The following is a 72089-nucleotide window of genomic DNA, read 5'->3' on the forward strand; positions in this document are numbered from 1 at the left end:
TAATAGTTCTGACGGTTTTTTGTTTAGTCATCATAAATAATACCTTACTAGCGACAAAAATTTTTATACCGTCGTAAAAAGTAAGGCGGGAACATTTCCCTCCAAAAAAAATCACATTTTCGACAAAAATAATTGGCATCTACGACATACTCATGTTGCCATCACAAATGTGTTGATATTTGACGAGTCATTGTCGATGGAAGAGACTTGTCGTCGAAAAAGCTAATTTTTACGATGGCTTTTTGTAATCGTCGAAAAATTTTCGTCGCAAATAGCTATCTTTTTTGTAGTGCTTGAGCAAATGAGAAGTGAGAACAGGGGAGAGAAAGAGGATCAGAGAGAATGAGAGACAGAGAGAGGCGAAGAGCAAAGACTAGAGAGAAAGGTAAAATTTTTAGGGTTTTAAGTTATTTTATTTGTTGTGATTTGTGATTGTTTTGTGGGTAATATCTTAGATCAGATTTTTAGTTTATCCGGTTAATTTCTGGTTTGTCTAAAGGATAATAATGTTTGATTTACCAAAATTTTTGTTTTTTGGTTAAAAGGATGTGCCAAATTTTTGTACTTCACCTAAAACTAAATTTTTTCCCCCCTACTGTGCCAGATTTTTGTGCTTCACCTGAAACTAAATTTTTTTCCCCCTACCGTGCCAGATTTTTGTGCTTCACCTAAAACTAATTTTTTTTCCCCTACTCCCTCTTATTTTCTAAAATTTTGAGACATCCCTTCCACTTGGGGGCCTTAGGCAATTGCCTAACTCGCCTAAGGGAAGGGCCGGCCCTGAGTGCATTAGAAAGAGAGAGAGTTTGATCAGGTGGTTCTGTTATCCAAAAGAAAAACCAAATCTAACACAGATATCTGATATTAAAAACCACTCTATCCCAAATTCCTTACTCAAAACTGAATCCAATCCAATCAAAATACCCAGACCTAAATCATATTTAAACCTAAATATAAAGAACCAAAAAACAGAGACTAACCGATGGAGGATACAGATCTGATGGTCTGTCTATCTATTTCTCTATATCTGCCTCTCCATATCTCAATACCTCTTGGACTTCATCGTATTTAATTTTGACTAGTGGTAGTTCTCTCTATCTTCATATTTCCCTTTCACCAAACCATTTCAACAAACCATCTACCTTTATGGTCTGGGTTTTGGACAATGAAGAAGGGGTTTGGCCGTGGACTTTGTTTTGGAATGGAGAAGTGGAACAGGGAACGGACGTTGAGGGCTTACAAACTCTCTCCTCTCTATATTTGCCTTTTTTTTTTGGAACTCTCTCTTTCTCTCTCCGTATCAGCAAATTTTTTTTTAATGAGAGGTTTTTAAACGATGTGTGTCATTGCAAACCAATATAATTTATTATTTTTTAACTTAAACATGGCAGAATTTTAGATGTGCATTTTTTCTACATGACAGCACTTCTTTGATTACAGGAAAAGAATTTTGCTTTTATATATAGTATTAGATATATATAAACAGTAATAATAATTAATAAATAAATAACATATGGTTGACGTTATGTTCATGTTGGGCTTGACACAGCCGTGTAGGAAAGGGGGGGGGGGGGGAATCAAAAGATAAGGATGTATGAAGAAACCAAAGGATGGGGGAGAGATAAAAAAGAGGTGGTAAAAAATTAAAAATGGCTAAAAGGGTATTTAAGAAAAAGTATGCAATATTTGTTATTTTTTTTTATGTTACCTGACACGCATTATTAATGTATTGTTGTTTTTTATTATTTCCAAAGCTAATTTAGTAAAATCATGCCAACTTTAAAACCCATATAAATATGGGTAGTAATTGTGCTTTTCACTTTTTTTTTTTTTTTGGGGTAATTGGGAGATAATATCCAACGTGGGATGGCCTTTTTATCTCAACAAGCACGTTTCCCGTTGCTTTTTTTTTTTTTTTACATCACCTTGGCTCTACCTTTTAGAGTATTTTGAAGTTGTTTTATATGGAAGCAATTCTAGCCAAAACTCCAATGATTACTCATTTTACTTTTTTTATTTTTATTTTACCCATGCATTTAGATTGAAGATAAAGCTTGTGCATGCATGCAATGACCAATCCTTCTAGCCAAAACCCGAATGATTATTAATATTTAATACACATACAGATGCACACTTGAAGAAAAAAAAAAAAACAATAAATACTTAATCTGACAAATTAATTACTTGCTGAGAAAAAAAGCAATCAAGAAAGAGTGGTGGAAGTGGAAGGGCCTAGTTAGCTTGTTAGCTATATGCCTATATATGGATCTCTCTCCTCCCCCAAACAGCCAAAGCTAAAATAGGGTTGTGGATGTGGTGTTGCAAATCCAAAGCTAGCATCTGGAAGCAACTAATTAAGGACAAAAAATAAGAGAGGAAGAAAAGAATGGGTAGTTGTTTGTTGCACTTGCCATTAGGGGAGTGCATCACAACATTCAATCTAGAGGATGCCGTGTGCAACCATGGCTTTTTCATGATGGCTCCAAACTCATGGATTCCATCTACTAAAACTCTGCAACGACCATTACGACTTGCAAACTCCACCACCTCTGTCATAGTTTCTATCTCACACCCTCCAAACGGTACCTCCATTCTTGTTCAAGTTCATGATATCCAAAATGTTTCTCCTGAAGACGAGAAAGCTATACTTGTATATACTACTCTCTCTCTCTCTCTCTCTCATATATATATATATATATATATATATATATTTTTTTTTTTTGGTGTATAATTTTACTATATAATTTTTACAAATTGAATAACAAAATTAATTTAATATTATTTTTTATATTATTGAAATTATACCGATCACATTCATTACAATACCGCCTCAATTTATGAGTTTTTTTTTTTAAACAAATTTGTAATAGCGAGTTTTAACATTTTTCATGTATTGTTTGGTTGTGCATATATATGAATATGTTAATAATGGATTTTAGCATAAATTTGGCAGAAACAAGTGGGTCGGATGCTAAGGATATCAGAAGGAGATGAAAGGAACGTGAGGGAGTTTCAAAACATGCATCCAGAAGCAAAGAAGAAAGGTTTCGGTCGACTTTTTCGTTCTCCCACACTCTTTGAAGATGCTGTTAAGTCCATCCTTCTTTGCAACTGCAAGTAAGTTACGTACTTGTCAGGGGCGGAGCTATAGCAATGCTTGGGGGCCAAATGCTCATAAAAACCAATAGAATTTGTCAATCAATCTAGTAATATATATATATATATATATATATATATATATATATATATATATATATATATATATGTTCTTCTTCTTTTTTGTTGAATAGGTCTAGTTTTTTATGGTTTTTATGGATTTTGAACTATTAATGTCCGTTTTAACGTTTTAAGTAAAACATAGACTTAAAGAAAAGAGAGAAGAAATTAAGACAACGTTCTTAATTAAAATGAAATTGACCAGAAAATTATTAGGTACTCTCAGAGAACCATAAATGCATACTCCCTCCTCTCACATGAATGTTGGGTTCCATCATGAATTTAATTAGTGGGACCCACCATTCATGTGAGAGGATGGAGTACACATTTATAGTACTCCGAGAGTATATAATAATTTCTCAAATTGACCACACAAAAGCAATTTATGGATAAATTGCTTATTTTAATGCAAAAATATAATTTCATTTAATTGCGCTTATTTGTTGGAAGTTTTTAAATTGTTTTATAAACCTTTTGCTTTGTCATAATATTCACATTTTTAGTGGTATTTAAGATCAAGCTTGGGGATTATGTAAAGTATCTGTAAAACTGATTTTTATTTTTTTATGTTTTAGAATCATCCCTAAGACCGATTATAACGGCCATATATGTTTTTCTGATTATAATGGTCATAATTCATATTATGATTTAGAATGTTTGTGCAAATAGAATAAAATGAGGCCTCTGTATTAATTACAAAACCACGTTAATTCAATTTTTTTTTTTTTGGAGAAAAAAATTTTAGTTCAAGATATTTAAAGAAGACTAGTCCATTGAATAATTATTAATCATATTTTAATATAGATCATTTGTTATTTAATTAGTCTTTTTTGAACTAGACAAAGTACCGAGCATTTGTCGTTAAAGTTTGGAGAGGATTTTCTTAATAATTGAGGGAAATTATATTTTACCCCTTTAAACTATAAATTCTTATACGTTTATTCTCTAAACTATGGGAATGGAAATTTACCATCCTAAACTAAATCCTCTTTTACACTTACTTTTTAAACTATAATAATTCACAATTTACACACTTGAATTATACTCCATTTTATACTTACCCATTTAAACTATAAAAATACACTCTTACTTTCCTAAACAATTACTCATGGGTTGGGGTGCAAAATGTTACAAAGTTAATAGTTGACGAGGATAAGCGTAGAAGATGGTATATTTTAGTGGGTAAGTGTAAATGGAGGGTTAAAGTGTAATTTCTCCTAGTAATTGGATTAAAAATATCTTTTGTTGTAATGAGTTTGCCAGCTGCTACATACAAAACATTTCATAAAAATTTATAAGAAATCCTAAGTGGTATGCTATTGTTAGTTCTAATATAAACTCATCACAAAAATTATTTTTTTGTCCACTAATAGAAGTTTGCCACCTAAAATTTATTGTAAAATTATTACAAATATATTGTGGACGTAGCATTTTTCTTTGCCATAAGCCAATATAATGATAAATTCATATGTGCGAAAAGTAAAAATAAAAATAAAAGAACGAAAAAGAAGAGGTGGTGCAACTATTAAGGACATGCTTGTATGAAAAAAAAAGTATGTCAAACTGCAATTACTTTTTCGTTTATTTTATTTTTTTAAATATTACTTTAGACCCTTTTTTTTTTTACAATTACTTAAATAGAATTTTTTTTAAAGAGGAACATTATTTTTATGTGGTTTACACAACTTATATTATGCACTAATTAAAACAAACCATGTTAACAATTATGAAGAAAGTTATGAAAATTGTTGTGGCTAAGATTTTAATACATGTGTATGTTTGTGTATTCATTATACAATATGATATTCAAATAGGTGGACGAGGACATTGGACATGGCTAGAGCTCTATGTGAACTTCAAGCAGAGTTAGCTGATGGCTGGAACAGTGAAAATATAGTCAAACATCCCAAAAAGAAAGGGTTAAAGAGAAAGAGATTTGCTCGAAAACAAAGTAAGGTCAACAAATGTGTGGAGAATTGCTCAAATTCACAACTTCTAGAAGGCAATAATATTAAAGTTAAGGCATTAGGGAATTTTCCAACCTCAAAAGAACTAGCTACCCTTACCAAGGGTTACTTGAAAAAACGTTGCAAACTTGGGTATAGAGCATGTCGCATTTTTGAACTTGCTGAATGTGTAGAGGAAGGAAAGCTTAAGCTTAATAAGCTCAAGAAAACATCCAGCTATGAGGAAATATATGACAAATTGAGTAAAATCAAAGGCTTTGGTCCTTATACATGTGCCACACTAATGATGTGCATTGGATTTTATCAAATGGTCCCTATGGATACTGAAACAAAGCGACATTTACAACAGGTAAGGTTTTGAGAGTTTCAATATTGGTAGCTTCATGTAAATATGCCATAAAATCATAATGCTTTGCTTAATTAATTGTATGGTCTTTTTAATAACTATTATATATTCTTTGAGTCAGGTTCACAAGACAAAGAAAGAGAATGCCCAAGAAGATGTCAAACGTATTTATGATAAGTACGCTCCATTTCAAGCGTTGTCATTTTGGTATATATTTATGTTCTCATCTCATGTGTTTATTTTCAATATCAATCAATAAAGTTAGAGTCACAACAATAATTTCACACCAACACTTCATTGTCTACCACCTTACACCTGAATCCACCATAATTTTTTTCATTTAATGACCCTTGTGTGAGGTGGAAAGTAAATTGGGAGGTGTGAAAGTATTTGTTAATTTTTGTTGTGATCCAAACTTTTTTATTATAGTTTTTGCTCCTTTTATATGATTGTATATATTATTATTGATCTTCTGATTTCATTATTTTTAGTCTTGAGTTTTGAATTTCAGCTAAATCATTCTTCGTGCATTTGTTTTCAGGCTTGAATTATTGGAGTTCTATGAAATAAAGTTTGGAAAGCTAAGCATGTTGCCAAACTCTAGTTATCATATTGTTACTGGCAGCCAGACTTAGGTAGGGCTACTGGTTTGTTTTGGAAATTTGACCAAGTTTAACTAAGCCAACAATTACTTTTCTTGAGTAGTTGTGGGTTTAACTAAGATAAATCGGTTTGTTTTGGAATTGACCAAGTTTAGATTAAGATGATCCACAAAGAGCATAAACATTGGGGTGCTTACTATATCTTTGTTTAGTTGATCTTATTTTCATTTTTTGAGCAAGAAAAGATGTATTGTTGAACCTATGAGCTCTCATATCAACTATAGAAGATGAAGAAAATGCAAAATGAAGATGCAATTTTTTTTTTTAGTTGAGTGATTCTATAGATTATTAGTTTCTCTTTGGGGTTGTTTAGAGAGATCAACAAATATCATGATGTCAACGTGAGATTGTTTGAGAGTTTTTTTCTCCCTTAAAATCCTTGTTTTATGTGTTTTATTAATGGATCGATGCTATGACATAATCTAGTCCTTTTATTATAAAAGAAAGGTCATCAGATTGAAATAATAATAATAATAATAATAATAATAATAATAATAAAACTCGAAATGAAAGAAAATGCTGAGAACAGTACTAAAAGATGTTAATTCTAATAGGACAAGCATTATAACCATGATAACAAATTAATTTAATTATAAAATAATTTTAGTCTTGATTTCCTATCTAGGTCCTAATAAGCACAAATGAATACTCCAAAAACTTTTTTTTTTCTTGAGGGGAAGTACTCCAAAAACTTAAAAGGGAAAAAAAACCTAAATAAATTTTATTTTTTGGAAATGATGTAACAGAACTTCGCTCAAATTAGTTACACGTTATAAAGCATACCTAAATAAATTTTTTTGTATAAACACTATAATTTAGCCGCATAAAACACTGTAAAGTTTGTCAAGTACTAGTGAGTCATATAGCCACAACCAAATGGATACAAAAAAGAAAAGCTTTAGAGATTTAAAAAAAAAAAAAAATTATTTTAGTTTACATCATTTGTACACCTCAAACACCGGACATGCCATGCCACACCAGCAACTGCTCTCAGCCGTCCAGCACTGAAACTGGGATCTCTATCTATCTCTCTCTCTCTCTGTTTTAAGCTTTCAGCTTTCAAACGTTTAGACCATCCTCAAAATCATATATTTGAGGTTCAATTCCTTCTCGTCTCAAACTCTCAATTTCTTAGGAACTGCCATATATGTGGACAGCAGTTACACATTTCAAGCTGATAAGTTATTTGGTAGTTTGATTGGCATAATAATTAAGTTTCTTTCTCTGTTTTAGGAATAATGGTTTGATTGGCATATCATAAATGGATTCTTTTTTCTAGAGTTGATTTGAGCTTTTTTTTTTGTGTGGTTCTTGTGCCAGGTGAAGCCAGCAATACCATCATGATCAAGTAATCATAAAACTAAGTAATTTTAATGAAATAATACCCAGGGCCAGGGCCAGGAAGGACATTCCAAGACTCTCTCCACTCTTAAAGCCATGCAATGCAAATGCAAGAGCAAACTCCAACTTCTACTCCTACTCCTACTCCTACATTAATTGGAGCGGGACATTTCTCGCCTTAAGAAAGAAACAGAGTTTTGTATTCACAGACCCAGGAGAAGCTTTGTTATGAACCTCATACATCTGTCTTTTCTTTGTTATGAAGCTCATATATATATATATATATATATATATATATATATATATATAGAATTGAGCTATGTCCCAGTTTGGTGTTTTCAGTATATCTCGGAATTGTGACTAACCCCTCAAAGCTCAAGCTTAAGAGGTTATAGTATGCCTACTTTGATAGTTGGCGCTGAAAATTTTAAAGTGACGGATTAGAAACTGAAAATTTTAAGAATTGAATTGAATTCCTCAGGACCTCTCATTGCTGAAGCATAAATCAGACATAACATACCACTAAGATCAAATGTCTAGTAGTTCAACTTCGATCATCTAAGTACCTAACCATCTTAGCCATTGGATGTTTGTTGGTTTTACTCCCAACATACTTCTATTATTCATTTACAAATTAAAACCAAATGTCGAAATTCAAAATCCATTGAATAGCTAAGGAGCATTTGCATGTATTGTAAATCCAACTCCAATAGAAAGATAAGGAATAATCAATAATTAGTGAGTGATGCATTCAATCACCAGTGTCTGATATTTGGATGGATTTGGATCTAAGATATTTCTGATAATAAAGCCTCACTTCTCCTGCAGAAGACAGAGTCCAGCATAAAAAGTAACTAACCATATTTGATTTGATAACAGTGAAGTTGCATTAGTCACTAGAATTTTAGTCTATGATGTCCTCATTCTTTGAAGTATAAACTTATTACTTATAAGATGCCCTTTCCAAATATCTTTACATCAGGATGTGCAGCAAATTAATTGATTTTGCGTTATCTGAGAGATCAGATCAACCTCAGTCCATAAGCTACACAAGTAAAGAAATCATATGGAGACGAACCACTGCCTTCTGTGCCCTCTCCTCAAAATTAGGATCACTGTCAGTCTTTTATATCTCTAGCAAGTGTGAAGAGCTTGGAAGATCTTGCAAAGAGGACACCACCTCATAGAAAGAAAATGAAATCATGCAAGAAAGCTTAGATGGTCATAGAGTGCGAACTTCTCCTAAGGCTACCATTTCAAAGAAAGCTTCAACAGGGTCTTTTTGGTCTTCAATAGGTAAGAGAGGTAGTTTATTGTGTAATTTAAGGAATTCATTCCCTGTAGAGAAGAAATCCTAATGTGCAAACCTATTAGAATTTGCAGAGTCTGGAATACCAAGTTAGTTTCTCCGGAAAAGTAATGTCATAACCAAGTCATTGTATTTTACATGTTGAGATTTGACAATGAGCTTATGTTCTGCATATTTGTTAGTGTAAATATCTAGGGTGCACCGTCAAGGACTTTGTATCAATGTTCATAGTTTTTATTGACTTTGCCTTCTTAAAAGCACCCTTTTCTTGTCAAAATTCTTCAAAACTACTAATAGATATCCAAAAGAAAAATATAAGGCATAAAAAAATTCATAGCTTTATATATTAGATTGCTCAACACTGGTATTTTCTATTATGTAAGAAGGTCCTTATTGTCCAACGATTTGTGATGAATAAATTGAAATAGATCTTCAGTTTATAATTCACTCAGTATATGAGGACAGAATTTAAACTTTAGGTGACATGAGTAATGATATATTTATTAATCTCTATTTGTATTGCCAAAATGATCTGCCAATTAATTGATGCAAACTTTAGAATTTCAATTCATTAAGCCAATTAGCCTATTGACATCTTTTATTTATATCTGCTATGACAGCCACTTTAGAATACATGATCTTTGGGACTCTTTAGCAATAATTCATCCATTCGCTATTTGAAAGAAATTATTATGTTTGTCCTTATTCCACATCAACTACCACTTGATGTGTTCAACTTTCTATTATAAAAAGAAGAAAATATACTCTTATTGTTAGCTTGGTCTATCCTGTTGAGTACCATGTTTTTTCTTACTAATCGAGTTGTCAAACTCACCCATTCCTATTTCAATATTTGAGATTTAAAGCCCCGAGGGAAGAATTGATGTAATCATATATTTGTTCAGTTGCAAAGACTGGGCTATTAGCTATTTATGTAATGCTTAGAAATTTTCATTGCATTTGGAGACCTTTTGTCATTAGAGATTTCTATTATGTTATTTTCTATATGGAATTGCTAAGAGTACTTGTATTTTATAGATTTTATTATGAAGATAATTTGATCTTTATTCTTAACAAGGTTTAGAGCTTTGCTTCATATACTTATGTGTTGGAGAAATTTTGTACAGGTATTTATATGTTAGTTTAGGTCAAATACTTAAGTCCATAGAGATATTGATTTGGTTTGTGACACTGTAGGTAGCTTCAAAGTCTTGTCTTTACAAGAGGCTTTCTATTTGAATCACTAGATTATCTGTGTCCTACATTTGTGAGGAGAGCTACCATTCTAGAGGCTGAAACAAGTTTTTATTATGTCATATTTGAGGGAAATTCTACGTTTATGTTATTAACGTTCTGAATGATCAAGAGGAATGCTAAGCCTCAGTAGATTCTGTAATTGAGGATGTGAAAATTGCTGACAGAGGAGTAGGACAATAGGAATTCTTGCATGTGAGAAGGCAGGGTAATGAAGTTGCTCATTGGATGGCTTGAAATGCGATAATGTTTTTAAAAAAATTTCTTTTAGAGAATGTATGGATTGAGAAACATCTTAATGTAATGTTGTTATAATTGCTAATGAAACTCTTTAATGTTTTCTTTCAAGTTAAATGAAATGAAGTTATTGCTTCTATTTTCTCTTTAAAAAAAATAAGGGTATATGAGTGTGAATTAATGACCCCTATCTAATTTCCCTAAAAGTAGACCCCCACTAAATAAATAAATAAATATATATATATATATATATATATATATATATTTTTATATATATATATACATGTGCTCATCTAATTTATCAAAAAGTTAGTCATTAAAAAAATAATATTAATAATATCATAGAGGCAAATAAACACAAAAAGGGTGATAATGTTGGAATTGGGAAAAAAACATTAATAAAAATTTGATTATATCCCACCCTCAGGATTGAGGAAGATAAAAAAAAGAGTAATAATTTTGGGACTCACCGCACATTTGCACAATACACACTTAAACAATTCAATCCACCCAATTTGAGGTATTATAATCTCCCCCACTTAAATTATTAATGTTAACAATAGAGTTCATGTTGTGTTACAGTGTGTCAGTGCCCCTAAGCTACACGTGGTTACCAAGTTTGCTTTGATACCCATTTGTAATGACTTGTGGAGAGTGCTAGCCACGATTCAAGATATTGCAATCCAAGTGTGATCCACAAATTGGATATGTGAGAGCAAACAATTCCAATGGTTCAAAAATCAAATGAGGTTAAGAATCTAAAGTCCAAAGTACTAATGAGGCCTTCAAGATGAATGAATTATTGAAGGCTTGAGGATTTAAGCATCGTTTGACCGAATATGACGAAAGAACTTTAATGTACATAAGGTCACTTTTCAATTGTCGTGCATGAACATGGTGATCAAAATGCCATTGAGAAATTGGTCCACAAGAAGATACCTGTTAATGAAGAAGCAAGATGGATAGCCATCCGCATTCGGCAACACCAAGTAGGATTATGGTAGCAAATAGGATATGATTTTATGAACCTTTCAAGTTAAGATATATCTTTGGATTTCGGGACAAGCCTCTTATATATGAGAACTTCTTTTCTTTTCATTCTAATGTCTTAGGCTATGCCATAACTTTTGTGCTATCTTTTCAATTTTACATCTTTTATTTGTCCTTTAGAGTTAGGGGAACACAAGACATATGGTTGAACAAACAAGAGATATAAATGGTACTCTCTTTTGATAGGATCTAGGATCTCTCTATGTGTGGGTAAGCTCCTTAAAGCTAAATGGATAGATCAATAGGTCACTCACAACTAGGTGGGCTATGATTCCACCTTTAATCCTAAATGGACTTTAATAGATTGGTGGCAAGCCGTTAATGTACTCAAAGTTCATCATAGGCAGTGGCACGGATTGTGAGTTTGTGGGATGAACTTTGGAAAGTCTTGACTTGAATGGAGCCTCCACTTTCCCACTTGTCACCAACAATGGCAAAAGGACAAAAGAGCCAATTGAAAGTGTGTGCAAACAATATTAAACAAGCCTTTATCAAGATCAAGAAAATGAATACATTAGAGTCAAACTCTCTATCCCTAGTGGAATCGCCACTGTAGGCGCAAGCACCCGCAACATAGTCTTTTTTGGGATTTTTCCCCAAAAATCTATGAGAAGTACACCTTGGCCTAGGGTGGACCACGATAGAGGGTGTAAATGGAGTCGCCACCTAGTTTAGGTTTGGGAGCCATAAATATAGTGCCCTTGTGGAAGGATTGATCTTTACTAGAGCTCGTGTTCGAAGGTTAGGTATGAGGTTGGGAAGGTGTTAGGCACCTAACTTCACTTGACTTGTGGGTTGACTTTCACTCATTGTGTTCCTAGTATTAACCTTGTTAAAGGCATACTTAACATGTTAATATTAAACAAGCCTTTATCGAGATCAAGAAAAGGAATACATTAGAGTCAAACTCTCTATCCCTAGTAGAATCGCCATTGTAGGCTCAAGCACCCGCAACAGAGTCTTTTTTGGGATTTTTCCCCAAGAATCTATGAGAAGTACACCTTGGCCTAGGGTGGACCACGGTGGAGGGTGTAAATGGAGTTGCCACCTAGTTTAGATCTAAAAACCATAAATATAGTGCCCTTGTGGAAGGATTGATCTTTACCAGAGCTCGTGTTTGAAGGTTAGGTATGAGGTTGGGAAGGTGTTAGGCACCTAACTTCACCTGACTTGTGGGTTGGCTTCCACTCATTGTGTTCCCAGTATTAACCTCATTAAAGGCATACTTAACATGTTATTCTAACACACACACACACACACACACAGGCACACACTCACTCACTCACTAACATGCATCTAAAAGCAAACAACATGGCATATCATCCCCAAGCCTAGCAATCATCTATCATGGCACTAAGCATACATCACCAAAGGTAGAAATATCTCAAGGCAGATCTGAACAAATCATCTAAACATCCAAGCATCAAAACTCATGGCATTCAACCAAGCATATTAGGCAACTTTATATTCAAAGCTAGAATGCATGTTCATGTGATCTATGCATGACTTACTTCACTGCAACACAACGCCTATGCATCAATTCATGTTCATATTCATATTTATGTTAATGGCATTCAAAAAATCTAAAACCCTAATCAACATTAAGAAGATAAAACAAAAAAAAACAAGAATAAACAAGAAAAAACAAAAGAACAGGTATCCAAAGATATGAAAGATAGGCTTAAATAGAAGCTAAACATGTAAAAGAAAACAAAGAAAAACCAAATAGAAGTGAATTAGGGTTTTTGGACACGAGTGTGCGTGTGCATACATAGGGTATGTGTGTGCATCCTAACTGTATGTGTATGCACACTTCGAGTTTGCATACACATGCATGAAACATGTGCACGCATACACGCATAAAACCCTAACCCAGAAATTCAGAATAGAAAAACAAAGAAAGCAGGAAATCTAACAACCTAGCATGTTTCTAACATAACCACGAAGTAAAACCTAAACTAAATAAAGATATTAAAACAAAGAAAATATATATGTAAACACAAAAGTAAAGAAAATTGAAGAGACAAAGTTAGAACTTTTACCTCAACACTAGAACTCTTTAGAGCTTGATTTTGACTATTCCTCTCAATCAATCTATTCACAATCAAATCAAAATAGGTTAGCAAACTTTGGAACTTGAAGATCAAGACTAAAAAAATGTCCTAGTCAAGTAAAATTTGACTTGAGGATATTTTGTGAAAAACTATCTCTTTGATTCACTATTTTCTAGCAAATCTTATGTGTTTTGCCTAAATTTTTGTCCTCCTTTAAAAAAGTATCTTTTTTGGCTTTATATAGTGGTAAACTAGGGGTGTGGGGCGGCTCCTAGATGATGTGAAATTTTTTTCAAACCAGAATTAAATGCAAAAATCTTTCCTTACGTAGTTTCTGAACCTTAGCTGCGTGCACATGTATGTACGCATGGCTTGAGTCTGCGTACGCATATGCGTGTACGCGTGTGTACACTTAGGGTTTCCTACCACCTATCTTTTCTAAAAATAGTTTTTATTCCTTCTGAAAATAAGTTATATTTTCCATAAATATTTCCTCAAGTCAATTCTCATCTAATTGGGCCCTAAACCAACCTTGGGCCTTAGAGCACTACTATCATTGGGGAACAGGGGCCCGAGTTGTAAGGGATAAAAAATGAGGTGTCTATAGCAACACCATAAAGATTCTTGTCAAAACTTCAAGGTTCATTTGATAAAAAAATTCCACATCAAGTTTATTATCAAATGTAAGGAGAAAAATATGGTTTCCAAGGTTTTTGACCTTGAAACCATTCTTGGATTGCCACAACGTTTTTAACGTAGCAACGATGACATCAATGTTCAAAGCTCTCTTTATTAGGAACTTGGCTGCAATGATATATTCAGCCATTGTTAAATCCTTTTGCAGATGAAACTTGGGTCCTTCTCTCCTAGAGAGGAAGAGTCCGTTCCATTGTTTTGTAAGATCATTCATAAGAATGTAGGTTTGTGTTTCTCGGTACCCCCAAAAAAGGAACCCATTAGCCTTAAGGTAAACTTGTTACCCAAAGGAACAAAATCTCATTCAAAAAGAGACAACAATTCTACCGCCTAGGAGAAGTTGGAGATTCCAACTTTTGCTAGCGAAAAAGAAACTTTATGTCCCAATGCAACTGTGAGGAATTGGAGCATTGAAAATTTATTTGATGGGATTGAATTTAGTTTTATGGTTGAAATTTAATCAGTGGAATCATAAACCATTTAATTAAGAATTTTGTTTTAGAATCAATTAAGATTTATTTAATAATATTGTACGGTCATCGACCCATCATTAGGTGGCCTATAGGCCGTAGGTCAGATGAAGGCCATTCATCAGGCCCAGTCCATACTGCTTGACCAATGTCACCGTGGACTTTCTCAACCTTGGGGTCTAATGTTGCTTGGGGCTCACTCTAGGATGTCTCCGTAATGCCTTGGGAGAGGTCGCCACCAAGCAGCATCTAGCGTCTATCGCAAGTCCCAAAACCGACATGCTTGTTTCCAAAGTGGGGCCCTCTTTTATCAGGAATAATCCCAAATGGCCCCATCTACACGAAAAACTATTCAATATAATCATAACTAACCTACTAAGGAAGCATATAAATAGGGGGAGAAAAGAAGAAAGGGGGGTTGGACACTTTGGGATGAGGAACCAGAGTGTATGTTTTTAGACCTCTTAAAACAAAACCAGATTAACCTAGTTATTTAGCCAAGTGATTAACTTAGGTAAATTTTGCAGATCTAGGTTAACACATATAAATCATATCATTGTAAAGTGCAGAAAATAAAGAACACAACAATATGATAACCTAGGAAAACCAAACCGGTAAAAACTTGGGGAGAATTTAACTTAGCTATCCTCAAGGTAAAATTGAATCCATTATGAAAGAATTGAAGTTTACACAATAGCGACTTAGACTACTAACACCCTATTGCTACCTTGAGTAGGAAACTTATTACCATGACCACGTGACAGCTCCGAGTCCACAGACTACTTCTTTTTTGAATTCCCAGCAAGCACAAGCATTCTCGCTTATATATCTTTAAGCTCTTGAATCTGCAGCTGAATTGATCACCAAGCTCTTGACATCAATCTAGATCTTGATAACCCTAAGTATATGTGAAGGCAAACACCTCTAGATCTCACAAGAGATTCACAAACACAGCATAAAGAGCATCACTAAAATGTGGTTAGGGTTTTCCCTTTTATACATAAGGCAAAACATAAAACCTTACACTTAAAACGGGTTTGGGCTGAGTTGGAAAATTCTGCAGAAAAACAATCTGCACGAGTTTCGATCGATTGAGTCTAATTTTCGATCGATCAAGCCAGACAGATTTACACAGTAAATCCTGCATAACACTCGATTCCAACTTTACAACTTAAACATACTTTGAGCAAGTCTAAAATAAGACTAAACATTTTGATCATGGTTTGCCAACATTACATTTTGATCATGGTTTGCCAACATTATAAATTGAAGTTCTAATACATTTAAACCTAAAGTCTTAGAACCTAACACAGAGAATTTAAGCGAGAGAGCTAAGGAAAGGAGAGAAAGAGAGTGAGCCTGTTCGGGAAGGGAGTAGGAAATTGTTTGAAGGGTGCAAAACCTTCGCCCTTAGGAACTTCCCATAGTAGGATATCCATACACCTATAACAACAAATAGATTGTAAGTCTAGCTTAGTAGTTAGCCCATTCAGTGAGCTAAGCGCGTCACAAATATATAACACATTAGTTTTTAAGTTAGGCATAAATGCACTTTTGGTCTCTACATTTTGGGGTCATTTCTATTTTAGTCCCCATATTTCTATTTTACCACTTTTAGCCCCTAAAATGAAAAACACATTCCATGTTGGTCCTTACCGTTAGCCCACTAATAGAAATTACTTATGTGGCAAACTGAGCGCATTGTTGGCACATTAAATGCTGAAATGGCCATTAAAAAAATAATAAAAATTTTAATTGGCTTTTAAAAAATGTCATGTCAGCTTCTAAATATAAAAAAATTATTAATTAATTTTAACAAAAGAAAAAACAGAATTAAAAACAATAAAATACATAATTTTAGATCTAATTCATTTTGAACAAGAACACAATCACAGATTTAAACATCAACCAAGAACATAAGAGCACAAACCGAGAACCAAACACAAAAAACACAAATTCAAATTTAAACATTAATACAAGATCACAAACTCAAAGAATAGAATAACAAACATAAACTATTTACTCTCAAAATAAATGCCACGTTAGATCTAGGAAATCAAACAAACCCAGAAAATCATACAAACACATCAAGAACACACAAGAGCACAAACCCAAAAAATAATTCAAACACAAACCCAATAGCAGATCTTCTCAAATTTTCTCAAACCACAAAACCAAGATATACAAAATCACAACTCAAACCCAGATTTTCTCATCTTTCAATCAACAACGAAACCTCTACCAAATTAAATTCATAAAGCATAAAAACATGCCCATAATCGTTGATACATATTAGACCAATTTTCAAACAAAATTCAAATAAACAAAAATTCCCACAAATCCACAAATGACCATACCCAAACCCCACCTTTCAAACCCAAATAAAAAATAAAAAAAATCACCAAATCTTTGTCACCCAAAAAAAAAAAAAAAAAAACTCAATCCTTAAACCAATCAAGACCTAGACCAACAAAAGAGGAGGAGAATGATCACTGGGTAGTGGTGGCGTTTCCGGTGTGATTTGTTACTTGAGGTGGTTGCAGAGGTCGTGGGTCTCAAACCCAAATCCAAACAGAAGCACAAATACAAACTCTCTCTTCCATGACTAACAAATACCAAAGCTAGTGTCAATAGCACCCGATCGAAGCCTTCAGTGAGGAACAACAGCAGCGGTGGTGTCGGTAGCACGCGATTTCCATGACCGTAGACCCAAGACCCACAACCTCAGTGGCAACTTCAGGAATTTTGTTCAGGGTGTTCCTATTCCACTTTGAAAAACTTTGGGTCATTTCGATCTATTTCGGGTGTTTCAGGACATTTCGGTAAATACCGGCCGAAATTCAAAATTTGGCAAGTATGAAGTTTGTACTTAAAAAAAAAAAATAATAATAATTTCTTAAAACCAAAACAAATTTGCATTCTGTACACCGAAAAAGCTCAAAAGGAAAAAAAAAATAAAAAAAATAAAAAGAAAAGAAATTAATGAACAAAGGTACCGGTACAATAAACTATAAGTTCATTTGAGATATTAATAAAATTATTAATTATTGTTGTTTAGTTATTTCATAAATTTGTTTGTCTTTTATAAACTATAATTTGTTGTATTATTGTTTCATTAATTATTAAATTATTAATTGTTGTTTAGTCTAACATAATTTAATTTGTTTGTCTTTTATAATGTATTAGTTAATTAAATTATTAATTATTGGTGTTTAGTTGCTTCATTCATTTTGTTTACTAACTATTAGGAGTCTAGTACACACCCCATTGTGCATTAGCACACACCTCATGTGTGCACACACCCCTGCCTCTGCATGCCTTTTAGTTCAAAATTTGTTTGACATAAAAATTTTGAGGGTGTTCCTAATATTGCTTGAGAGTGTTCCTATTTTTTTTATGGGTAAACAAATAAAAAAAATTAAATTATTATATATATATAAAAAATTTAAGTCAGGGTGTTCCTAGATATTGCTTAAGGGTGTTCCTATTTTTTTTTTAAAGGTAAACAAATTAAAAAAATTTAATTATTATATATATAAAAAAAAATTCAAGCCAGGGTGTTCGTAGGAACACCCTGGCTTCTGAGTGGCGTTGCCACTGCACAACCTCCACCACATCCCAAGACCCAGGACCCACAACCTCCACCATGAACAGCACCTCCCCACCGATCTGAGACGGAGACAAGCAAAATGGAGAGATGAAAGAGAGAGAAGAAACAAAGCTCAACATCAAAGGGGAGAGAGATGAATGAGATAGTGAAATGTGAGAGAGTAGAGAGAGAAGATGAGGACAAATGAGAGAGGAGAGAGACAATTTTTAACTCATATTTTTTTTCTTTTGTTAAAATTGAGAAATTAATTTTTTTAATTATAATCTGACGTGGATGCTTAAATAAAAGTTTTTAATATTAAATTAATGGCAACGTTAGCATTTATTGTGTCTACAATATATTTTGTTAGCCATATAGGATATTTCCGTTAACAGGCTAACAGTAAAGATCAAAATGAAATTTATTTTTCATTTGAAAGACTAAAAATAGTAAAATAGAAATATATGTATCAAAATAGAAATAATTCAAAATATCGAGACCAAAAAGTTATACTAACGTTTTTTTAGAAAAGAAAAGAAAAGAGGAAGAGGAAGAGGAAGAGGAACGATTATAACTCTCCCACTTCCTCACAAGTCATGTTCACACATCGCCATGAAAGACTTCCCAGTTCTCTCCATGGACGAGCTCAATGTCTGAGCAGACAGACCCATGATATTAAAGCCTTGATAGAGAATGCGACGGGTTTAGAATTTATCTTTTTGTGGATGAATAGGCAGGGGAATTCGGCTGCTCACTCGCTCGCTAATTGGGGTGACTCTCAATCTTTCTTCGGCTTCTTTTAAGTCCAATGAATCTTCCTCAAAGTTTTTCTAGCCTAGTGCTCTAAGAGAGGCCTTAAGTTATATTTGTTTGGTGTTTTTGTCTTTCTGCTTAGGGCAGCTAGTCTGTGTAGCTGTTTCTTGTTTGTTAGGATACGTTTCAGCAAAAAAGAAAAAAAGACCCATGATGCCGAGATAGAAGTTATGGGCGGTGGAAAATCTCAATCTGTCGAGGTTTGAGTTGTGATTTTGTTTTTGTGTTTGGTTTTTGAAGAAAGCTATAAAATCATATGCATGTGTGTTATTGTGAATCTTCTGATGAGACTTTGTGTGGCTTTTTGTTGTTGTTGTTGTTGTTTTTTTTTTTTTTTTGGTGAGAGTTGGTAGGTTTGAAAGAAATGAGATTGCCAAAATGTTATTTAGAAATGTTCATTTATTTTATAATCCCAACATTCTTTCTGATTAGTAAAAAAATTAAACGTATATTGATAAGAATATATTTTATAACCCCAACATTCCCGATAAGAAGAAAAGAAACATTCATAAACTTTACTTAGAACTCTCAAACTTTTCATAAACTTTATTTATTTATTTTTATTGTTTTTGTGAGATTTGGTAGTAGGAGTTGATTTTTTTTGGGTAAACTGGTTGGGTTTAAAAGACATAAGAGAACGGAAATTCTATCTGATTTGTCTATTGCTAAATATTTAGTTTATAATCCCAACATTCCATAACTCTTCTGATAGGGAAAAAAAAAAAATTCCATAAAAATGTTACTTAGAACTTCTCACACTTTTCATAAACCTTTTGATTTCCTCACAGGAATTGTAAAGAATTTGCTTGAAGAAATCAGGAGGAGGAGGAGGAGGAGAGGCAATGGTGGTGCGAACGAGCAATAGGCTGCGGAGGCGGCCGAAGATGTACAGAAGGACGTATATGTACTATACAAGTAACATCAGGAAGCAAAAGAGCATGAGCATGAGCAAGACCAAGAGCAAGAGCAAGACCAGCAGGACTACCGTATCTGAGATTGCCAAAATGCTGTGTGTCCACACTACTCCCAATAATGAGGAGGATTACACTGAGAGTTCTTCTGGAACAGAGAATGAAGAAGAAGAAGAAGAAGAAGGAGACTTCATGAGACCCTCCATGACTATGAGTCACAATGATGATGAGTTATCATCTCCCAATCATAGTAGGAAGATTAATATGGAGGAGACTAAACCAACAATACCTAAAGCAATGGCAAGAGAAGAAGAATGGTTGCGTGTAGAGTCTGATGGTGATGATGAGCAGCAAGGTACTTCTACTACTTCAGTAAAGAAGAAGACTGGTCAAGATGATGACATGGTTAATAATAATAATAATAATAATAATGGGAATGATGTTGACGATAATGACATTGATGCAGATGATGATAAAGGTGAAGTTGAAGGTGAAGATGAGGGAGAGGATGCAGTCCAAGGTGATGATGAACAAGAGGGAAGGAGGAGATATGATCTCCGAAATTGTGCAGATTTTCAAAAACTGTCTATGGAATTAGAAGGTACTTTAGTAGAGAAGGCTGATCAATATCATGACATGAATAATATTGGGAATGATGTTGATGATAATATTGACGCAGATGTAGATGATGGTCAAAATGAAGACAATGATAAAGTTGGAGGTGAAGATGATGGAGAGGAAGCAGTCCAAGGTGATGTTGAACAAGAGGGAAGGAGGAGATACAATCTCCGAAATGCAGGTATACGAACACTGTCTATGGAGTTAGAAGGTACTTCAGTAGAGAAGGCTGGTCAAGATCATGACAAGGTTAATATTGGGAATGACGTTGTCGATAATATTGATGCCGTCTCAGATGATGATGAGCAAGAGGGAAGGAGGAGATATGATCTCCAAAATCGTGCACATGTTCAAAAACTGTCTACGGAATTAGAAGGTGAGGGTGAAGATGATGAGGATGATGGTGAAGGAGAGGACAATGGTGATGATGAAGAAGAGGGAAAAGAAGAACAAGAGGGAAGGAGGAGATATGATTTGCGAAATCGCGCAGATATACGAAGACTGTCTATGCAGGAAGATGGTAAGACATGTCCAAGACCAATAAGATCTCCTCGAAGAGTATTACACCAAGGAATGGGAATTAATTATAAGGTTGGTGGGGGTGTAAGGAAGGGTAGTGGATCAAGAGTTCATAAGTGTCCAGCTGAAGATTCTTCTGATGATTCTCTTCTTGTGGATGAGCTGGACCAAGGCCCTGCAGTAATTCCCAGCTGTGGGGGAGGTGGTGGGAGCAGATCTGGACTTCCTTGGCTTCTTGGGGGACTAGAAGAGATGCATGGGACAAGTACAGCATGGGGATTGAATGATGTTGCTGCATATGGATCAGGTTGGAATCATCAGAATCAAGGTGATGCTTTTACTGCTGGCCTGAGCTCTAAGGTAGGGGCAGACATTCAACCTTTTCAGGTTGATGATCAGAGTGTTAGTTTTAATGATATTGGTGGGCTTTCTAAATATATTGATGCTTTGAAGGAAATGGTTTTCTTTCCCTTATTATATCCAGATTTCTTTGCAAGTTATCACATCACCCCACCAAGAGGAGTATTGTTATGTGGTCCTCTTGGCACGGGGAAAACATTAATTGCCAGAGCATTAGCCTGTGCTGCCTCAAAGGCTGGCCAGAAAGTGAGTTTTTACATGCGTAAGGGAGCTGATGTTCTAAGCAAATGGGTTGGTGAGGGCGAAAGACAATTGAAACTACTTTTTGAGGAAGCACAAAGGAATCAGCCCTCCATCATTTTTTTTGATGAAATAGATGGACTTGCTCCTGTGAGGTCTAGCAAACAAGAGCAAATTCATAATTCTATTGTGTCTACGTTGCTTGCTTTAATGGATGGTCTTGATTCTCGTGGACAAGTTGTTTTAATTGGAGCAATCAACAGGATTGATGCCATTGATGGAGCCTTGCGACGCCCTGGTCGATTTGATCGTGAATTTAACTTTCCTTTGCCTGGTTGTGAGGCACGTGCTGAAATATTGGACATTCACACTCGAAAATGGAAACATCCTCTTTCTGAGGAACTAAAATTGGAACTTGCAGCTTGTTGTGTAAGCTACTGTGGAGCTGATTTAAAAGCTCTGTGCACTGAAGCTGCCATCTGTGCTTTTCGTGAAAAATATCCTCAGGTTTACACAAGTGATGACAAACTTGTGATTGATGTTGATTCAGTAGAGGTTGAGAAGTATCACTTTATTGAGGCCATGTCAACAATTACCCCAGCTGCTCACCGTGGTGCTGTTGTGCACTCTAGGCCACTATCTTCAGTAGTTGCGCCATGTCTACAAAGACATCTTCAGAAAGTCATGAATACTATATCAGATATATTTCTTCCAATTGCAATGTCATCAGAGTTGACCAAGCCTTCTATGCTCTCCTATAGTTTTGCTGCTGTCTATAGGCCCCGTCTTCTGATTTATGGTGGTGAAGGTACTGGGCTGGATAATATTGGACCAGTAATTTTACATAAAATGGAGAAATTTCCTGTTCATTCCCTAGGACTTCCATCTCTTCTTTCAGATCCTAGTGCAAAGACACCAGAGGAGGCACTAGTACATATATTGGTGAAGCGAGGAGAACTACTCCATCAATACTCTATTTGCCTCAGTTCAACCTTTGGTGGGATAATGTGAGTGATGATTTTTGCATATCTGATGTGAATTTCGTGCTAAATATACCATTTTTGCATGCTCAAATCATTTTATTTTTTTCATCTGCTTCAAAAATCCTTGATCTACTACTCTGTGTTGCTCCTCTGCTGTCTAATTTTGATGGACTTGACATTGCACTTGCAGGCACATGAGCAGCTCAGGGTTGTCCTGCAGACTTTGCTGGAAGAACTGCCTTCTGACTTACCTATATTGTTACTTGGAACATCCTCGGTTCCACTTGCTAAAATTGAAGATGTGCCTTCTTCAGTATTTTCTCACCGTTCAGTGTATGCATTCCTCTGTCTCTTTTTTTTTTTTTTTTTGAAAGCTATTTTCAATTAGTAATCTGGCACTTGTTTAAATGTTGGTAATTTTCATGTTAAAAAATCATGTATTTCAATTCTTTCAATAGTCTTATATTGCAGATTCTGACTCTGAAAAATTAAATTCTTCCCTTTTGATGCATATTTTTCAAATGCCTACTAGATGTGCACTATGGTTTTTACTTGTTAGAAATACTGAATTGAATAGTATTGTATTTCTCAAAATAAAATAATATACATGAGTGCCTTTATATAGGAGGCATATGAGTGCTGTACAAGTAAATATGAGTGCAGTACAAGTAGTACAGTGTGCAGTACAAGTAAGTGATCTAAATGGGCCAAGTCCACATATGAGTGTACGTTAACAGCCCCCCTCAAACTCAAGGTGGATGTGAGACCAACTTGAGGTTGTCAACCAAATCACGAAGGCGTCCCTTAGGATGGGACTTGGTGAAGATGTCTGCAAGTTGATCTTTGGAGGAGACAGAGAAGAGCTTGAGAGCACCATGAACAAGATGATAACGAATAAAATGACAATCAATCTCAATATGTTTAGTCCGTTCATGGAAGAAATCATTATGAGCAATGTGAATGGCACTCTGATTATCACAATAAAGAGGTGTAGCAGAGGATGTAGACACACCTAAGTCTGTAAGAAGCCATTGTAACCAAAGAAGCTCAGATGTGGTATCAGCAAGAGCACGATATTCGCCGCTCGGAGCGGGCCACAAAGGTTTGTTTCTTACTTCGCCAAGAAATCAAGGAAGAGCCAAGTAGAAAACAATAGCCGGTGGTGGACCTACGATCAGTAGGATCTCTGCCCAATCGGCATCGAGAAATGCACGAAGTACAAGAGGAGATTGAGCGAGTAGAAAAGGCCATGGAAGAGAGTGCCCTTCGGGTAACGAAGAATGCGCAGCAAGAGGACATAGTGAGTCGACCGTGGAGCGGAGACAAATACGCTTGACTCGATGAACGGCATAAGAAATGTCCGGACGAGTAACCGTGAGATAAACTAGGCTGCCAACTAATCGTCATGAAGAGAAGGATTAGACAATGGTTTCCCCCCGAGGAGTCGATGCGCATTAAGCTCAAGCTTGGGGTGTCACAGTTTTGACAGTGAGTCCACGAGACAAAAGATCGAAGCATACTTGGCTTGAAGTAATATAAAGACCATCGAGGAACGAGTGATTTCAAGCCCCAAGAAATAGCTAAGATGTCCAAGATCTTTCATCTCAAACTGCGACTAAGAAAATCCTTGAGTTCTTGTATGCCACTAAGGTTCATCACCAGTGATGATTATATCATCCACATAGAGGAGAAGTAGAATGGTGCCTTTATCAGGACGACGAAGAAATAAAGGCGGCATCATAAGGACTTGGCGTGTAACCCAAGCGAGAAATAGTAGAGCTAAATTTTGCAAACCGAGGCTCGAGAAGCTTGTTTAAGACCATACAATGCTCGGCGAAGGCGGCAAACCTTGTTGGAGTCAATGGAGAGACCTGGAGGAGGTTGCATGTAAACTTCTTCACTCAAGTCCCCATTAAGGAATGCATTTTTAACATCCATCTGAAAAAGATCCCATTTTCTAGTAGCACGAAAGCCCGGGAGGGCACGAACAGAATGAGATGCGGGCAACCGGTGCAAAGGTCTCTTCATAATCAATCCCATACTCCTGTGTAAAACCTTTGGCAACAAGGCGAGCCTTATAGCGCTCGATGGACCCATCGAGCGAGTCTTAATCTTGTAGATCCACTTTACAACCAACCACGACGTCCAGGAGGGAGAGGAACTAAGTCCCAAGTATGGTTTTTGGTTAATGCATCAATTTCCTCTTTCATTGCAACCTGCCATAAAGGGTCAGTGAAGGCCTTACGATAGGTTTGAGGCTCGTGGAGTGTAGCAAGTGCAGTGTAACAATGGTAATCAAGTAAATGTGTAGGAATGGATCTTACCCGGGTTGAGTGACGAGGTGGAATGTCTTGTGGAGGTGGAAGGTCTTGTGGAGGATCTTCAGGCGGAGCGGGAAGAGCGGGGACCGAGGCTTGAGTTGGGATAGCTCGTCATCAATACGCACCATCTTCGACTGGCGAAGAGACATTAAAAGGATCGAGTGTTTGTATAGAAAAGTCTAAAGGAGGATCAAGTGGAGTTGGAGAAGGAACATGAGACTCCTCTGGAAAAACTTCAAGTACAGATGAGGTAGTAAGGGAAGAACGAAAATGAGAGAGTTCAACAAACAAGCGGTGTTCCTAGAAGACAACATTACGAGAAACACGAAGGCGATGAAAGACAGGATCATAACATCGATACCCTTTTTGTGTTTCGCCATAACTAAGGAAACAGTAAAGTCTAGATCGAGGCTCAAGTTTGTTGTGCTCATGAGACTGAAGAAGAACGAAACAAGCAGATCCAAAAGAGCGAAGGTGATGATAATCAGGGGGTGACCCAAAGAGGCGCTCATACGGAGTTTGATTATGGATGACAGTGCTTGGAATGCGGTTAATGGTGTGAACAGCATGAAGAGCAGCTTCACCCAGAATGGAGGAGGAACCTTGGCAGAAAGAAGAAGAGTACGAATAGTGTCAAGAATATGACGAAGTTTACGTTCAGCTCGACCATTTTGCTGAGAGGTACCTGGACAAGTTAGATGATGTACAGTGCCATAGGAGTGTAACAGAGCTTGAAAAGCATATTGAGTGTATTCAAGAGCATTATCAGAACGAAAAATTTTGATTCTTTTGGAGAATTGGGTTTAAACCATTTTTGCAAAGTTACTGTATATTGGCAAAATTTCAGAACGAGATTTCATAGGAAATATCCAACTGTAATGAGAATAATCATCGATGAAAACAACAAAATATCGAGATCCACCAATACTAGCAACAGGAGAAGGTCCCCAAACATCAGAATGAATTAACTCAAAAATACTATTAGAAATAGAATCACTATACTTAAAAGGTAAAGTTGTTTTCCTAGCGGCATGAAGTACAATCAAAATTGTCTTTGGACACAGAACCTAACAGACCCTTAGAAGCTAACTGTTGTACCCGAGAAGAGGGTGCATGACCAAGACGAGAGTGCCAAAGTGAGAGAGAAGGTAGGGAAGACATCGGAGGAGCTAGCGACGGCGAACGGTGCACCGGAGCAACAGGTGGAAGATGAAGATTATCCACGGAAACATACGCCCAACCTAGGGCCGGTCCCCGAGCTCTTTACCCCGTCTCGGATCTGCACTGATACACCTAGAATAGTCAAAAATAAGGCGATAACCTAGTTCACTAATTGTCCCACAGAACACAAATTATAGGATAGGTTAGGAACATGGTAGACTCTAGGAACGAGAGAGGTTGGAGGTTGAAACAAAACCAAGACTATTCCCATGCATGGTGGAACCATCAGCTATGTGAATATTGAGGGGATGTGGAGCAGGGTTAAGTTTGGAGAATAAGGACGAGTGAGGTGCCATGTGATTGCAACAGGCAGAATCAAAAAGCCAAGTTTGAGACTTACTAGGGCAAATGAGAAGCGAGTGGAAAGAGATGCATTACCGGCCATACGAACCGTTTGAGCTATGATCTCTGGTTAGTGGGGTGAGGTTGATAGTGGATCCAGGAATGGACTCGAGCTTGAAATGGGAGGCATTGGCGAGTAGACTCGGTGTTAGCAACTTCGGCGATAGATTTGTTGCGACGGTAACACGTCTCAATAGTGTGGCCGTGGCGCTTGCAATAGTTGCAGAACTCTTTATTGGTCTGCCCGTTTGCGACGATTCTTTGGAGCTAAAGAATCGCAGTGCTAAGGTTGCTCTATGGAAGGAGTAAGGGCCAGAACATTAAACTTATCCTGGGCTCGAAGAGTTGCAAGGCGAGCTTCTTCTCTGACTAACTCATTCACAACAGTATCAAGAGATGGAGGAGGACAACGATTCAGAAGCTAACCTCGAATGGGCTCATAGTCCTTGTGGAGTGACATCAGGAACTCATAGAGACGAAATTCATCTCTAATAGCAGCATATTGTTGGGCATCTTTTGAGCATGCCCAAGTTGGATCAGAAAGGTCAATTTGGTCTAAAATGAAGCGAAGGCTTGATCATAGTAGTCATTGATGAATTGCCCGGTTCTTGCACGAGTTGATGCAATTCAACCACTAGCGATATTTCATGGATCGTGAGTGGTAGAGTATCTTTTGGCCAACATATCCCATGCTGATTTCGCATCATCAAAAGCGCGCAAATTGGAGATGGAGGGAATGGAAGTATTTCGAATCCATGTGAGGATCATGTGATTGTGACTATCCCATTCAATCATGCGATTGAGAAAAGTAGCATCTTCTTCACTTGCCCCCTTCACAGGAATAGTGATTGCACCAGTGCAATAATGCCAGAGCATGCGACCTTTAAGGAAACTGCGCATAGCTTGAGACCAAGATAAGTAATTCCTAGTCCCCTCCAATACAGCATTGATGGGGCAAGGAAGAAAAGCATCATTTTTATCCATTTAGAGACACAATATGCAAAAACAGACTGCAAAAATGAAATCTACACGAAAAACTGAGTAAGGAGAACCTGGACTGCAAAAAGTCAACTCCAGAACATTCAACGGTCAAAGTCAACGGTCAAAGGTCAAAGTCCACGGTCAACGGTCAAAGGTAGCTGACGTGGCAGATGACGTGGCTAGGGCTGACGTCAGCAGGATCAGTATGGCGCGTGGAGGCGCGTGGCGGCTCGGTTCGGCGCGTGGAGGCGCGTGGGCGCGTGAACTGCAGTGCAGAAACTTCTGGCGGCGCGTGAGGGCACGTGGAGACTCCGATGACTGTGAGGTTTTCACGGAAAGATAGATCGGGGCAAGACGATCTTCGTGGTACCTTCGGAAAATTTTTCGGAGCAATATTCACGGCGGTGCCGAAAAAGGCAGTGGTCTTTGCAGTGTTCGGACTCCTCAACGGCGGCCGTTGGAGGTCGGAACCTGAGGACGATGTCTGGAAGACTCGAAGGTTCAACGGCGAAAGGTTGCGGCAGTTGTCGTGACAGCGGAAGCAATATTGAGAACGAAGTTACACCAATAAAGACAAGACTGCTAAGAAAAGGTCAGAGCAGTGACTCTAATACCATGTTAGAAATACTGAATTGAATAGTATTGTATTTCTCAAAATAAAATAATATACATGAGTGCCTTTATATAGGAGGCATATGAGTGCTGTATAAGTAAATATGAGTGCAGTACAAGTAGTACAGTGTGCAGTACAAGTAGTACAGTGTGCAGTACAAGTAAGTGATCTAAATGGGCCAAGCTCACATATGAGTGTACGTTAACGTTACTCAACTTAGCGTTTTTGGCTAATATTAATAGTTTCTAAACCCAATACATTGAACCTTAAATTTGTGAAGTACGTCTTCTTATGAAACTTTATTTTCTTGAGAACTTTTATTCATAAGTCAATTTTATCATATCAGAAGTTCTTTTCATGCCTAAAGTTAATTTTGTACTCAAATGTTTGTTATTGTTGTTTTCTCGTTTTGAGTCAGCTACCAAGTCAGCGAACCAGCCACCGAAGACAAATCATTGTTTTTTGACCACTTAATTAAAGCTGCTTTGTCAGTGGGCATGACAAAAAAATCGCCCAAGTCAGCCTCCCAGCTCCCTGAACTTCCCAAGGCACCAAAAGTGCCAAGTGGTCCAAAGGTATCTGAGTTAAAAGCCAAGATAGAAGCTGAGCAGCATGCCCTTCGCCGATTGCGGATGTGCCTTAGAGATGTTTGCAACTGGATTTTATATGATAAACGGTTTAGTGCCTTCCATTATCCGGTCTTGGATGAGGATGAGGATGCTCCAAACAACCGTTCAATCATCCAGAACCCTATGGACATGTCTACTCTACTTCAGTGTGTGGATTCTAAGCAGTATAGTACATGTTCAACATTCTTGCAAGAAGTAGATCTCATTGTATCCAATGCCTAGGCTTACAACGGAAATGACTATAACGGCGCTAGGATTATTAGTAGAGCTTATGAACTTCAAGATGCAGTAAGTTTATTTGTTCGTTCCTTTTTGAGTTCTGGGTGCTCGCTTATATGTCATAAACTTATTCCTTAGTTTTGTTTCTACCTTAGGTGCATGGGATGCTTTCACAAATGGACCCTGCATTGGTTGCATACTGTGACAAGATTGCTGCCCAAGGTGGTCCTATGCATTTGCCAGATGATATGGCAGGTTCTACTTTTACTTTCCCATCATCTAACCCTGTTGTGCAGCTGGGAAGTACTGTTAGCAGAGCAAGTGCACGACTTCATAATGTCCACCAACTAGAGGTTAATCTGGATCAAAGTTATGATGGGGCACTCATGAAACGACCAAAGAGGAATGCTGATATTGCTACACTAGCTACAGCTTCAACAGTGGAAGATAAGTCAAGGCATCATCAAGATTCACAACTGCAGGCAAATTCATCTAAGGAACCCGATCAGACAGATGACACAAATAATCCTGAAAGGCCAGAAACCTCTTCTGCTGATGGTAATCAGCATGAAACTTCTGCAGAAGATGTCATAATGTCTGATGGTGATAATATTTCAAACCAAGTGGAGTCTGTCAAGCTGCTTTTTGTGGAGCATACAGCTAGCTACAACATTCCACAGCTTGAAAGGCTTTACACACGAATAATGAAGGGTGTTTTTGAAACCAAAGCCAAAGTAAAAGATGATCTTAAGCCTTCAATTTTGAAGTATTTGTTGAAATTTGCTGAGGATGAGGCAAATTTCTAATGCGCTTACATACAGTATCAATTGACGTTTCCTCTATATGTATGTGAAGTTGAGATAGTACTAGAGAGACAATACATGCATTCATTGCTAATTTTAACATTGTATGGGTGACCACTTGAGTAAAGATGCTAATATATATTTTCATATTTACATATCTTTATATTGCCTTGATATTTCGTTTATTCTACAATACTAAGTGAGGGGGCCCGAGGACTGAAGAAGGTACTGTAATATTGATATTGTAATGTCCGATGTCCGATGTCCGAAGAGGGTGTACACCTGAGGAGAAGAGGAGAAGGTACGAAAAGATCCTTAGGAGCTCCAGTAAGGGAGAATTGACTAGAGAACAAGTGACATAGAGGTGAGGGGAATTTTCCAGTAGAAAGTGGGCTGGGGCTTTCGCATTAAATGGTGAGTAACAGTTTTATCAATTGTATTGATGAGGAAGTGACATTAGCATCCTCGGGCTAGCTTGTATTAAGACTATTTACCATATATTCAATAAGAAACGTCTCTCTTTTTTATTTTCATCCCTAGGAAAAGCCCACTCTTGTTGTTTGAATCCATCTCTTACAAATTTGTTGATTTGGGCCAAAATTGAACTACACAAATGCACTGTTCTAAGTGAACTTGGGCTATTAGAGTTTTTGGTCATTACACTAAGGAATATTGAATAAAGTGGAAATATGAGTAAGTTTTGGGATACAATTTTTACATAGTTTGAAATGATACATTGTAAGTGGTGGGAAAAAAAAAATGATGTTCAAATGATTAGTTTTAAGTGATAGAAAATAAAAATGATGTTCGTAGTCCTACGTGACTTCTCGTTTGCTACGCTCCCAGCTTTTGCTCCAGTCCAAGGCGACACTGGTATCTTTCTCTCTCTCTCTCTGTTACTGTTTTACAGCACTTTTCAACTTTTTTTATTATTATTATTTTAAATTCTGCTCACTTCTCTGGCTGAATGTTTTATAACTTTATCTATATATAATATATAATACTAGGTAATGGTGTTTTTATTTAATAATTATAATAATACTTTATTTTAGTATATAAAAGTGTTGTTTATTATTCGTTTTGTATTAATTTTTGGCAGTTAAAATTTGAGTGGTTGAATGCATATAAATTTATATTTGATAGTAGTAGTTTGCATGTTTACTCGTTTTTTTTTTTTTTTTTTTTAATTGGTTATATAATTAGTTTATAAAATTCAACATTTCAGGTTTCAAAGTGTGAGTAATATATGGGAAATGTATATTTTAAGAGAAAAAAAATGGCAAAAATAAAAAAGTATGACCCAATCCTCTGTCCCAAAAGTTGAAAAAGACTAAAGAAAGTGAATTTAAGCAGATAAATATCTTCTTCTTTTTTTCCTTGGAACGTGCTTCTGGATTACATATATGATTTCTGCTTTCAGGCCTCTGCATTAATACTGCTCTTGTGAATTTTACATGCATGTAAAAAAGTAGTTCTCAAGAAGTTCATTTGCTTACTAGTGACCTTATACTCTGATTTTCCAGGGTGCTTGAGATTAAAACTGGGATTGCATTCCATCCAGCCAAGGGATCTCAAGTTTTGTTGATTTTGCACTTACCAAAGGAAGTCGCCAATATCTTGCACCTTTTTTTTTTTTTAATAAAAAAATCCTAATCAATACAATTTTCTGTTGCTTTCCAAAAAAGAAAAAAGAAAAAAGAAAAAAAAAATTCAAAACAAGAACCTATCTACCGACAAAGTTCTATCATGGATTTGAGTCTCTCATTCCCACAATCACGTTCTAAAATGTCAACAAAGTAACTCGAGCATATTTCATTACCTGGGGAATGCAAGTAAATTTTGGAATAGGTTCACCTAAAAAGAAACTCAGGTGTCTAAAGCTAACCAGGGGAAAATATGAAAACATGTGCTTCAGATGTTTTCAAGCCAGAATAAATTCACATAACTAATTTTATAATTAACCAGAAATACCCTTCACCTAGAGCTGCTTGTTTTCTGCTTGGCCTTCTCAATAAGAGGCTTCAACTTTTTCTTTTCAGCAAGAATCTTGAGGAAGTTGAACAAAAAGGGTATGTAATTGTGTTTCCTGCGGATATTTTCTGTTCTCCATTTCTTGAACTTTTCCTCTTCCATTAAGATCTTCTCAGTAGCAGCTTCTATCCCAGCATTCACTTCTGAAAGAGATTTGTTCAGTGCTTCAACATTACTATTGCCGATCAGTCTATCTGGCTGTAAGGCAGCCAGTTGCTGCAAGATACGCTCCCTCCTCTTCTGGAGCTCCTTGAGTTCTGCAGTATACATTTCCTTCCTGTTCTTGATGACTGCCAAGAGATTGAATCTAATCTCACTCTGGGAATACCTTTCAATGCGTTCCTGGATAACTGGTTGCACCATCTGCAGCCAATCCATGTCACCTTGCCCACCAGAGCACTGACCAAGGCTAATGGGTCCATCCTTTAATCCATCAAGCTCATACAGAACTCCATCAACAGGTAAATAGCTTATAAAATGGTCACATCATTGACTTTTCCAGCTGCCTTCTGCTCCTCTGGAACAAAAGGCTCAGGCCTCGCAAAACTATTATGGGCTGTACGTATAGCTTCACTATTATTGATAGCCAAACCTTTTAGTTCCGGTGGAAAATTCTTTGTGAAATCTTTCAACTTTGACAACTCTGGGCCAATATCAATTTCCGGACAGTTTAAGAGGATAGACAAGATTGCTTGAGTTGCACAAGCATTATTGATTACCTAATCAGTGATCAAAATAAACTTGAGATCAGGAAAATTGGCAAACTTATTAAGCGCAAAAGTGAATCCCTGGCAAACTGACCTTACTATCCGAAAAAACAAAGGGGAAACTGACCTGGCTTGCAAAAAACAAATTAGGGTATGGGTCCTTGATTACAACACGGTCATCCTTTTCCCTGGACGCCATTTGAAAAGAAAAATCAACCCATATACAGGCCTGCATTTTAAAGGGGAAGAGAGAGAGGGAGAGAGAGAGAGAGAGAGAGAGGGGAAGGGGGGACACAAACTTCAAGCATAAATATTTCAGCTAACATGTGTATGCCTGCGAAGGGATAAAAGTAGAACGGGCAATGAGATGTTAGAGAACTAACCTAAGATTGTTCAGAGAATCAAGGTCCAATGAATATAGCTCCTCTACCTGAGAAGAGACATCAAGGCATCATCATCATCAAATACAAGAAAAGATACCGCTAACGCCCCTTTATGGGTGGGTTGGTTTTTTTTTTTTTTTTCTTCTTCTTCATTTTTTGGAGTAAAATCTAAAAGAAATATTATATAAATAAAAAACATGTATTCTAAAATGAAATATGCTACTGGAATTCAAACCAAGTATTTCATTTCAAATTCTATCTTTAATTTATCCTTGTTATGCTATTGTATAAACCCAAGAACTGAGTTAATGTCAAGCTTCGTACTTGTTAATCCATACATAGTAATATCAAAAATGATATCACAGTATTTTTACTATTATCTATATATACTATAAAACCGAAGGCTATGACTTTTTGTTGACTTCCTTAGAGCTTGCCATGTAAGTTTTGCACCATCCACAATTTTACACCTCGTTCATTTTTTTTTTCTTTATTTTATAAACTTTACACCAATACTCTTTATAAAACCCGACTACAAGACCATACGCAAGAAACCCAAAAACTGAACCCTAGGCCCATTCGCGGTTCAGTTTCTTCCTTCTCTACTTCAGTCCCTGTCTTTACACTTCACTTCTGTAGTCAGTATCATTTGAGACTTGGCTTTAAGTTGCAAATGGTTTGTGTTTGCGTCTGAATTGTGGTTTGTTAAGGCTTAAGTTTAACTTGATCTAATATGATTTTCATCTTTGAAATTTCAGAATACATCAAGAAACCCAGAAGGGAATCTGACCAAAGTGGGAATTATCTTGGAGTTAAGAGAAGAAGCCACATAAGGAAGAGGAAGACAGAGAGAAGGAAAGCTAAGGCATGGGGCTTCTTTGGGAAGTTAATGATAAGGTTGAGTGTGCATGTGATGGCTTATGAAATATTTGTTTTCCTATGAGTTCCAAAACTATTATGTTGAAAATTTAATTTTTTTAAAAAATCAAATAAGTTAAAATATAATTTAAAGAAATTCTTGATGCTATGAGTATTAATAGGTTCGTGAGGTTGATTTAAAAAAAAAAAAAAAAACATCAGCCAGTTCGGACCTAGCTCTTCTCTGGTGTGAGAGATATCAAGAATTCCGTTGTGATTTCGCCAAGCTATAGACGAAATAGTCAACTTCAAACCATGTGATGTCTAAAAATTTGATGCCCAATATTACCAATCCAATTAAAGTGTGGGTTTTCTTTTTATCTGGGTCTTTTTGGTTTGGTTGAAGATTTTATGGTGTCACTTTGTTTTGCAGATCAATGGAAATTGGAAAGATGTGTACCAGAACTTGTGATTTCATTTTTCACTACTTGCTTGGGAAAGAATTTGATAGTATACGTAGTGGTGCATTTGAACCCATTTTATTTCATTTGTAAGTTTATTTGTTGATATGGAGAAGTTATAATTTTATTAATTAGCTACCTGATTAAATTTCGGGATTAATAATTTCAGGATTATATAAAATCATCTGGTGAAATTTTACATTGGTTGTGTAGTGATTTGGTAGACTATTGGTGGTGGGATTGGTAATTTGGTATTGAACTTTGACTTGGTCTTAACATTTTGGTATTTAACTTTTGAAGAAATTTTTAGGTTTTACGAATGAGATAGGTTTATATATGCTCTGTTTGTTTTGCTGGAAAACTTTCTGTAAAAATAGTTTTTCACATTTTCTAGTGTTTGATAGCACAAAAAAAAAAAAAAAAAATTGGTCAACGGAAAACTATCTTTAGTAAATGGAAAATCCTAATAAAAATAAGGCTTGTTTTTTATAGCTTATTTTTCAAAAAATTTTTTTTTGAAAAACAATCTCTATCTCACAGTACGCTCTCTCACTCTCACTCTTTCTCTTTTCCCTTTTCTTTTTCTTTCCTCACACCCTCACTATCACTCACTCTAGTCTCTCTCCTTCCATAGATCTCTCTCCCTCACTCTCTCTTCATATTTCTCTTCCCCTTTATAACACAGTTTTTGAGTAGATTTTTTTTCCCTCATTGCTCAGTAATTATTTCACTCCTCTCTACCAACTTGCAAAAGAGAACATATTTGCAGCGGTAATTATTCATTCCTCTCTACCAAAATCTCAATTCTTTACTTTGAATTTCAAACTTGATTTTATTTTTTTCTCTAAGAAACTTTTGGTTTGATGGATTCCATGTATAAGTTTTTTTTTTGCACATAAAAGTGCTAAAAAAGTATATAAAAAATAAAAAAGAAGAAAGAATGAATGAATGAAGTAAAAGACGAAAATTTTAAACATAGTGCCTATATGGCTCTAAATTACTTTTACATAGCATAATCTTTTTTGTTGATAGATACATTATGCAGATATTATGTAGTGATGATATATTATGTAGATACATTATATAAATTCATAATTTTGAGTAATATTAAAGACTTCTGGTTGACTATAGTAGACAATTAGTATACTAGTAAAAAGAGTAGACAATGAAAAATTATTGTTATTTTGTACTTATTAAAGATATATTCTCCTGTCAATTTTATGTATATAGACAAATGGTTTATATATATATATATATATATATATATATATATATATATATATATATATATATATATATATAAATGTGTGTGTGTGTGAACGTTCCTGTCTATATATATAAGTAAAATGAGTGGTAGAGATCATGAAAATTTGACAACTAATTTTTATTGTATCTATTGTCAAAATTTTAGTATGAAAACCAAATTCATCCTTGGTTTTTTTCTAATATTGATTACATTAGTTAGTTTACATAATACACATGTTTTAAATTACACAAGAAATATAAAAAATAAAAATAAAAATTTGCATACCAAACACCAGAAAACATTCTAAAGCTCATTTTCAAGGTCGTTACCAAACACTGGAAAATGATATAGTTTTTTAGAAAATACTCTTTGGAAAATGAACCATTTTCCAGAAAATATTGATGCTGAAACAAACAGAGCGATAGTAGAAAGGAGATGGATTGAATCACAATGGACTCAAAGATTGTGTATTTGAAAATTTAGGGCATTTTGAGAAGTATGTTTGATTTTTTTTTTTGGATTTATTTTGTGGTGGGTTTCTGCATTGAGATTAGTGTTTAGAATTTTCTTTGCAAACTAATTCAAAGGTGACTTAGTGTTTTTGAATATATATTCAGATAAGAATTGTCGGTAAATATGAGGTCATACGTTATAGAATTTGATTCATTTGGTAGACTATGAAGGTGGGATTAGTATTGAACTTGGAATTGGTCTTAGCATTTTGGTATTTAATTTTTGAAAACAAGTCTAGGTTTTACAAATGAGATAGGTTTATATGGTAGAAAGGAGATTAATTGAATCACAATGGTCTCTAAGATTGTGCATTGAGATTTGAGTTTGGAATTTTATCTACAAATTTGAATTTATAATTGGGAACAATTTGTGGGTTCAGTGAATTTTTTGGGTATGATTTAAGGTAACTTTGTGTTTTTTAATATGTATTTGGAAAAGAATCTGAATTGTAGGGAAGTTAACATATATAAATATTTTTTGTCAAACTTCCTGGTACATTGCACAAATTAGCGACTATATAAACTCAAAAAAAAAAAGATTAAATTACGTTTTACCTTTCCTACATTTAATTTGTTTTTACTATGTTGATCTTCTCCACAAATAATCTAATATTAATATGACTATTTTTATTTATTGAACTTTTTGATGAATACTTCCGTGCATCGCACGGGTTAGTGACTAGTTTGATTTATTTCTTTATCTTTTTCTCTTCAGTTTCTCCTCTAAAAAAAAAAAGGTTTTACCTCCTATGCTTTAATCGCACTAACACCAAAATTTATTCTTTCTAAAACTGTTACCAGTTGCAAATATATATCACACATATCGCATGTGCCAACAGCTAGTTGATAGATGCAAAGAATTGTCTCAACAAGATGTACAACCTTTGCATCCAAAAGAAGAAAACAGAGAGATAAAAGCTCAACCTATCATGAACATTCAAATAAATATATAAAAAAAGTTAGCCACAGAATCCCTGATGACCAAAAGCAATGGTGCTGCAGTATAAGAAAACTTCAAAGACTGCAGTAAAACTGATTAATACTTATTTTGGGATCATGATTTTACAGCATGCTTAAATGAAGCAACTGAAATCAAAGTTTAACTAACATGGAACGTGAATGGTGCCTAGTGCAACAAGTAATGGTGTCAGTAGTATTAACAATGAGAACCAATAATTAAGCAACTGAGATCAAAGTTCAACTTATTTTGTGCTTATGATGCACCTCATTGAAAGTTTGCTTATGGGAGACCACAATGTACAGCATGTGAGCTTCTGCCACAAAGAATGCCTTGACACACTGGCCTCTATTTTTTCTGAGTGGAAAAAATAAATAAATAACTTGTTGGGAGAGAGGGGGGGGGGGAAGACAATGATGGCGGTGTATTGGGCAATGGTAATGAGGAATGGTATCAAAATGTTAATGGCGGCAGTGCCATGTTGAAAGTTGAGAAACAACTTCAAGTGAGTTTTGAAATGCCTTTTAGGTGGATGTGGCCATCTAAACCCTTCAAATTCAGTGACTATTAACCAAGTTCCTCTCTAATCAAGGAGAAATTTTTAGGAATCCCAAATCACTTAAAATCCAAATTTGGTTGTTGATGCCCTTCCAAATGCTCTATCTCCTTTCCTCAGCAAAAGAACAGCCAAGATGCACTCTGGATTAGCATCCACTACATGTTTCCATTCTTAATCCATACCTTGATTATCTAAGACAAATGAGCATCTTCCCCACTGATCACTGAAGCAGCTAAAAAAAATTCTCCAAGTAGAGCAGGCTTCCATAAAGGCATATGTGAAAGGACAATGACACAAGGTGATTCATACTCAAGTTTTCATATGGAATACATGAAACCCTATTAGGCAAGAACTTCCATTTCTAAAAGAAAGAAGATCACTGAAAAGGGGCCTAAGTTGGCATGTATTCAAAATTTATTTGACCATTTGGTTTGGACTGGTCAACACAGCATACTAAAAGCAAGCTCTTGTTTCATGGAACATAGTCCCTAATCTTGTAAAATTCCCTATGTAAATAACCCATTTTTCATTTTATCATAACACATTTCACTAAATACTTCCACATTAAAAAAATTTGTTCTGCTGCATAGAGCCAGTCCAAATTAATATTCCAGACAATACAACAGCACTGAATTAGTTCTCTTTATGAGTGGCCCTTTGCTTCGGGTCTTATAGATGGTAATTATGTTCCATCTTTCAAAAAGTCAATTCATATGTAGATATTTTTTCATGATGTAATTCTTTAGGCTACTTGGTGTCTCTTATCATGAAGTAGCATCTTTTCAATAAATTATTCTTACCTATCAAAAAAAAAAAAAAAAACCCTGCACTGAAATATTACTCAAAAAAGGTAGTAGGGTGGCAAATCTATTTGGACAAGAGCTTGGGTGAGCTTTCAAAAACATTGGCCACTTTTAGCACCATTAAATTGATTGGGCTTGAACCAAATATATCATATAAATCCAAGACACTTACCTGCACGCCTTTAACTTGCATCTGCTGTATAAGTTCTGTAAAAATACCTGCAATGCAGGTACGAATTTTGAAACAATGTCCCCACAAAAACCAAGAAAAAACATATGCACATACATAAAACCATCATTTGAAATTTTATACAAAAAGAAATTCTAGGAAAAATCCTTGTCAGAAATCTATTAAATTCTTATGAATAAACAGAATGTGTACAAAAACAAAGGAAATGATGTTGCAGTAAAGTTCAACAAATCCAATTCCTCCAGCAGAAGACTCAGAACTTAAACTGCTTCTTTATGAGCCTAAGGTTCCCAAGGGTGACCGGGGGGAGGTGGCTAGGATGAAACCCCCATCAGAAATTCAACAAATGCTCTCTCCTCTTCTAGAGATTTTCTTTTTTTCCTCAAGGACTGGAGAATTGACTATCGCTGACAAAAGCTTTAAGATTCCTAGTTAGTGAATAGACTTTGCGATTCTTACACTTTCATAAATCTAATGCATTAAGTGGAACTGGCTGATAAAATGTCCACAGGGGAAGGAGCTCTCACGCCTTAAATGAAACTGCTAAAGAGCAGTAACATAGTACCTTGAAGGACTTCATGATAAAACAATCAACAGTGGCAATGAACAATAAATCACCCACCTTGGGCTAAAATCAAACAAGGATGGATTGAAGTTACCTATAATAGATTTCTTTCAATCTTCAAGATTTAGCTTATTTCAATTTCAACAACTAACCTATTTCATTTAAAAAGAATCATTTTTTTTTTGGTTGATAATTGGATAGTTACAACGGAGTGGGAGGATTTGATCCCTAGATGTTTCTATTGAAAACATTAAAAGGTGCTAAACAGTTTGAGCTACAAGGCTCGTTTGTTTCATTTGAAAGAATCTTGCAAAATCTTTAAAACAAAAGGAGAAAAAAAAAAAAAAAAAACTATTCTCAATTGTGCACCAAGACATGACTGGAAATCTATAAGCTGCAACAATGAAATAAGGTAATTTAGAAAGCATACATAAGCATCATGATGAAATAACTTGAATGATTAAAGGAAATCAACTACTTAATTAATTTATAGATAGTAAACAATTTTTTTTTTATTAAAAAAAATGGCCCCATTTAAGCCAAAAGCTTAAACTTATGAGCTTTGACCCAACTATGTTATATTAATAACTTACTCTTCTTCTTGTTACTATTCAACGTGGGACAACTTCACTCACACGTCTATACACAACACACAATACAAAGGCAGAGATAGAATATGTGAAATCTGATAAATTCTAATTTTAATTCATTAGAACAAAAAATAAAATAAAATCATAAGAAAATTAAAGCTAAATTGTAAAATTAAAATTAGAAAAAAAAAATTGCAACAAAATTATGGTCCCGTTATTTTTGTGCATATATTCCGTTTCACAAAACCTGGGCTTCATGTCTATAAAGGGTTTTGTTTTGGAGAAACTAAATATCAAGTAAGAAACTATAACTACCCACAAAGCTAAAATAGTATTTCCATGGAAAAAAAGAAGAAGAAGAAGAAGAAAGTAGAATGGAGAACAAGAAACCCAAGAATCTGACTCTGAATATTTTAGACTTTAGATACATAAATTAAACTTAGAATAATAATTAAAATCTATAAGTTTATTTTCAATTTTCTTGAAGAACCAATTGGTGGGTAGGGAAAACGAGAATGAATCATGTATTATTAATTTTTCATACAAATTTGAGAGAGAGAGAGAGAGAGAACCTGTGGGTCTGGGAAAGTAGAAATATGAGCGATAACAAAAATTAAGGAAGTTTGTGTTTTTTTAAATTTTAATTTGAAGTATTTGTTTGTTTGGATTATACAATGAGAAAACATACGGTCAGGAGGTGGCGTAAAAGTGTTGATTTACGCCACCAATCAGTGTTTGCCACGTCACACATTTAAAGAAAAACCAGTACACTCTATTACACACAATTTTAACTTACTTAGACCTATACTCCGCACACACGTATCAGAGAGCAAACCTAGAGAAACAGCACCAACGCCTAACCCATTCTGCCTCCTGCTCTCATTTGACCACCAGAGCTCCACCCCGTCGCAGAGTCGTTCTGGAGCTAGCGCCACTGCACCGAAGTTCAAGGTTCAAATAGAGTTTAAGGAGTAGAGATATACCCAGCGGTTTCCTCAAAATGTGTCTCCGTGGAGGTGAAGCTGCGATGAAGGTGTGACCGTCAATGCTACTTCTGCCGTTGGTGGCGGTGGCTCACGGTGGTGTTTGCAGAGTTAGAGCTTGCTTGTTAAGGTGTGAGTTTGGTCTTAATTAGGATTTTATGTTCTGTGGGTCTTTTTCTGGAATGAGGTTATGAAAACAATGGTTTTTGGCTTTGCCCTCTAAATGTTTTCAATCTCTCTCTCAAAATAAGTTTTTGGTAATGAAAAGAAACTAAAAAAGAAGAAAAAGATGAACTCAAGAAAGTTTGAAATTTTTTGTAGAGGAATAGATTTTTGAAAATGCCATTTTTTGTACAGATCTTGTTTTGTAAACCCTCTCCTCTATGAAACTCTCTCGAAGATTTTCAATTTACACCCACTAGAAAGGCCCCTCTCTGCTTTTTTATTTTGCAATTGCTAGCCGTTGGCTTTGTCTCTTCCACACTGATCCCAACAGTTCCATGCAAAGATAGAGCATGCAAATGTTGTGTTTCTTGTTCGATTCCATAGGTTTGAGTACACTATGTGTTTGTACAACACTGCTTTCCTATTGGGGGAAAAATGTATTTGTCTAGATCGAACAATGTATTCTTCAACACTTTTACACCAGAACGAACCTTGAACTTCGGTGCGGTGGCGCCAGCTCCAGAACGACGCCGCGGCGGGGTGGAGCTCCGGTGGTCAGATGAGAGCAGGAGGTGGAATGGGTTAGGTGTTGGTGCTGTTTCTCTAGGTTTGTTCTCTGATACATGTGTTCGGAGTGTAGGTCTAAGTAAGTTAAAATTCTGTGTGATAGAGTGTATTGGTTTTTCTTTAAATGTGTGACGTGGCAAACACTGATTGGTGGCGTAAATCAACACTTTTACGCCACCTCTGACCGTATGTTTTCTCTTATACAATTTATACTTTTTCAAAGAGGGAGTGAGAAACTGCACTGTTAAAATGTATTAAAAGCTTAACAAACAATAGCTAGCAGCTAGCTGCTAGCTTATGTGTCTATGAGAAAGAGACACAAATTGGGAGGCCGTAATTTTTTATTTTATTTTAATTTTAGTAAATTTTACAACATTTTCTATTCCATATTCCCGGTTATAATTTGGCCACCCTTTACATTAGAGCAACTGCATCAGTTCTTCTAAAAGATTTCGTCTATTTTACACAAAAAACCCTACTTTTTATATTTTACACCATCATTTTTACAAAATACTTACATCAGTTTATCTATTTTACAAGATATTTTAATAAAATATTCATTCTTCATAATTTTTTTTCCCCTATTGCTCATACTTTTTTAATTTAAACTTATATTTTAAGTAAACTACCAATACCGGTGGCTCAGCCAATGGAGTCACTTGTGGTGGAGGCCTGATGGTTAAACTTCTGAAATAGTGTTTTCGGCGACTGCCATTAGATTGGTGTCTCCGCCCTCCGTGCCGCTAGCACTGGTGGCTAGACCACCAAAATAGTGGTTTTGGTGACAACTGACATATCAGTGTTTTCAACCATCATTCTGCCATCAATGAAATATTTCAGTGTGTCGTTTCAGGATTACGCATTGGAGATATATATATATATATATATATATATATATATATATATATATATATATTATTTACTATTAGTATGATTTTAGTTTAAAAAAAAGGAGCTGATTTGATTTAAAAATTTTAATATAGATTTTAATAAAATTCCAAATAAAATCATGCTTTGTTTGAAAAAAAAATCTCAATAATAATTATTTTATATTTAAATTATATTGAGAGATATTTACAAGTAATGAAGTTTCCTTTTCTCCTCACTTTTAACTCCCACCACTGAAACATTTGACCCTTTCTTTATTTTTTCCTTTTTTATCTCACAAAACCACCTCTTTTCTCTACTTCCTCTCCCACGGTCTGTTCTCTTCTTCTTCTTCTTCTTCTTCTTCTTCTTCTTTTGATCTTTTCCTTTGTTGTAGCTCTCAAGCACTTGTTTCTCTCTTCTCTAATGGTAGCAGCAAGCTCTCCACGAGCAAAGAAAGCAACAAGCTCTCCATGGTAGTGGTGACGGCGGCTTTGATTTGAGTTTGGGTTTGGGTTTGGGTTGATGGGTTTTTCGTTGAAAGTTTGATTTTGGGTTCTAAGTTGTTGAGTTTTCCATTGAAGGTTTGATTTTGGGTTTGGATTGATTTTTCTTTGTTTTTGGTTGATTTTGTGATTGAAATATCATGGGTTTTGTTGGGTTGTGGTGGTGGTGATTGAGTGGTGGTTAGGCGGTGTTGAGAGTATGTGGGGGAAGAGAGACTGATGAGAGCAGAGGTGAGAGAAAAAATAATAAAATAGTAATATACACATCTACAGTAACTGTGCAAATATGCACGATTATTGTAGCAAATGTATATATTTACACAACTATAGCCGAACTGATGCGGAGCAAATTTAGGAAATATTGTGTAAATTTTGCATCTTTTTCTATTTTACACAATTTTGCACCCACTGATGTGAGTGTTCTTATAGCCGGCCATTTGATAAGGAAATCCAAGTTCTCTTCCCCAACCAAATAGTATGGGAGTAATGGATTCAGCCATGTGGCAAAAATCATGCACATGTTAGGTCCAATGTGCTAGAGCACAACATGATATGATCAAGATCTTGAAAGTTAATAATTTTTTTTTTAATATCAAGAATTTTTTTAACTTTTCAAATCTAAGAGCTGAGAGAAAAAGTTAGTTTTATAACTTTCAATTTGTGATTGATACTCCTATAAAAAAAAATTTGTGATTGATACTATGGGTGGATGATATTTAACCCAAACTGAGTTCGGACTGATGTCTCAAGAACTAACAGCCTAATCCACAACGTATGAGAGGCCTTGAATAGGCCCACCACATGAGCAATCATGTTAATAGGGAGCCCACCAATTTGCTTTATCCTCCAAGGAGGGATAATAGTGCCGAGAAGATATAATGCCCTTTGGGGAGTTCGCCATCCGAACATAAGTCTCAATGCATGGCACAAGTTACAAAGGAATCGTCATAGTGGCGGTATTAGAAGGGTCCACATTTGACATGTTGGAATAGTACCTCAAACTCAAAGGGTAACCCAAATTTTGCAAGTGGTGGGACCCATGTACAGGTGGAAGATTCCCATAATTATTGATCCACTAACTAGAGAGTATAAAAGGAGCTAAATTCAAAGGAAAGGGGGTTGGGACGTTTGAGGTGAGAGAAACACGAGACAGCAGGGGTATAAAACAAGGTCTTTGGGTAAGGGAAAAATCTAACAGAAACCATCATAAGGCACCTCAGCCATCCGAGAATCTCCTTAGATGGCCTAATAAACAGTCCCAAATAGTCTTAAGGAAGCACCTACCTATCAGCCATTAGATTAATCCTTTATGGGCCTCCCATAGTGAGTTATATTCCCAGTTTCCCAAAAATTAATATAGTTTCCAACCCAAACCTAAAGGCTGAGCTGTAGCATCCTCTGGGGACTCAAGCAAATGAACCGGATAGGGAATGTTCTCCAGGCAACGAAGAGTAGAGGAGGTCGGTATTAGGAAGGCATCAAAAGCTGCAACCCAGCAATTAGTGAAATTGCCGAGGCTAGCCTCTTTGACCACAACTTTGATCGATCCTATGGCATTGGCAAAACCCATGTTATAGAAGGCCTGCTGCTCATCCTATTTGCTCTTTAGCGCTATCTCCAGCTCGGCAGTTTTGTCAACCAAGGACCCAGGGTCTCGGCCAGCTTGGTGTTAGTCTCTTTAAGCCTTTTCATGTGCCTACCAATTGATTCAAGAAGGACGCCAAAGGGAGCGATGTTCAGGAGCTTATCAAGTTGCAAATGAGTTCTTGCCTGCATCCTCACGAGGAGAGAGATCTGTGTCAAACAGACTAGAGGAATCATATGTCAGCGAAAGAGACAGAGAATTGGAAGGCTTGCAGGCTTATGTTAAACAGATGGAATTGGAAACCGGGAGGAGGCAGCATGAAAGATTCCGTGAGTGTTTGTACCCAGGGGACAAATGAATCCCCTCCTACCTATTAAGAAATAGGTTGACATTAGTCCAAGATAAAAATCTGAGGTCACCAGACAGGAGAGTGACAGCCCAGCTCAATATGGCGTCGGATGCAATGAGCTGGGCTTTAAGGCAGTCGGTTAAATGGTTGCCTCAGGAGGGGTTGGTCAAACAGCCACCTTAGTTGAGCCACTGCTTTGGTCCTCGAGTAGCCTTGGCCTCTTCCTTGGCTGAACGATCTCTGGGAAGCTGTGACTGTAGCTTAAGGCTGAGAAGTTGGAGTGTGGCCCAACCCATTTCGAGATGGTTCAAGGAAGTCCTCAACCTTTAGTCCCTTCCTTTGAACCACCATTTCAGCAGTGCTTATGTCTTTGCACTGTCTCAGGGTCCTTGATTGGACGAGTTGGTATTGGAGGGTTGTTTGTGAACCGGAGGGGGGGGGGGGGATGTCTCCATTGAACTGCTGAGGGGGAGCATGCCAAAGTTCAAAAATTGGGATATTGTGGACAAAACTCGGATGCCAAATGTCTGTGTATAGTAATAGTGGATGGCCAGCCTTCAAGGCCCTCCAAGCACCCTGAAAACCCCAATATGAAGTGTGATAGACCTCGAAAGTGCCCTTAAAAAAAGAGAGATTTTTTGGAGTATTTTTTAAGACACCTTTCTTTTTGGGTAAGTGGTGTGGAGTTGTCACATATTTTTTTTATACAAAAAAAATAAGAAAAAATAAATTCATGACTGAATTGCTCTCTTCATTGATTGAATTAAAAAAATTACATAATTGAAAAATTACATGGCTTTGGGTCCTAGTTACAAACTACCAAATAATTACACGCCTTTTTGTCCTAGTTACATTCTACCCAAAATAAAATAAAGACAAGGTTAGATCTACTTAACCAATGATCTAAATCTGGAGGTTAGGTTACGGAATGAGAAAGTGTTAGGCACCCATTCTGCCTAGACATAGTCTGGTCTGCTAGACTCTTGTGACCAATTTACCATTTTTATGCATGACATGAATAATATGTTGAATATGTGAAATAAAAATTAAATCATACAAATTTATTATGAATGAAGCCTCTTCTTTTGAAAAAAAATCAGATTTATTTTGGTTGGTAAAAAAAATTGATTTTGTTTTGTCAAAATACCAAATCTGTTTTGTAGTATGTAGAAAAAAGTGGTTTTAACTTTGTAAAGATTAGACCTGTTCTGTGATAATAAAAAATGATTTTTTGATAACAAAAAAAATCAGATATGTTTTTATGTTGTAAAAGAATGAAAAGGATTTTTTTTTTTTTTTTTTTTTACGAAGAGAGTTTCACTCATAATATAAATTTATGCAATATGAATCTAAATAAAACAAACACAAACACAATCATGTTTTATCTTTTTCTTTATTTCAAAAATCTGCATATGTTAAAGAAAAATCAGATTTGTATCTAAGGAAGATATAAATCAGTTTTTAATTGAGAAAAATTCAGATATGTTTCTAATGAAGATGTAGACCCATTTTTATTTTAAGAAAAAGTTAGATCTACATCTAATGAAGATGTAGATCTATTTTATTTTAAGAAAAAGTCAGATCTACATCTAATGAAGATGCAAATTTGTTTTTATTTTTAGAAAAAGAGTTGTTCACATGTAGATTATTGAAATTCAAGAAAGAGATTATAACAATTGCATAAAAACAATCATGCTTTAAACAAAACAATGGTGAATCATTCATATTATGAATAAAAACATTCATCAGTAAAAGAAGCATAAAAAGGATAGGGTGATAGAAACAACCTCTTGCGTGAGCACTCTTTATTCTTGAGAGGATGTTTTAGGGTTTAAAGAAACTTATTTAGTTATCCTTAAAATCTTAAAACCCTAATTTTTGCAACAAATCTCAGAGAGAATCAGCAAATATCAGTAATTTAAGAGTCTCAAAATGTGTGCCTCTCAGAGTGTAAAAAAAAAGGTGTTGAATTATGAGACCTAGCCTCTATTTATAAGGGCCATAAAACTCTAAAAAATAGGCACGAGCGATTAGGATGTGAATCCAGATTCAACCTTTTGCGAAAAGATCGAAAAGGGTGTGCCTTATTGTCACCCAAAGACTATTGGGACAAAGCCCAAAAGGGGGAAATTTAGCCCTTATAGAATGTCGAAGCCAAAAGTGCCGAATTGGCTCTTGGACACCGAGCACTCTTTCGTGTTCAAGTGTCGTTTGGACTCCTCTTCTAGGGTTTTTTGACCGATCCTTACACCTAGACGTGTTTTCATCCTCCGTCCATGATTTTTTTTTAATCTATTTTCTGGATAATTCAGGCTTTTTAAGAACAATTATCTTGTAGATAAATATCCTAAAATAAATCTTAATAAAGTTCAGATTATCCACAATTTTATTGTTATCTAATCATCTCTTTTATTCCTATGCATACATCCCTATTTTAAACACTAATTATCAACCAACCACAAAATTATTCTATTAATTTTAATTGTTTAGCCAATCAGAATTAATTTAAATTAATCATATGTGGTCGACTCTTCCTAGACACAATGCATATGGACCGTGTAAACTTTATAATGTGATATCTTTCAATCCGATGGTTTTGTTGAGAAACCGGACACACCATTGCGACTTTTAGAATTTCAAGATCATTGTTATGATATGCAATAAATAGACTGATGCATGCAATGCAAGAATAAATTGATGCATGCGATGCAAGAACAATTCATGCATGTAATGCAAAAACAAATTGATGCATGTAATGCATGAATGATTTTTTGGGTACCTGGATGGTCATTCCAATCATCTTCCTTGATTAAATCATGGATGCAAAATTGAGTGTCTACATGAAGGTATGTACTTGAGGATAAAATGTTCAGCACAAAGCTGAACATTGGTGTGAACGAAGAATTCTTACTGAAGAATTTGGTTAGTAACGAGCAATAAATAAGTGTACACAAATAAACAAAGGGCTCTATGGGGCAAAAGCATGATAGATTTGGAGTGTTCGGGGAGGTTGGGCAAGAAATTTTGCCAGTGTGCCAATTTCTCGAGATCATTAGAATGTCCCCTTTGGAGACTTTGTTGGAATCAGGAAGGCACGAGATCAACCTCACTTGACCTTGGTGGTTTTGAAGTACGAGCCCAACATCAGACTGGTTTGGCAGTTATAAACATAATTGATGTCATGGTAGGTAAGGTTTAGCCCAAACTTCCTATTTAGCTTAGCTACACAACCCATTACCTGGAAAAAGTTCGGGGAAAATAGTCGTCAAGACACAATCTATAAAATTTTAAAAAGGTAAATATGAAGAGGACTTAGAGCCAACCTAACTCCTCCTTCTATGATTGTCATCGAAGGATTGAACATTGTGTTTGCTCTCCTCTTAATCAATATCTCTCTCTTATAATAGTATTCTACTTGTATGTCATCGAGAATACCGTATTTGTTCTTAAATACACTTAAGCTCTAGGGATTATTAACTAAATTAGCAAACCTACTGTTGAGGTCCAAAATATCATAAGCATTATATCAAGGCTCAAAACAATACAAAATTGAAATTTAAGAATCATTTGGGCTCTCAAAGAAAGGGCAAGGCCCAAACCAGCCAATTAAGGACTACTCAAATAAGTATGAAGGGGCCCAATCCCATGAATGAGTAAGCTTTAGGCCTTATGCAATGAAGAAAAAAAAAGGAAAAAGAAAGCTCAACCCAGCCCTTATGAGAGAAAATTGCTAGGGGAACTTAGAAAGGAAGTTGAACCAGGATGCTTGGGGATTCCCAGAAACTTGGGATTCTCGGGATATACAGAAGGAGACCAGCTAGGATTGGGAAAGCTCAAGGGAGTGTGCCCATGAACACAAAGAACGAGGGTGGATATGTCCCATCAATCGTCCATGGTTTAGAAAAAAAGCTGATGGCTTAGGAATCAACATTTCATGAAAAGAAGTCTGGTACCTCGAGGAATGCAAGAAGATGGACCATGAAGGAAGGTGGCTGAGGATCTTTCAGCCTGATAGAGAGGAATCTACCCATTTAGAGAAAATGACAAAAGGTTAAACAACCAAAAGGTAGGTAAAAAAAAGTAGCATCTAGAAGCTTTGGAAAAAGAGAATTGAAAGTCAGCCCTTAGGATCTCCCAAAAGAGGAAGGTCAGCCAAGGACTTTTGGGGGGAGAAACCTCAAAAGAGGAAAATCATGAGAAAATAAGGAAGGGACTAACCACCAATCTTGCTGACACAACATTGGGTCTAGTACCTAGGGCAGCAAATGGAGGGAATCAGTGGTACACCAAAACCCTAGTAAGGCACTATAAAAAGGGGGTGGGGTGGGGGAACCAACAGTGAAAACCATTTAGCAATAACTGATCAGAGCCAAAAAACTCTTTGAAAAATTTCCTTAAGATTCAAAAAGGAAAAAAAGAGGGAAAACACTATGAGGGATTTTGAGACAGACATTATGGGATATACTTAGATTTAAAGGGATTCAAACCTCACAAGTCTTAGAAGCCTAAAAGAGTTATCTAAGTCTGTGATTTTTGAATTTATTTGGACCTTGTAACATATCCCAGTGGAGAAATGATATAATGTATTAGAAACTCAAGAAATAATGAAGCATTATTTATTACTCTGAGGATCCCTAACGTTTTATTCACCTTTCCTTTTACATATATTATTCCTTTACTGTTCCTTACTGTACAATACGTATATATTTTGTATGTATGAGTGTATATGTATTGTAGGATCCATATTTTATGCGTAAATTGGTTCGTAATCAGCCCAATACTGCTGCGGTGAACCAAGTCCAGTCCATCAAATAACAAGTGTTAGCCCCAAGATCCTTGTTCCTATTTGGGCCTGGGTATTGTCAAAAAAAAAAAAAAAAAAGAACCAACATTTTACGGCAACTCCGTTGGGGACTAGGCAAAGGAGAGGGAAAAAGTAGTCCCTTCACAAAGTATGGCTCCGAGGCCAAGGAACAACAAGGGTGCCAACGTGTCACCCGCAGCATCTAAGCCCGTGGGAGAGAACGAAGTAGCTTCCAAGCAAAGGAATACGGTACCCCTGGTAGAACATGAGGTTGGCTCAAGATGAAGGCATGAGGTGTGAGAACCAGACCCTATGGTCCAAATGATAGAGATGATAAAGGACCTTCAGCTGGAAAATCTTATCCTCAAAGAAGGGAGAACTCAAGAAATTAGAGACGACGCTCCTCCCCTAGTCAACTAGGAAAGGGCCTAGCTAGAAGGAGGGTCAGTAGTAGGAGGGGAAGCTAACCCCCAGTATCTTACGTTGGTAGATGTAAATGCCCTTCTTGAACAAGAAAGGGAGAGGCTTTCAAGGGTTCCTAAGAAATTCTCTCGGGATCCCCCATTCCCACCAGAGCTCCTCGGTAAGCCCTACCCCAAAGGATATGAACCCCCAAAATTTCACCTGTTTGATGGAAGGAATGGGAGTGCTGTGGAACATGTGAGTAGATTTATTCATACCATGGGTCCCTATGCAAGGGACAAAGAACTATGCTTGAGAGAATTCACAATGTCCTTATTAGACAGAGCGTACACATGGTACACTACCTTGAGGCACAGGTCTATCAAGACTTGGGATAAGATGATGGAGAGATTTTATGCGAAGTACTACCCAGGCTAAGATAAAGTCACTTTCCAGAGCCTTCAAATGGTGAATTAAAGGCTTGGGGAGTGATGAGAATCAACAAGCATTCAAGGATCCACTGCATGTTCCAGTTGGGCCTATTACAAGAGCAAGATCCAAGAAGATCAAAGAAGCATTTAATGGATTGATTCAAGAGATTTGGGCTGATTCTAACGCAGGACATTCAAAGCTTGGCCCAAAGGAAGATGAAGGCGTAATAAATTTAGTCCAAGCTATTGAGGGATGATCTGGCTTAATTGGGGGTGATTTATGGCGTGGATTAATGGCTGATTGACTTTCCAGCTCTGTATCAGTTAAAGGTGATTTTTCCTATTTTAGAGTTGCTATTTCAGACCAAATCTACCTGAATTTAGGGCTTTTATTATTTAGTACGTTTTTTATATTTTCTATTTTTCAGTCATGCCTTATAAATAGCATGCACTCATTTGTAATAGAGGATTCTTGAATAAAAATCAGAAAAGGTAAGGCTTTGCTGTTCTTTTGGTTCTTCAAGAACTGTGAACTTATTAGAGATTATTCCTTGTGGCGTTCAAACTTTATACCTTTAGTTCGTGATTCATTATAATCATTGGGTCAAGGTGTCATACTAATACCTTTGGTTCGCATTTCGATTATAAACGTTGGGTCAGGGTTTCTATCAAAAATCTGAATTTTAGCTTTCTTGGGAAATATTCCAATACTGTTTGTTGGGTCTCAAAGCGTGTCGATTGAGGTTCGCATCATTTGGTATCAGGGCACAGGTTCTAAAATCAGTTTTCTATCCCTTTATCTTTTGTTTCCTATTATCATCCTATCTTGTTCCTCTTGTGTTCTTTATTCATCGTTCTTATTTTTTTTGACGTGCATTAGGTTAAAATCGTGCACCTAGCTCAAAAAAAAAGTGAAAAAAAAAGAAAAAAAAAGGCATAAAAAAAGAAATAGAAAAAAAAATTGTTTGTAGTTTCAGTTCTCTCAGACCAGAATATCGTTTTCTTTTGTCCTCTTCCTTTGATTTAGTGTTTCTATCATATTTTCTTGCCGTTGGTATTTGTTTAAACACTACAAGTTGAATTTCTCGATCAAGTTTATTAGTTTAATGCAGAACTGAAAAGGGGCAGCTACGAGTGGAAAAAGGCCAGAAAGTATGAGACTAATATCGGGAAAAAGCCAATTTAAGAGTGAAACACGAGTGGGAGTGACATAATTTGAGTGCAAACACGTAAGGGAGTGTTGTGAGGAATTATTTCTAACAATTCTCTGTTGTTTCAAAAGTATGTCTTCCAGGGGTGAAACATCAAATAGGGAAGGAGGGGAGGAGTCGTCCATCATTTTGCAGGCCATGCAACAACAATTTGAACGCATGAATGTGGTGTTTAATGAGATTCAGGATCGGATGGATAGGCAAGACACTGTTATTGCTACTTTGCATGAGGAGCGTACCCAAAGAGGCCCTAATGCTAGAAGGCAAGAAAGGTGTGCGTGCTTGTTCAAGTCTAGTATTAAAGCCATGAAGATCGGACCAAGAAACAAGTGAAAAAAATGTGTTTACTAAAGCTGGACAGATAGCTGGACACCTATGGACACTTGAGGATAGATAGCTGGACACCTGTGGACAGCTGCTCGACAGATAGCTATCTATCGAGGTTTAATGAGGCTCGTCACCTGCTATCTATCGAGGTATCTATCGAGGTTACAGAAATTCAGATCTTTAGATCTGATTTTTGGGCCAAGCTTATGTATTTGTGTAGGGTTTCTTTTCTCACAACCCTAGACATATATAAGGCTTATTTTAGATGCTGTCACACGACAGAATACAAGAAGAACATATGCAAAAGGTGACCGAAGCCTTATTCTCTCTAGAAAGAAGCTACTGCGTCTTTTGTGCCATAGGGTTTTGTAACCAAGTGCTTCTTGATCTTCATTGTTGATGAAGTGAAGAACTTTGCAGCCAACATTCTTCTTTCTCAAGTTGGTGAGTGAGTCACGTACTGGGATTCGTGCAAAGGAATTAGTCACGTACTGGGATTCGTGCATCAAAGGGTGACGTTCATATATTGAAGAGTTCAGAGGTTCTGAAGTGGTATAAGGTTTCTGCTATGAGTTCATCTACGGGGATTGTAGAGTCTAGGGACAAAGGTTTTGTACTAGATTTGAAACTTCTCTTTACTATAGTGAATTTCTTTTCGGGAAAGTTTCCCTCAAGGTTTTTTACTGTGAAACTGGTTGGTTTCATTGGTTTTCCTACGTCATCATGTCTTGTCTTATTTATTTTTCCGTTGCATATTATTTATGACATGATATTGATGTTTGTTTGTTTTAACAAGTTTTATGCATAATAAATCTAATTAACAACTTGGGTTTAAAACTTGTTAATTCTATCAACCGGGGTCTAAATTTCCCAACAGCTGTTAAGAATTTGAAGCTTTAGAGGCTCACTACTAGCTTTGAAGAAATCAAGATGGAGGAGGATGAGTCATTTGATGAGTTCTATGCCAGGCTTAAGGATATAGTGAACTCAACATTTAATCTTGGGAAAACCATTCCCAAACCCAACATTGTGAGAAAAGTGCTCAGATCTCTGCTCGAGAGATTCCATGCTAAGATCACTACTATTGCGGAATCAAAGGACATTGACAAAATTCCTTTGACAGAGCTGGTTGGGTAGACCAATGAGTTGGGTTTGACAAGGAAAGGAAAATCTAGTAAGGGAAAGAGCATGACACTAAAGGCCAAGAGCAGTGACACGGGCGAGTCTTCTGACGATAAAGATTCTAAAATGAAGTCCTACATCACCAAGCAATTCAAGAAGTTCATGAAGAATGCTAATGCAAAGGGCTTCGACAAGGACCGTAGGCAGTCGAGTTCTTCTCAGTCTAAGAGCCAAGACAAAGGGAAAAAGAAGGATAGGGATGGCGGTCAGTACACTGTTCCGTCAGGACCCAAGTGTTTTACGTGTTAAGGTTTCGATCACATGAAACAAGAGTGCCCTACTTATCTCAAGTCCATTGGGAAAAACAAGGCACTTGCTACAACTTTGAGTGACATCGAACCTGAGGATGATTTTAAAAATGAAGATGACAGAATCGTAAATGCCTTCGCTGCCACTGTCAATCCTACTAAGGGGATTGTAGAAGATGTGGATGAAGAAGAAGACTTGGTGGAGTCAAAGTTTGAGAAGATGGATGAACAAGATGACATCCACACTGCCTATGCAAAGTTATACAAGGTCTCAAAAAAGTATGAGAAGTTGTATAGGTTGGCCACCAAGAAGCAAAGTGATGTAGAGCTTGAACGAGAAGAACTCTCCACAAAATTTGATGAAGCCAATCAGACTATAGGAGAACTGAGGTTTGAAAATAATTTCTTAGTTGAGAAGACCAAGAAGCTTGAAGCGGAGCTGTTTCAAGTCAAAGCTCAGTTGGAAAGGACTTTAAGTGCAAAGCTTGATGAGATGCTCAGCCTTTAGAAATCTGCCTCCGATCGAACCAGTTTAGGGTACGATTTCTCTTCTCTTAATATTGCTTTTTCTTGTACTATTGTTTTTGTTTCTCTTGCTAATAATGTTGAATCTGAGAAAAATGATGTTAAAACTGTGATGGTTAGTGAGAACATAGACAAGGGTAAATCTATCTTAGGAGCACCCCCTAAGCTTACTGAGAAAGAAACCAAAAACCCTAGAGCTAAGAAGAGTAATGCTCAAAAGTCTAAAGAGAAGAAGCAGCATCTCTGTCATCATTGTGGAGCAGCTAGACATACTTGACCTAATTGCTACAATTGGAAAGCCACTCAACAGAGCAACAATATGATCTCATCAGGAAACTTGAGTCAGTTTCCATCCTCTCTTACTCCTTTTGGAGATCTCCTCAAAGCCCTCATGTTCCTTTCGAACTTGAACGTTTGCAATTCTTCCCCCTCTTCGCTAGCTCAAGGATTCGCTAAAAGGAAAGGTTCTTCCAAGGTGTGGAAGGAAAAATGCTTCAAGTGATTTAGTCACTTTTCTCTCTCTATCTCTCTCTCTCTTTGTGTGTTTGCATTACTTGAGTGTTTTGCTTTATTATTTTGAGTCAGTCTAGCTTTTAGGCATTGCTTTGCTTAACATGTTTTTGTTGGTTTGTTTTTCAGTTTTGTTTTATTTTGTTTTCCTCCATAAAATAAAAAAATAAGAAAAATCAGAAAAATATAAAAACAGTGTGTGTTTGGTACTTGTGTACCTTGAATGGCCAATGAAACAAAGTTTTCTACACTTTATATCTCTTGTAGCTTAGATGAGCATCTATATGAACAACTAAGCAAGTGAGCTTTGTGGCTCGTGTTTGTGACGAGTAAGATTAAGTTATCTCTTGTACTTAACACTCGTATCACTCTTTTTGATAGTAAGGACTAAAAAATCCTAAGAGAAAGGCATAAATAACCATCTCACCACTGTTTCTAGCCAATCATAGAATGACATCAGTATGCTTCGGCATAGCAAAAGTGTAATGTCAAAAGCTTAACATAATTGGGTATTTTTTTTCTCTCTTTTATATATCCATGCATGATATGCTTAAAAGAAAATATGCAAAGAAAAATTAAAGCAAAAAGAATCAAAATGCTTTAAAATATGATTGCAAGCGTGTATTCTAGGAGATGTGGGAATTATAGGATGTACCTCAAAGGTGAAAGTCTCCATCAAGTAGTTATGATTGTGTGTAAGTTAAAGTGATTTACTCATATGTCAAATTGTCATAACATGTAGACACTTATGCAATCTTGTGATGTTTTTCACACACAACACACAACATGCAATATTCTTTGCTACTTTTGATACATGTGAAGGTACAATGTGATTTGGCCATTACAAGGTTTACGTGTGTTAATGTATACCCACTAAACTGTCTTGACTTGTTTTTGAAATATAAAATTGGTTGGACGTGTTTAGTGTGTGTGTGTTTTGGATCTAAATGTATGACATTTTTCTTGGTTGAGAGATGTTTTTGAGAGCTATATTGTTGTTTGGGTCTTTGGTTGAGTAGCATGTTTGATTGCATTCATGTCTGTGTCTTTCACTTCTTTGCAAAACTGTTTTTAAGCAATCTCGATAGCTTCTTGATACCTCTCAACAGCTAGGCTATCCATCGAGCCTCTTTGCTATGGAAACCTCTGGATAGATCCTCGATAGCTTCTTCTAGCCTTTTTAATTCTCGACAGCTCTTAACAGCTCTCGATCCATCGAGAATTATGAGCTTCTATAAATAGGGTCTGCGCAATTCTAGCGTCATTTTTTTCGATCTCTCTCGATCCTTTCTGACCTCTCACCTTCTCAAACACCTCTCTCTCACTCTAAATTTTATCCCCAGCTATTTTTCGGCCTAGATCAAGTGTTTCTTCACTAGTAAGGGTCCTAAATCCTTTATTCTTCATGCATTTGACCTAACTTTTTGGGTTTTTTTTGAAAAATTTTGGGTTTTTTTTTTTTCAAAATTGAGGAAGTTTTGTGAAATTTTTGGGATGGGTCTTGTTTAAATGATTTTAAATCATCATGCATTGCATCACATTTGCATTATAACAGTGTTTCATGCATTTTAGATGTGTGTTTACTTTGTTGCAAACTTGTGTGCTGGTAGGTTTGGATTGGGCTGAGCCCATGATGCTTTTCAGTTTGCATGTCACATGTTCATGCATTTTTCATGCATACGTACCTTCATTTCTTTATATTCTTATATTGATCTGTGTTGGTGCTTTTCTGCGTGTCCCTCTCTCTCTCTCTCTCTCCTTTTTTCAGTTAGCTGCTCTATGGCACCTAAACGGGGCATCTTCTTCTGATTCCACCCCCTCCCACGTTAGGTTCCATGATGATAAAGCCCGTAAGGACTTTTTGGAGAACTTTTCTAGATGAGGCATTCAATCAGAATGCCAAGTCATTTTATTGGACTTCTCCGATACTGACCTACCCACTATCATTCAAAGTAGGGGTTGGGAATCACTATGTGGTGTCCCGATCACTTGTCCTTCCTTGATCATACAAGAGTTCTACTCCAGCATGCACAAATTTGATTAATCAGTACCTCATTTCTTCACTCGCGTTCAAGGTACACGCATTGTGGTCACTCCAGGATATTGTATCCGAGATGCTCCACGTCCCAAGGGTAGTGCATCCTGACTACCCCAGCTATGATCGTCTTAAGACTGTGTCTAAGGACAAGCTCATGTCTTTGTTTTGTGAGCGACCTTCTTCTTGGGGTGATAGTAAGAACACTCATTGCTTGGCTTTTGCTAAAAGTTCGAGGTTTCTTAATATGGTAATGACTTTTGTTCTACATCCTCTATCTCACTATAACTCCATCACAGAGCCCCGCGCTTGATTTTTGCTATCCCTCTTGGAGCACATTTCTATTAACTTCCCCTCTTACTTTATCCTATCCCTCATAGAGGTCTGTAGGGATACGATGATTCGTGATAAGCTCATTTTTCCTTCAGTTATCACGTGGATTATTCGCCATTTTTTTTGTCTCCTATCTCGAGCCGGACCACTTTTTAGTCATGTGTGCCATAGACGCTACTACCGTTAAATGGAGCAAGGTGCAGCTTCAACTGAGGCAGACCGAGACGGTGATTCCTCTGGCTTCTTAAGCTCCATCCACATTTGCTCCCTCTTCTTTTGCGGGTGGTGTGACTCTTGATGCGATCATGGCGCAGCTTTAACGCATGGATGCTCACCTTGCACTTTTAGTGATGAGTTATGTTAGGTGAACACTCGTGTCGGTCATATTGCACGATGACAGGCTCGCCTTGGTGGCTTCGTTGCTTCTCCTACTCCTTCTCCGGAGACTTCTGAGGATGAGGACGATGATGGTGATGCTGATGCTACTGATGCTGGGGATACAAATGCTGGCTCTTCTAGTGATGATGCGATTATTGCTTGAGTTACTTACCCTTTGTCATTCGTGATAAAAATGGGGAGTAGTTTTAGGATGAGAGTAGTCATGTATTTAGGGGAAGAGTTAGTACTTAGGAGATTTTTGTTAGGGGAGTGTCTATATTTTGAGGGATGTAGTGAGGACTTATGTATTTTTTTTTCTTTCTATTTTAGTTACATTGTTCATGTACCTTTGGTCTTGTGACCACTTTGTGATAGCAAATCTTGTACTTTTTGATGCTATATATGATGAGGTTGTTATTACAGTTCATTCACCTATCTTTTCTTGTGTTGTTTCTTTTCACTCTTTACGCACATGCTTCTTATATATTGTATGCAATCTTCTATTTCTGTTTCACACTAAGATGCCTTGATGAGTTTTTTTTTTTTTAAAAGTGTTTTATAAATATAGGTTGTCAAAGTCTTCCTTGCCATGAACTCTCTTCTTGCAAAGTTGTTCAAGAGTTTGTGTTAGGATAGATTTTATTGTATTTAATAAGTGAGTATAAGTTGAGTGATTTATGACTTCTCTTATATGTCCATTTGTTTGTTGTGGTTTTGTCACGGATTGCCAAAGGGGTAGATTGTTAGGACATATGTCATTCATGTTAGGAACATATGTCATCATGTATTGGCTAATCTTTTGATAAAACACACTTTACTTGTATTTGGGTAGATCTAGGTTGTGTTTAATAATTTAAAGAACAAGGTTTCAAGTTCAAGTGTTAAAGTCATGCAAGTCTGTCCAAGAATCAAGTGATGAAGTGCTGGTTTTTAAAGCTCAACAGCTAGTATCTATCGAGATTTAAAAAGCTGTCTAAGCATGAAGCTTGACAGCTGCTCGACAGATGGGGTATCTATCGAGAATTATGAAAATCCGATTTTCTGTTCTGATTTCATGCCAATCCGTATGTGTTTGGGCTTTCTTTTCTCACAACCCTAAACATATATAAGGATTATTTTAAGGGCCGTCACAAGGAGCACAGTTGCACAACTGTGAAGCAAAAAGTTATTCATGCAAATTGTGACCTAAAACCTAGTTTGCCCTAGTTCATCTTGAAGAAGCTGCTGTGTTTGTACACCGTAGGGTTTTGTGACCAAGCAACTTCGTGATCTTCATCGTGTGATGAACTGAAGAACTTTGCAGCTAACATCCTTCTCAAGTTGGTGATTAAGTCGCGTACTGAGATCCGCACATCTATTGGTTAGTCACGTACTGGGAGCAGTGCATTAAAAGGAGAAATTATCACTACAGAACAAGTCCAATTGGGTATTGGGGTAAGGGTTCAACTGTAGGTTGATATAAGGTACTGAGATTCCTTTACTTGTAACCGATTGTTGTGATAATAGTGAATTCTTAGGAGTGGCGACCTTAAAATCACCTGGTAGAGTTTTTTCCTTGCAGGTTTTCCCCATTCGAAAACAAATCACCTTGTCAAATTTATTTTTAGTTGCATTTTGTTTTAGTTGGTGATTTGTTTGTGCTGCCACGTACATTGCATATTTATTTGACTAATTAATAAACTTGGGTAATTAATCAATTGATTCATCATAAGGGGTCAATACAGTTTTGGCCTATCAAAGTGTTTCATGGTCACAAACGAAGAAAATATTTTTCAAAAAACCTGAAAACGCAAAACACGCGTCAAAAAAGTGTGAGGAGTTGGCCCACCATGGCGTAAGCATAGTGGCATGATAAAGTGCCATTCAACACTCTAAAAGTGCCGATCGGCACTTTCAAAGTGCCAAATGGTACTCAATAAGTGTTGAATGGCACTCAACTCCACCAATGTTCCTTTACACAATTTTGCATTTTCAGGCACCCTCTTGATCCATTTTTTACCTGATCGGCACTTTCAAAGTGCCAAATGGTACTCAATAAGTGTTGAATGGCACTCAACTCCACCAATGTTCCTTTACACAATTTTGCATTTTCAGGCACCCTCTTGATCCGTTTTTTACCTTATTTAACACTCAAAAAGATATTTGATTAAACTGGGACATTCAGACATGCCTTACTCATTTGTTTTTTTTTTTTTTTTTTTTTTTTAAATAATCATCACTTGCATCACTACTTTCCAAAAAGGAGAAGAGAGAAAAATTGATCAAATTAAGATTTTTCAAAACCATGAACACATCTCTCAAACTAGGGGCATTCAAACATGCCTCATTCATTTTCAAAAAAGAAAGAGACCACCATCATCAACTTTTTCATAAAAAAAAAAAAAACGAGATTTCAAGATTTCCAAAAAAAAAAATCATGCATTCATTTCTAAACTAGGGGCATTCAGCTCTGCCTCATTCAAATAAGAGCAAATTCCATCAGAATTGATCAAGATAAGTTTAAATTGGTACTACAAGACCTCATCAGGTGAATTCTAAACTTGTCCCCTTTAAAGTCACATGATTAAAAGCAATTCCAAGGACAAAGAGTTAAAAACTGAAATTAATACAAACTTATCTAAGGTACACTTCTTCTTGTTTTTGCAAGAAAATTAAAAACATAAATCAAGCATCATTGGGACTTCGGGTCTGCCTACGTGAAGATCTCCTTAACCCACCTCTAGAGGAGTCACCTTCAGTGCTTCCTTCTTGACTTACATAGAATCGAGATTCTTGCTGCCGATTCTCAAGGTTCCTGATCCTTTCCTCCAAGGATCTTCTGTTGGCATCAACCAGCGCTAGTTAACTCACCTAAAAATTCAGCAAAGACAAGTGTTAGATCCATAATCAGGAAAAGTCCAAGCAAAAGACACTTAAAGAGCATCATCTTATACCTAGCTTGCTTCATTGATCACATATTGGGAAGACTGAGTACATGCTACCAGTTGCAAGCCTTCAATCATTTGCATACTTTCCTCCACAAGATCAACACCGACCTGAAGAACAAATGCATCAATTCATGAACAACTCAATGATCCAAAAGAAATGAAGTCAAGGAATTAGAAAATTCGGGAACACACAACATCGAGCCAAGGAACATTTAGGGTGTGCTCTGGCTTGTCCAAAGTCATGGAATTATATGATCCATCAGGATTCATCACTTCATATTGCCGTACAAGAAAGTGAGGATAGGTCTCCATGAAAGAACTAGAAGAGTTGCTAGCATGACAACAATTCAAGATCAAAGTGGAGAAGCCCTTTGATAAATATTTCAACAAATTAGATAGAAGTAGAGAAGCCTTTTGATCAACATCCCAACAATTCAGATTGAAGTAGAGAAGCCTTTTGATCGACATTTCAGCAGTTCAGATTGAAGTAGAGAACCCTTTGATTGACATTTCAGCAGTTTAGGTCAAAGTAGAGAAGCCCTTTGACCAACATTTCAATAGGTTAGATCGAATTAGAGAAGCTCTTTGATTAACATTCCAATAATCCAGATCAAAGTAGAGAAGCCCATTGATCAACATTCCAACAATCCAGATCAAAGTAGAGAAGCTCTTTGATCAACATTTCACCGGTTCAAATCGAAGTAGAGATGCCCTTTGATCGATATTTCAGTAGTTTAGGTCAAAGTAGAGAAGCCCTTTGACCAAAATTTTAACTAGTCAAATCGAAGTAGAGAAGCTCTTTGATCAACATTCCAACAATCCAGATTAAAGTATAAAAGCCCTTTGATCAACATTCCAACAATCTAGATCGAAGTACAGAAGCTCTTTGATCGACATTTCAGCAGTTCAGATCGAAGTAGAGAAGCCCTTTGATCGACATTTTAGCAATTCAGATCAAAGTAGAGAAGCCCTTTGATTGACATTTTAGCAATCCAGATGGAAGTAGAGAAACCCTTTGATCAACATTTCAGTAGTTTAGATCGAGGTAGAGAAGCCATTTTTTTGTCACAGCTCCGATTCTGAGGTAGAAAATCCCCTTGGTTACCTTTCATCAAGATCGAGGTAGAGAAGCCCCTTAGTCATCACACTCCGGTTCTAAGGTAGAGAAGCCCCTTGGTTACCTTTTGTCAAGATCAAGGTAGAGAAGCCCCTTGGTCGTCACAGCTCTGGTTTTAAGGTAGAAAAGCCACTTGGTTACCTTTCGTCAAGATCGAGGTAGAGAAGCCTCTTGGTCGCCACAGCTCCGGTTCCGAGGTAGAGAAGCCCCTTGGATAATTTTCATTCAGATCAAGGTAGAGAAGCCCCTTAATCGACCCACCATATTCAGACTGAGATAGAGAAGCCTCTTAGTCACCTCAGTTATCAAGAATCATTTCAATATTCATTAGCTATCAAGTAGGTCAAGTATTCACAATTTTCAGTTTCAACAAACAGTAAGGCACTAGTTCTATGTTCCAAGGTTTTAGGTTCTAGGGCTAGGTAATCTTTGAAAATTCAACCTCAAGTAAATCATGGTTGCTAAAAATCAGTGTCTTTGTTTTACATTGACATTCACTTTCAAAGCTCTGTCAATGAAGGGCATCTGTAGACACTCGATTTTGCACCCACGATTTAGTTAAGGAAGATGACTAGAATGACCAATTATATACCCAAAATTCATGATTGCATTACATGAATTAGTTTGTTCATTGCATATCATAAAAATGATCTAGAGATTCTAACGGTTGCGACGGTATGCTCGATTTCCAAATCGGACCGTCGAATTGAAAAATATCGCAAGATCAAGTTTGCACAGTCAACATGCATTATGTTTAGGTAGAATCAACCACACATGATTGATTTAAATGAATTTTGATTGGCTAGACAATTAAAATTAATTAAATAATTTAGTGATTGGTTGCTAGTTAGTGTCAAAAATAGGCTTGTTTGCATGGGAATAAAGGGGATAAGTGGAAAACAATAAAATTGTGGATAATCAATATTTTTAGAGTATTTACCTACAAGATAATCATTGCTGAAAAGACTTGAATTATCAGAAAAAGAGTTTAATTTATAGAATATGTATTAAAAACTCGTCTAAGTGTAAGCCCCAACTCAAAAAACCTAAAAAAAGGAGTCCAAATTGGATCAAAATTCAAACGAGGGACCGGCACCCAAAAATTTCATTCGACACTTTTCAAGTGTTGATTGGCACAAACTCAGGCCCCGGCCCAAGGGCACTTGGATTGAACTAAAACACAGCCTTTTTGATTTTTTTAGAGATAAAGACGCAACCCAGTACATATTCTAATCATCTAGCTAATTTTTCAAGCATCCCAGCCTCTATAAATAGAAGCTGCATTTCAGAATTTAGCACACTGTTCATGCTCTATGATTTCCCCTCTTTCTAACTCTTCTTTTCTATTATTTTCTCTCTTACTTTAAAGACATTCTAGAGGCTCTCGCCTTAGGGATTTCTTTTTTGTAAGCAAGATATTTTAGGTTTCAAAAATACTTGAATAAATTTCTTTGAACCCTAAAATATTCCCTCAATCAAAAGCGCACGTCCATGCAAGAGGTAGTCTTTCTTTTTTCCTTTTTTTGTTTTTTTTTTACTTGATGGTGCATGAATGGATGTATTCTTTTAGTTTTAATTTGTAATGTTGATGCCATGTGTTGTTAATATTTTTGTTGAAATGTGTTGTTAATATTTTTGTTGAAATATGTTCTTAATGCTTTTGTTGTCATTGTGGGGAGTAAAAGGATCCAAATGGGCATATGGGCCTTTGGACTGTAGCATGGAGGGCCGACCTGCTCCGGAATTAAACTCTACGAATTGGCCCATGCGTCGAGGATCCGAGGGCACAGCCGAGGGCGAGCTTCTCCCCGGACAAATCCAAAAGAACTCAAAACTTCATTATGAAGGTCAAGGTATAACTCTGGAAAGACTATTGGTTAAAGGAGGACACCCTGTACCTTCTAGATGCACCGGTGTTAAAGAAAAATATCAAATGCAAAGGCTGCCACCTCCGCATTAAAGGCTCTGCACCTACCTCCCTGGCCGTATTAATGGGGAAGTGACCCCTGAACAGTAGGGCTGAAACTTCTAGTCACTATCCAAAAAATATCGGGGGAGGAAGTATTTAAGGGGATGAAGGCCAGAGAACAAAGGGGAGAGCAAAAAAAAAAAGAAAGAAACTAAGAATTGTAACTTTTAAGGAAGAAACAGAAAATAATACAGAAATAGTCCTCGGCTTATGTCCGAGGAGGCCTATTTTTAGTTATCTTTTGTTATCTATATGTGTTTGTAACTCTTTGTCCTTTATCAAGTTCTCCGTACTTCTAATCTAGGTTTTAAGCCCACGCTCTACAAATTTTATTGTCTAAGGCTCATTGGGCCTGAGCCCGTAGTTGTCTTTGGGTCCAGGTGCAATTGTGCACTTACAATTGGCGCCGTCTGTGGGAAATCTAGTCTAGAAGGAGTTGGGATACTATGGCAAGCTTGGGTTCTCACCATGCAGAGTCACAAGGATCACAGCCGGAGGATCTTTTCGAGCGTCTTGAGCATCGAAGGGATCGTGAGGGAAGCGCCCATACAGAATACCCCGGGGCTAGCCACACTCATGGTGGAGGCAGCCCCACCCATGGGGATGGATCTAAAGCCATGCAGGAGGAGATTAATCGTTTGAAGAGAAAGTTACGCCGCGCCAGACGCAGGTCTTCACCCTCCTCATTTAATCCTTCCTCAGAGGAGGTACGGGGAGGCAGCTACAGCTCAAGATCATGCTCACCCCCCAGTGCGACATCCTCTGGTGAGGAGGATGACTAGCCAGCTCGCAGACACAAGAAGGTTCCTTCCAGGGGCTTAGGGAACGATGCTATGAGTCGGGCGTTACACCAACTCTCCAAATCTCCGTTTTCACGGAGGATTGAGAAGGGGAGGCTCCCCAGGAGGTTTACTCAACCCACCTTTACCATCTACAATGGCCAGACTGATCCGGTGGAGCACATGAGTCACTTCAACCAGAGGATGGCGGTGCACTCTCACAACGAGACCCTGATGTGTAAAGTTTTCCCCTCTAGCTTGGGACCTATTGCTATGAGGTGGTTCAACGGCCTTAAATCAGGGTCTATAGGTTCGTTTGGGGAGCTTACTAGAGCATTCGCTTCACGGTTCATTACGTGTAGCAGAGTACCTCGGCCATTGGACTCGCTGTTATCCATGACCATGAGGGAAGGGGAGACGTTGAAAGCATACTCAGACCATTACTGGGAGATGTTTAATAAAATAGATGGCGACTTGATGAGGTGGCGCTCAATACCTTTAAAGTAGGTATTCCTACTGATCACGACCTGAGAAAGTCTTTGACTAAAAAGCTCGTCCGCAGCATACGTCGCCTCATGGACCGTATTGACGAGTACAAGAGAGTGGAGGAAGACCAACAGCAAGGAAAGGGTAAGGAGAAGGTTATCCCGCAGGAGAGAAGGGATTTCAGGTCGGACAGGTACCACAATAATAGGCCGAGGAGAGATTACGTTGGGCAGTCCGGCTCGGCAAGACACCCCGAGCCGTGAACACACTTGTGTTCCGAGAACCGTGCACATCGCCTCGGAGAAAGTTTGTAAGGAACCCTTCTTCAAATGGCCTGGTAAGATGGCAGGAGACCCTGCGAAGAGGAATCATAACCTCTTCTGCCAATACCATCAGGATGTGGGCCACACTACCGAGAATTGTCGGACCCTTTGGAACCACTTGGAGCAGCTTGTCAGTGAAGGAAAACTGAAGCAGCACTTGTGCCAACCTAGCGGGCAGGGTAGTCAATCCGTCTCAAACAATCAGAGGAATAATTCATCTCGGCCGGCGTTAGGAACAATTAATTTTATTTTTGCTGCACCTGGCAGGACCGGCTCGGCTCCCACCAGGGTGATGGCAGTTTCACATCCTCAGGCCGAGGAGTCGGGCTGCAGGCCGAAGAGGTTGAAGCTAAATTTGCCCGTTTTGGGATTTTTCAAGGAGGATAAGGTAGGGACTATCCAACCCCATGACGATGCTCTTGTAGTTACGCTTAGGATAGGGAATTATGATGTGAGGAGGGTGATGATAGATCAGGGCAGCGGTGCAGATATCATGTACCCTGATCTATTTAAGGGTTTAAGATTGAAGCTGGAAGATCTTGCTCCTTATGACTCGCCACTTATAAGCTTCGAAGGGAGAGCCGTTGTGCCGAAGGGACAGATTCGTTTGCCCGTTCAATCCGGCTCAGAAACGGTTGAGGTGGATTTCATTGTGGTTGACGCGTACTCTCCATATACAGCCATCCTTGCCAGGCCATGGCTGCACGCTCTTGGAGGTGTCTCCTCTACCTTGCAGGTTAAGGTTAAGTTCCCCTCGGGGGAATGTGTTGAAGAAATCCTCGGCAGCCAATCGGTGGCTAGGCAATGCATATCGGCTGCAGTGGTGCACCAGACTGAAGCCGAATCTTCGGCTTCGATCACCAAAGACTTATAGCAGTTAACAGCTCCTGATGCATCTGGAATGATGACAGGAGAGGAGGCTCATTGTGAGGAGTTGGAGAAGGTTTTGATAGCCGATGATCCAGAGAGGTTCTTCCAAGTCGGCATACATTTGCCACACCAGGAGAAAATGGAGTTGTTGGAATTTCTGAAGGACAATATTGATGTTTTTGTGTGGGACCCGTATGAGGCTCCAGGTGTAGATCCGAGCTTCATTTGCCATCGTTTGAATGTCAACCCTGCCATTGTTCCGAGAAGGCAGCCACCTCGGCGCTCTTCCAAAGAACATTCCGAGGCTGTAAAGGAAGAGGTGCTCAAACTCAAGAGGGCTGGGGCTATTAAAGAAGTTTTCTACCCCGAAGGGTTGGCACATACGGTTGTTGTTAAAAAGAAGAATGGAACGTGGAGAGTATGTGTGGACTTCACAGATTTGAACAAAGCCTGCCTCAAGGACTCGTTCCCAATGCCGCGTATTGATCAACTAGTGGATGCCACTGTCAGACATCCTCGAATGAGTTTTTTGGATGCTTTCCAGGGTTACCATCAGATTCCATTAGCATTGAAGGATCAAGAGAAGACTGCTTTCATTACTCCAACAGGGAACTACCACTATAAGGTCATGCCATTCGGGTTGAAGAATGCCGGGGCTACCTACCAAAGAATGATGACCAGAATGTTTGAGCAGCAACTAGGGAAGACTATTGAGGTGTACGTAGATGATATGGTGGTGAAGAGCAAAACAATACTTTCACACGTCAAAGATCTAGCCGACACCTTCCAGGTGCTAAGAAAGTACAAGCTGCGCCTTAACGCCTCAAAGTGCTCTTTTGGTGTGGGGTCTGGAAAGTTTTTGGGGTATATGATTACTCACAGAGGCATAGAGGTGAACCCAGCACAGGTCAAGGCTATTCAGGATTTGCAGCCGCCTCGGAACCCAAAAGAGATCCAGAAATTGACCGGAATGATTGCTGCATTGAATAGGTTTATCTCTCGGTCAGCTGACCGATACCGTCCTTTCTTCCAATTGTTGAATAAATGGAAAGGGTTTCAATGGACCGAGGACTACGTGTTAGCTTTCCAGCAGCTTAAGCAGTATCTTTCTCGGCCACCCATCTTGTCTCGCCCCCGAGGCGGACGAGGTCTTGTTTACTTATCTGGTAGTGGCTGTTCACGCGGTCAGCCTGGTCCTTATAAGGAATGAAAGCGGGGTGCAAAGACCGGTCTACTATGTTAGTAAGTCTTTGAATGAGGCCGAGGTGCGCTATCTGCTCTTAGAGAAAGCGCTTCTGGCCATAGTTCACGCCACGCGCAAGCTTCCTTATTATTTCCAGTCTCACACTGTAGTGGTTCTAACCCAATTGCCTCTCAAGGCGGTGTTACGCAGCGCCGATTACTCTGGTAGGGTGGCAAAGTGGGGAACCATTTTAGGGGCTTTTGACGTTAAATACAAGCCTCGTACCTCGGTGAAGGGCCAGGTCCTTGCTGACTTGGTGGCAGAGTTTACTGAACCATTACTAGAAGAAACTCTAAAAGAAGCACACATGGATGGAAAATCAGTTGGTGTGATCACAGCCGCAGTGCCTTCGACTTGGAAATTGTATGTGGATGGGGTAGCTAATCAGAGAGGATCTGGTGTCGGGCTTGTTCTGATATTCCCTAAAGGAATTATCTTCGAAAAATCTCTAAGGCTGTCATTCTCGGCTACTAATAATGAAGCCGAGTATGAAGCAGTCTTGGTGGGCATGAACATGCTACATAAGATGGGTGGAAAGGAAGTCCATGCGTTCTCGGACTCCCAGTTAGTGGTCGGCCAGGTCACGGGGACCATGGAGGCTAGGGACCCAAGAATGCAGGAATACTTGGCCCAGGTCAAGCGTCAGCAAGCAAAATTTGACTCCTTCATTTTAGCTCACATCTCTAGAAGTGGAAACACCCATGCCGATTCTTTGGCTACGTTAGCAACGTCCTTGGCTCAGGATTTGCCCAAGATTATCCTTGTGGAGGATTTGCTAGAGCCAACTCTTGCACCCGCCAAGGTGGCCCGCATCCATCTAATAAGGCCTGGACCTAGTTGGATTGACCCGGTCATATCTTTTCTTAGGAATGATATCCTTCCTGAAGACAAGTCTGAAGCAGATAAGATACGTCGAAAGGCGCCACGTTTTTGGTTATCCGAGGACCAGAAACTGTACAAACGATCCTTCTCGGGACCGTACTTGTTGTGTGTGCATCCTGAGTCAACGGAAGCACTTCTGGAGGAACTGCATGAAGGGATTTATGGAAGCCACACTGGGGGAAGGTCCTTAGCCCATAGGGCCTTGACTCAGGGTTATTGGTGGCCCAATATGCAGAGAGAGGCTCAGGACTATGCCAGAAAATGTGATCAATGCCAGAGGTTCGCCCCTAATATTCATCAACCTGGAGGGGTTCTCAACCCTCTCTCCAGTCCTTGGCCTTTTGCGCAGTGGGGATTGGACATAGTGGGGCCGTTTCCGAGGGCTGCAGGAAATAAAAGATGGCTTCTTGTGGGAACAGACTATTTCACTAAATGGGTTGAGGCCGAACCCTTAGCAAATATCAGAGACGTAGACTCCAAGAAGTTTGTCTGGAAAAACATCGTCACTAGATTCGATATACCACGTACACTCATCTCAGACAATGGCGTCCAGTTCGACAGTAAGGCTTTTAGGAAGTATCGTGGTGATATGGGCATCATAAACAGATACTCCACCCCAGCTTACCCTCAGGGAAATGGGCAAGCCGAGGCCGTTAACAAGGTCATAGTTAGTGGGCTCAAGAAAAGGTTGGACGACGTGAAAGGCAGGTGGGTGGAAGAACTCCCACATGTTCTGTGGACATATCGGACTACACCGCGCAGGTCCACTGGAGAAACACCATTCTCTATGACTTATGGGGCCGAGGCAGTGATACCTTTAGAATCTGGTTTTCCCACTCTCAAGACGAGTTCTTTTAGCCCGGAGAATAACGATGGACTCCTAGAGAAAGGTCTTGATTTAATTGAGGAACGACGCGAGGCGGCTATGGTCCAGATGGCTTATTACCAACAGAAGCTAAAACGGAGATATGATGCTCACGTGAAGTTAAGGCCACTTGCACCTGGTGATCTTGTACTAAGAAAAGTTGTGGGCACTTCTAAGAACCCGGCTTGGGGTAAGCTAGGACCCAACTGGGAAGGCCCTTATCGCATTGTTTCAGTAGCAGGCATAGGGTCATATCGGCTAGCTGACCTAGATGAAATAATTGTACCACGCCCATGGAATGTAAATAATATTAGAAGGTATTATTATTAATAAAATGTACTTTTGCTAGTTAACATTTCAAAGTTGTAAGTACCTCTGACGTTTGAAGTTACTGTTCTTAAGAATCAAACAGAAACTTGGTTAAGTGCAGTCCTCGGACCACAAACCTTGTGGAAATTGATGTCTTATCATTTGTTAAACAGAACCTTAGTTATGCCGGGTCCTCGGACCTCCTACTTTGGGAAAATTAACATTTGAAGTTACTGTTCTTAAGAATCAAACAGAAAGTTGGTTAAGTGTAGTCCTCGGACCACAAACCTTGTGGAAATTGATGTCTTATCATTTGTTAAACAGAACCTTAGTTATGCCAGGTCCTCGGACCTCCTGCTTTGGGAAAATTAACATTTGAAGTTACTGTTCCTAAGAATCAAACAGAAACTTGGTTAAGTGTAGTCCTCGGACCACAAACCTTGTGGAAATTGATGTCTTATCATTTGTTAAACAGAACCTTAGTTATATCGGGTCCTCGGACCTCCTACTTTGGGAAAATTAACATTTGAAGTTACTGTTCTTAAGAATCAAACAAAAACTTGGTTAAGTGTAGTCCTCGGACCACAAACCTTGTGAAAATTGATGTCTTATCATTTGTTAAACAGAACCTTAGTTATGCCGGGTCCTCGGACCTCCTGCTTTGGGAAAATTAACATTTGAAGTTGTTGTTCTTAAGAATCAAACAGAAACTTGGTTAAGTGTAGTCCTCGGACCACAAACCTTGTGAAAATTGATGTCTTATCATTTGTTAAACAGAACCTTAGTTATGCCGGGTCCTCGGACCTCCTACTTTGGGAAAATTAACATTTGAAGTTACTGTTCTTAAGAATCAAACAGAAACTTGGTTAAGTGTAGTCCTCGGACCACAAACCTTGTGGAAATTGATGTCTTATCATTTGTTAAACAGAACCTTAGTTATGCCAGGTCCTCGGACCTCCTACTTTGGGAAAATTAACATTTGAAGTTACTGTTCTTAAGAATCAAACAGAAACTTGGTTAAGTGTAGTCCTCGGACCACAAACCTTGTGGAAATTGATGTCTTATCATTTGTTAAACAGAACCTTATTTATGCCAGGTCCTCGGACCTCCTACTTTGGGAAAATTAACATTTGAAGTTACTGTTCTTAAGAATCAAACAGAAACTTGGTTAAGTGTAGTCCTTGGACCACAAACCTTGTGAAAATTGATATCTTAGCATCTGTCAACCAGAACTTTAGTTATACTGGGTCCTCGGACCTCCTGCTTTGAGAAATTTAACAGTTAAATTTGCTATTCTTAATATCTTGTCATGGTTCTTGTTTCTATTACATGTTTTGTGGAAATCAGCATCTTACCATTCATTAATTCGGATTTTAAATTTTGTGTCTTTAAGTGTTAAGTAAATTTATGTAAGGAATGGTCCTCGGACCTTACATCCTACTAAAAGCAATGCCACAGATTATAAGGCATTGTTTAACTAAGGCATTATTTAACTAAGGCACTGCTTGGTATCCAAAATAAGTTACTCTCTATCAAGTTCTTAAGTATTTTACTGTGCCAGGCAAATGTGCGCATGGATGTATGGGGGTTATAATTGTACAATCACTGGAGCTAGATTTGTTTGTTCCTTCCTGCCTTTAACTATGTCTTCATAAGAATTCTTACGACAAGCCCAAAAAAAAAAAAAAAGAAGTAGAACAAATATAAAATAAAAGAAAGTTGCACAAAAATTGTCTTTCATTAATAATTTTGGCATACATTACATGCTAAGTTCTGGTTACAAAGAAAGATAAGTCCTAGGCTAGTCCCTAAACTCTTGGAGGGGGATTTTGCTGAGAAGTGTTGGTTGCCTCGGTGTTTCTTAGCTCCAACTTAAAGGGAGACAAAACTTGTTTCCCTCTGTCTGCTGCATTTGTTGGAGGGACATTGGGCTCCACAGTTTGGCTTAAGCCTTTCTCGGCATCCCCACTCCCTTCCATCTCTTTGTTGGAACCTGAAGGCTCTGTAGGATCTGGAATGAGCTTTGGGGCCGTAGGAGGAAGAGCAGGAAGAGTTGCTTCAAGGGCAGGAGCAGCAGCAAGAGTCTCTTCTATCTCCTGTATTTCTAGGGGAAGCCAAATGTTCTCGGACTTCCTCAGCTCCGACGCTGAAGGAACACCTGCTACATTTAGAGCTTCCCCTCAGACTTGCTGACAGTACTCCCGGCACAAGGCTGCGAAAGCCTCTGTCAGCTGTTCTTCCGTTGCAGCTACCCCTTCTTCATAACTCGCCTGCTTGGCGGCATCTAGAGAGCGTTTGAATGCGCCGGCTTCCTCCTTCAGGTGCGCAAGCTCCCTCTCCAATTCCGAGCGCTCCCTCTCGGCTTGGGCTAATCTGTCATCTTTTTCACGGAGAAGCTTGCGCTGCCCTTCTATTTGAGTCTTCATCGTCTTCAGGCTGGCCTCGGCACCATCTCTTTCTCTTTTGAGATCAGCCACCTGAGAGACGAGTTTCTCATTTTCTGCAAGGGCTTGGCCTAGGGACTTCTCAGTCTCCATTCGAATGTCAAGCTCCAGTCTAGCCTTCTTCCGAGAGTCTTCTACAAACTTCTCGGCTACAAAGACTTCTTGAACGGCCTACATAAAGTGTTAAGAAATTAGATGTAGCAAGACACTTCTCATTAATCCAGTATTATGAAGAAGGAAATATTCATGAAAAATTAAAACTTACCAGGGCTAGCTCCCTTTTTAAGGACAGGAATAGTTGGGGTTGGCTCATTCTCTCCAAGGTTTCCATGTCCTTGGGCAGCAGAAGTGGGTGCTCCAACGCATCGGCCAGGTGGTGGGCGTGGCCTTATTGGATTGCCCTGATACTAGACTGGCAGGAAATTGGTGCACCGTCCAGTTTTAGGTCAGGAGACCAGGTGGCCGGTGCTCGACGCACTTCGACTACATCCCGGATCTCCCCGCTCTCGACTGAACAGGCCCTGCCTTTGCCTTTATCTAGCTTCTGCTGTTGAGTTGGCTGCGGCTGATGTTTCGGTCTTTTTTGCTTTTCGCCAGCAATCTCCTCGGCCTCCCCCTTCCTTTTCTTTTTCGGCTCTTCAGCTGGAAGCTTGGGTTCGGCTGGAGGAGGGGGAGGTGGCAAGGATGGAAGAGCTTGGGACCCTCCTGTTTTCTTCTAGGCGACTTTTTCGCCTCTCTTGGTCAGAAGGCCGTGAAGTCTGTCCATGTCCTCCGCGGATTTGACTGGGGGGTGGGCAACAACGAACCCTTCAACTCCAGAGGCCTCGGTGGGCTCTTCGT

The 72089-nt window shown here is 37.6% G+C and overlaps 1 protein-coding gene and 2 pseudogenes across 1 annotated transcript; 2 read left to right on the forward strand and 1 right to left on the reverse strand.

Annotated features, from left to right (window-relative positions):
• The first annotated feature begins 2476 nt into the window (after window positions 1-2476).
• Window positions 2477-6164, forward strand: LOC142607583 (uncharacterized). The gene is made up of 5 exons (XM_075779126.1): window positions 2477-2650; window positions 2954-3117; window positions 5031-5532; window positions 5651-5736; window positions 6071-6164. The coding sequence occupies exons 1-5, from the start codon at window positions 2477-2479 to the stop codon at window positions 6162-6164; spliced, it is 1020 nt and encodes a 339-aa protein (XP_075635241.1).
• Window positions 6165-18736: 12572 nt separating this feature from the next.
• Window positions 18737-29921, forward strand: LOC142605728 (ATPase family AAA domain-containing protein At1g05910-like; annotated as a pseudogene).
• A 1629-nt stretch (window positions 29922-31550) lies between these two features.
• LOC142607584 (ubiquitin carboxyl-terminal hydrolase 2-like) lies at window positions 31551-44285 on the reverse strand (annotated as a pseudogene).
• Between the last annotated feature and the right edge of the window lie 27804 nt (window positions 44286-72089).

The sequence above is a fragment of the Castanea sativa genome, chromosome 8 (genome assembly GCF_040712315.1).
Source record: "Castanea sativa cultivar Marrone di Chiusa Pesio chromosome 8, ASM4071231v1".
NCBI lineage: Eukaryota > Viridiplantae > Streptophyta > Magnoliopsida > Fagales > Fagaceae > Castanea > Castanea sativa.

Bases quoted from the DNA above. Each gene is read 5' to 3' on its own strand.
- LOC142607583 (XM_075779126.1), top strand. From the start codon at position 2,477: ATGGCTCCAAACTCATGGATTCCATCTACTAAAACTCTGCAACGACCA. The intron at 3,118-5,030 runs GTAAGTTACGTA...ATATTCAAATAG, and splicing joins ATCCTTCTTTGCAACTGCAA to GTGGACGAGGACATTGGACA. The intron at 5,533-5,650 runs GTAAGGTTTTGA...TCTTTGAGTCAG, and splicing joins CAAAGCGACATTTACAACAG to GTTCACAAGACAAAGAAAGA.